The sequence below is a fragment of the Coptis chinensis genome, chromosome 8 (assembly GCF_015680905.1).
Source record: "Coptis chinensis isolate HL-2020 chromosome 8, ASM1568090v1, whole genome shotgun sequence".
Taxonomy (NCBI): domain Eukaryota; kingdom Viridiplantae; phylum Streptophyta; class Magnoliopsida; order Ranunculales; family Ranunculaceae; genus Coptis; species Coptis chinensis.
This window is the reverse complement of record NC_141463.1, coordinates 64702538-64774626: the sequence shown is the minus strand read 5'-3', so window position 1 is coordinate 64774626 and position 72089 is coordinate 64702538. Positions and strand designations below refer to the sequence as shown.

The 72089-nt window shown below is 38.1% G+C and overlaps 1 protein-coding gene and 1 pseudogene across 4 annotated transcripts; one reads left to right on the top strand and one right to left on the bottom strand.

Moving 5' to 3' along the window:
• Positions 1-12952: 12952 nt before the first annotated feature.
• Positions 12953-16108, bottom strand: LOC147482435 (UPSTREAM OF FLC protein (DUF966)). Of its 4 annotated transcripts, none has more exons than XM_086578181.1 (8): positions 15944-16108; positions 15697-15801; positions 15384-15603; positions 15247-15316; positions 15033-15148; positions 14034-14913; positions 13331-13632; positions 12953-13221 (listed from the first exon to the last, which is right to left on the bottom strand). In XM_086578181.1, the coding sequence occupies exons 3-8, from the start codon at positions 15568-15570 to the stop codon at positions 13196-13198; spliced, it is 1581 nt and encodes a 526-aa protein (XP_086434307.1). In that variant the 5' UTR covers positions 15571-15603; positions 15697-15801; positions 15944-16108; the 3' UTR covers positions 12953-13195. The 4 variants fall into 4 exon arrangements, with proteins under 4 accessions (XP_086434307.1, XP_086434308.1, XP_086434306.1 ...); XM_086578182.1 differs by having other exon boundaries at positions 15697-15784; positions 15944-16084; XM_086578180.1 differs by lacking the exon at positions 15944-16108 and having other exon boundaries at positions 12953-13223; positions 13332-13632; positions 15697-15839.
• An 11206-nt stretch (positions 16109-27314) lies between these two features.
• Positions 27315-69280, top strand: LOC147482434 (uncharacterized; annotated as a pseudogene).
• The last annotated feature ends 2809 nt before the right edge of the window (positions 69281-72089 follow it).

Here is a 72089-nt window from a genome sequence, read left to right as displayed (position 1 = left end):
ATATTCATTGGACTCTCACATTGCCGTTGGCGATAGAGGTATTGGAATTGGCATTGGAAGTAGTGTTGGGGCTGGGGCTGGTACTACTGTTGCTACCTGAAAATCTGCTTCCTCTTTGAAATGGATTTATAGAGTAATCTATACAGATACTGCTAGCACAATCTTAATAGTAAACCTGTGAGTTAGTGAGTGAGATCAAGTGTAATTTGTGCTCATCGCAATCTATAATTTGTGATTTTTTTTTTTTTTTTTTTTTTTTTGCTTCGGTGAGATTTGAATGTATCTGTAATGTGGAGATGTATGTATGTTAGTTGCACTGTATAAGTCGTGTATTAGGGTTTTTGGGATGTTTGTATATTTATAGTTTTCTTCTTATTCGAGGATTGGTTACTTGATTTAACTGGCATTGGTTGAGATGATTAAGTAGCTGGTTCTACGAATCAGTATATCTTTTAGTAGTTGAATTTACAATTGAGGTATGAGGTTTTATATTTGGTTTGGATGTATTCTTATTAAATTTTCAGGTTATGACAAATTTATATTTATGAAATGTCGAATATACAAAGGAGACTTTGTCGAAAATTTACTAGAAAAGTCATGTATCATAGGTATGTAATTGCATGAGATTTGGGGCGTTACAAAGTGCTATCATTATACTAATATTGCATATACATTCCTGTTGAATTGAAATATTCTCCAACTACCTATGTCGATCACTTTGTTCCCTTTTAGCTTTTGATACCTTCCCCTCCTAAAAAAGAAATTCATAAATCCATGTTGTTCCCTGGACTCTGTAATAAACTTAATTTCTTATTGCATAATCATGTGTGTTAAGATTTATACCAATTTGATTAATATTTTTGTTTGGCTTGCAGTTATGTTATTGAGGTAGACATTGATTACACTTGAGGTATTATACCTTTCTGTAATCCCTTTAAAATGTATACGCGCTTAACGGATTGTACCCTCATTTTAGGCCACTTAGGTGAATATGATTTCATTGCCAATTGCAGAACTTTGAAGTCACATCTCTTTCATTTGGGTCAACTGCGCCAATGTAATATCATTTTCACGCTATTAACGCTCCAATGCCTTTCTTTTAACTTTGCACTTTGTTTATCTTAACCTTGCACTTTGTTTCTTCATCTCTGTTTTTAGACTGTAATAGTTTTACATTGTAGGTTTATTATTTGTTTTTGTTTCTTTCATTTAGTTACATTCGATTGTGTAACTTCTTTAGTTATCATACATTGTACCAGGCATTTACTAAGAGGTTCAGTTTGACATAAACAAAACAAACATGTTTACAACATTCAGAGCTTTGCATTCAAAGGCTTTCGGAGGTAGGAGAGGGCACATTCAGATTTCAGCATTCAGAAGCTAAAAAAACCAAACTGGTCCCTAACTCTAAATTCCAGACACGCCCACAGATAAATGAGAAGCACATTGCATTTAGAGGCTAAAAAACCAAACGGCCTCTAACTCTAATTTTCTGACACGCCCACAGATAAATGAGACGGTATTCACAACAACATACCCTTCCAAGTGACTAGAGAATAATATCACAACTACAATTACATTCAGATGGCAAACATTTGTGTGGTGCAAATGTGACTTATCTTAGCCCAACCCGGTCTCGAAAATAACTGCCTCAAGGACATGCTCTTAAAGTTGCATCTACTTCGAAAGACTATAGAATTCAGCTGTCATGTATAACAGTTTCCTGAAGTAGTCCTAAGTACAAGGAATTGATGGAGCAAATGTCAATCTCCAAAGCAAGTAACCTGAATGATCAAATTGATTTGGGAATCTAAAGAAATTACATTTTTGTTGTGATAATTATTATTTGTCTCAATACTTCAATATTGCAAATGGTGCAATATGGTGTACAAACAAACATTCATTGTCACCTATATCATGATATTCATCTAGATTTGAAATTGACATCGATTTGTCTTTCGCTACTGCTGATGCATCAGCCAGAAAAAATGTACGCATTACACTTACTAGATCAAGGTTTGAGAGCTTGCAATCTCTTAAAAAAAATAGAAAAATATAAACCCTTCAAACAAAGTATGCAATGAATCATTAGCTATCAATATACATATATTATTTATTCAAGTGGACTTTAGGCTTTTGAGTCATTAGCTATCTATCTAGCAAGTCTGGCCATAGGCCGGGCCAAATGGCTAGTAAGGGTTAGTTAGACACATACCCTCCCTCCCCATTTTCACACCCCGTCCAAGTCAACACATCTTGACCATTATCTTCGTGGTCAACTGTAGTGAAAATACCCCAATACCCTCAACTGTAGTGAAAGTGTTGGATGAAATTGGAAATTGACTTGTACGGGTGCCCTAATATTAACTCCATGGTAAGCAGATAGCAACAACTGTCTTTGTGTTATTTTGTATGCCAAAACTGTTTAAAAAGTTGAAAATAAAGATATACAAAATTCAAAGTTGCATTGATTCAATCAGGCACTAATCAAATTGGATTGGGCAACCCCTCAAATTTTTTTTTACAAGTTTTCCATATTACAAGTTTGCCATCAAAGCCCAGGCCCAGCAACCAATTCAACCGGTTTCGCCAAAACGAACGCCTCGGGCCGTTTGGGTGTGCACTCAAACGATCCCACTATGTCGTTTGTGTATACACTCAAACGATATGGCCACGTCGTTTTCGCATACACTCAAATGATATGGCCAAATCGTTTGAGTATACACTCAAACGTGTACCGTTTGAGTGTACACTCAAACGGCTTGACCACACCATTTGTGTGTGCATTGAAATGGCTATGCCATGCCGTTTGGTATCACATGGAAGCGGTATGGCTAGGTCGTTTAGGGCTTCTATGGGGTGATATGGTGAAGTCATTTGAACTAAAATAATTGAGAAGTTCTCAACCAAGGAAATTCCTGATTAACCAATGATTAGCCTGATTAACCAATAAAAATTGATTACATAAACACCAATTACACTTTTCTTATACATAAACACCGAACACTTTTCTTATAATACAAATAATTAATCGATCATAAGTGTACAATAATTTATTTAAACAATTATCTGCAAAATTGAATTAGTAATGATGAATTATCAACACATCCCAATTGAATTAGAAAAATTGAAATCCGATTTAAAAAATTGGGTTAGGAACAACACAATTAGTTACACCAACACAATTACATGCACTCTACACTCTTTATCTGTTATAACATAGTATCTATATAACCAAGTTAAAATATGTAATCAAACATGCCAAAATCTAAAATAATAATTTGTTTTATATCTAAACTTGTTATTTATCTTTATTTTTTTTCAATTGTGGATCATAAACTAGTTTGGGGTTTGGGGGTTCAGGGTTCAGAAATTTCATACCAACATATTTCACTTAATTATTCGAAATAATAATTTGTTTTATATCTAAACTTTTTATTTATTTTATTTTATTTTTAAAATTGTGAATCATAAACTAGTTTGGGGGTTGGGGTTTAGGGTTTAGGGTTTAAGGTTTACAAATTTCGTACCAACATATTTCACTTAATTATTCAAAATAATAATTTGTTTTATATCTAAACTTGTTATTTTTTATTTTATTTTTCAAATTGTGAATCATAAACTAGTTTGGGGGTTTGGGGTTTATGATTTAGGGTTTAGGGTTTATAAATTTCGTACCAACATATTTCACTTAATTATTCGAAATAATAATTTGTTCTATATCTAAACTTGTTATTTTTTTATTTTCTTTTTCAAATTTTGAATCATAAACTAGTTTGGGGTTTGGGTTTAGGGTTCAGGATTTACAAATTTCGAACCGACATAAAAAAAATTTTAATTTCAAACATATTTCACTCAATTATCCAAATCTAAAATAATAATTTGTTTTATATCTAAACTTGTTATTTTCCATTTTTTTTTTCAATTATGAATAATAAACTAGTTTGGGGTTTAGGGTTTACAAACATATTTCACTTAATTATTCAAAATATATCAAAATTTCAAATATCTCTATATAAAATACTCAAGTTTCTCATTTACTCCTCCTTACTCCTTTTTTCATCAAAATCCTTACTCCTTACATAAAATACTCAAGTTTCTCTAAATGAAACATGAAGATGAAGAAGAAGCATTTGAGGTAATGTTTGAGGTGCAACAACAAATTAGAGAAGGAGAAAATAGAAGAAATGTTGAAAGTGAAGAAGTGGCACAAAATGTTGAAGGTGAAGGTGAAGAATTTGAAGAATTAGAAGATACGACTAGTCGAGCAAATGAGATGCCGAGAAATCGTTGACGACAAAGTGCAAACCTAAATAATGAAGTAACACTTGATTAGAATGAATACAAAACACTTGATTGATTGATTGAATGAATGAATGCAAAACACTTGAATGAATGCAAAACCCGAGCCCAAACGACATGGCTGGGTCGTTTGGGGACACTATGGAACGACATGGCTGGGTCGTTTGGGGACACTATGGAATGACATGGCTGGGTCGTTTGGTGACACTATGGAACTACATGGTTGGATCATTTGGACCCTCTATAGAACTACATGGCTGGGTCGTTTGGACTAAATTTAGTTAGAAGTTTAGTTTTTTTTGTGACTTTGAAATCCTTCATTACCTAAATACAAATTGTTTGAGACTCCTGTTTTATTCTTCTATTTGTAGGATTCTTTGCTGCTATCCGAGAACTGATCCTCTGCAAACTCGAATGACGTGGATTGTCAACCGATTTTAAGTGATGCAACAGAAATTTTTACTACGGAAGAGGTATGATGGAGTAGGCATTGATTTCATTTTTTTTTTTTAAATTTTCTAAATGTAATTTTATTAGTGTATTCGTAATAGTTGTTTTTTATGTGTTTAGGTCTTTCATACGCATAGCGAGGCAATCGGTTGGGCAACCGCTAGAGGAAAACAAGTTAATGTTGTTGTGGTCATTGAAAAGTCGGAGTGTGAAAAGGGAAACCAAGTAACAAGATTGAATTTGGCTTGGGAGTGCTCGGGTGTGTATCGGTCACACAAGAAGGAAGGCGAAGGGAGGGCTAATAAGAGAAGGTCGGGAACCAAGAAATCGGGATGTCCATTTAAGTTAAAAGGTGTTTTCCAATGCGGCACTGTCGATAGTTGGAAAATAGAAGTTAGAAATGGTATTCACAACCATGTATTGGCGAAGACCCTTGAAGGACATGCATTTGCTACTCGTTTGACCATCCCAGAGTTCGAGTACTTGTCAGAGATGAGTAAGTATGGAATAAAGCCTAAAAATATTTTGGATTCCATCAAGAATAGGTATCATAAAAACATATCTAGTATATCCCAAGTCTACACTACAAGGCAAAAGGTGAGGAAATTGGATATGAATTGTCTCATACAATTGCAGAGATTGCGTGAGTTGTTAGCAAAAGAACATTATTTTGAGGAGTTAAGACATGATGAGAATACCGAGGAGATAACGGGGTTGTTATGGGCCCATCCAGAAGATGTTAAGTTAGCTCAGACTTTTCCAACAATTTTCATGTTAGACGCTACCTACAAAACTAATAGGTATCGGTGGTCTTTCGTACAGTTTGTTAGGGTAAGTTCAACGTGGAAGTCTTTCACCGTGTGTCAGGTGCTGCTTCAGTCTGAAACAACAGTCAACTATGAGTGGGCCCTGCATCATTTTAGTGGCTTGCTTGGTGATATAAGCCCATTCATGATCATGTCTGACAGGGACTTGGCCCTGATAAGTGCCGTTGACAAAGTTTTCCCTAACGCACACAAGCATCTATGTAGATGGCATATCGCTATGTGTGTCCTTTCAAAATGTTACAATATTTTTCCAACTACAGAACTTGTAGAGAAGGCCCAGTTCTCGTGGAACATTGTAGTCAAATCGAAGACAGAGGTTATTTTCTAGTGTAGATGGGATGCTTTGGAAAAATATTACAGGGTTGAGTACTCCAATTTTGTTAGTTATTTGCAAGAGACTTGGTTTCCTTACAGGGATCGATTCGTATGTTGTTGGACTGACCAACACATTCATTTTAGGAGTACAACGACCAATAGAATTGAAGGGTCTCATGCTCAGGTGAAACGTGTACTAGGAAATGCAAATTGTCATGGTTTTTTTAGAATGTTTAGCATAATCCACCTGATTCTAGAGATCCAGATGTCCGAGATTAGAGCTACCTTCGAGAGGAGTATGATTGTAACTCAGCACCACCACCAGATTCCTTTGTTTCGTGAACTCAGAGGCCTTGTCTCACGTAAGTATTTGGACTTGCTATTTGAAGAAATAGATACCCGCGTAAAGCGTGTTAAAGATGGAGAGATCAGGTATTGGTATTATTTGCGCACGAGCTCATGAATTAATTGAGTTTGAAGAGCAAGAGCGGTCCATCCCTTTGACTGCTATCGACCGCTTTTGGAAAACAGTGTCTGTTTCTCCCAATGTGTCAGTGGGTGTTGGTCCCGATGTTACACCTTCGATGGACTTGTTCATGAAAAGGTTTGCAATGGTTTCTGAATAAGAGCAGAGGGTTATAATTAGGAAACTTATGGAGATTGTCGTACCATAAAGTACATGGCTAGTACCGCCTCGTGAGGAAGCAAAAACCAAAGGTCGGCCAAAAGGTAGCTGCAGCAGAAAGCTTCTAACTAGAGATGAGAACTTTTCAAAGCGAGATCCATCTCATTTTGAACATTCTCAATGTGACCATGAGGAGTGGGTCTGGTCACAACCAAACACTACGCCCACCTAAAACACCCACACCACACCAAGAAAGAAGTTTTCTCCAAAAATATCAACCCAAAACACCTACACCACACCAACAAATAAGGCTTCTCCAAAAATACCCAAAACAATCACACCAAGAAATAAGCCTTCTCCAAAAACACCAAAAACAGCCACACCACAAAATGTGAATAATGGGTTAGACTTTGGAAAGACGAGGGGTCCTAAGGATTACGGGTTAGATATTCTTGAAGAAATACATAAATACATTGTTAGATTCGATGACCCTGTTGGCGATGGCAACTACAGTTATAGAGCTTTCTGTATTGCATTAGGAAGAAGTCAAGAAGAATGGCCAAAGATGAGAAAGGACTTGTACCAAGAGCTTACTGACAACCTCCCCCTTTATTGTACTTTGTACAGTCAAAGTGAGGTTGTTTATGCAATGAAGGAAATCCTACATGAATAAGGTTACGCACCCTTAAATAAGTGGATGAGCATGCCCTTTGCTGGATACTTATTTGCTTCAAGATTTAATGTTGTCCTCCTGCATTTAGGAGCTTGTCAGTGCTTCCTTATCATGCTGCTGAGAACCCAAGCAAATCCTGAGAGAGTGAAAAAAGTATTGGGTAGCGCACATGGTAGTGGAAATCATTTTGTCAATATTAAACTTGTTGAAGATTGTCCGGTTTCTCCAGTAATGCGCCAATGGCTTAGAGCTCGATATGATATTGCTGAAAGTTGGAATTTGGCATTGACAGCAAGGCAATTGCAATTTATGGCATTGAACATTCCTAATCTAATACGGGAAAACGAGCCCGTTGAAGACCCAACAGTACATGTTATCGACTAAGTTGTTTGTATGTTGTCGATATGATATTTTGATGTAATTTGTAAATTCATTTTGACATGTTATTTTGGTGTAATTTGGAACAAGTGTAATTTGATTTGATTTTTATTTTATTTGGAAATAATGTTAAGGCTTTTATTTGATTTGATTTGGAAATCGAGTGATTGACTAAATTGATTCGGACGACAATCGAGTGATTTGTAAATAATGTTCGTATGTTATCAATATGATATTTTGATGTAATTTGGAATAAGTGTAATTTGATTTGATTTGATGTGATTTGATTTTACTTAATTTTATCACAAACGACATGGTGAAGTCGTTTGACCTTTATACCAAACGATGTGGCTGGGTCGTTTGAGCTTTAAGCCAAACAATCTGAAGCGGTCGTTTGGTATAAAGGCCAAATGATCTGAAGCGGTCATTTGGTCTTTATACCAAACGATGTGGTTAGATCGTTTTGACAATTTTTTTTTAAAAGTTCATTTCGTTTTTACAACACTTTCATATCCATACAACCACACAAACATCAAATTCCACTTAACAACAAACGCAAACATCCATCATTCATTCAAAATCAAATAACAACAAATTCCAAACATCCATCATTCATTCAAAATCAAATAACAACAAATTCCAAACGTCATTAATTCCAAAATCAAACATCATTCAAAATCAAACATCCATCCATTCCTTACAAGAAACAAATCATGAATTATAACGCCCACCACTGTACTTGCACCTAGTCAAGTTGTACGCCTGTTCGAAGGAGGACCTTGCTTCTTCTGGAATATTATTCCCAGCCAATTGCAAACCTCTCTCTAGCATGTGACTAGTTTCATCGATGACGTCGTTCTGTCGAAAAAAGGGAAATCAAGATAAGTTATCAATCGAATGCAAAAAATCACTATTAGATAAACTCAATTAAAAATCACAATATTCACAATCGGTGAACAGTTAGAAAGTGTCTCCAGGGAGGGATGAATAGGAAGACGCTCAATCGAATATGAGAATTCCTCGCATACCAAGTCATGTAGTTTAGATGACATTCCCATGGATAAGACGAGATAGGCCCTCTATGGCAGGGTTGGTCACGTGATTCTGCCATGACTCCCAGTAAAGTGGCCCAATATTGGTCCAGTTCACCTCATACCCGCGTCCTGCCACAGTTATTGTTCTCAAATTTAGTGTTGGAGGATCTACGGGTATAAGCTGCACATGACCCAACTGACGCACCACCGTTGCGACAGCGTAAAGCTCGACAATGTTGAAAAAACATAGCAATCCCTCAAAAAATGCAATGTCATCGATTGGGCTTCTATCTCTGACATTATTGTAGGGATGCCAATCAACCTGAAACAAAATCAAATGTGTCATTAACAACTCCAATGATCAATTACTAAAGAAAATATATATAAACAAACTTAAATACTTATATTGAAAAAATTCATATCATCAAGTATCGCTCGATAATATTGCAATGCATACATTGTATCGTAATAGTGTAAAGCGACTACTGTGTGTCTATTAACACACGGCTGAGACAAGCTATAGTCCATGTTTAGGACTGCTCTGAGTACCGGAAAATACTCATAGATCCACGCCTAGATATACACAAATAGTTAACATATTGATAGAGTAATAAAATTAATATTAAAAAAACTAATCTCTAAAATACTAAAGTTTTACCTGTAGAAGAGTCATATAGCCTGTAACCCCTTTCACCTTCACACATGTAGCAGCCCCAAGACCTCTATACAAAAACGCCAAAACTGCTGCACCCCATACATACTCTCCTATCTCACTGAATTTCAACAACGGCCTCAGATAATATATAAGCACTCCAATCCCAGACTTGTCAGTAAAATTGGCACATTCAAAGAAAAATAGGATAAAAGCTCTGACAGCCCGTTGGACTTCCTGGAAACTCGATGCCTTCTCCACCACCTTCCCAACAGCATCACATATGGGGCTATCATGAACCTTGTTAGCAAAATACTTTCGGAGGAATTCCAGCCTTACTTTTGAAGTGAACTTGCTAGTTTCCATCTCCGCCTTAATCAAATCAATAGGGAGACCCAGAGAACGATGTAAGAGATTTATCGATTCTTATAAGTTCAACTCACTGTCCCCTTGCACCGCTCTTCCTCTAACTGTGACTCCACAGATTTGCACAACATTGTCCAAAGTCACAGTCATCTCCCCAAATAGCATATGGAAAGTGTTGGTCTCCGGATGCCATCTCTCCACAAACGCAAAGACCAATGGAGGATCTATATGCTCGTGATAACTTACCACGAGATCAAACAACCCAGTCCTTCTCAACTGTTGGAAAAATCTCGGAGACCTTTCAAATTCATTCTTGAAATACCATTGGCAGAACTTCGCTAAGTATGAAACACACTTCAACGCTCCGCGATCCTCTTGAAACAACCAAGCACGCATTAGATATATATATGAGCAGAAACAAAAGATTTTGTAAAAGAAAATCAAAGTGCTACAGAAAAACAAAATATTATCCTTCTCTCCCAAACATCGCGAGCGACATGCACCGTATAGTCATAAAACAACTCTAACTCATACGGGCCAACCCCATACTCACCTCTTTTAAACTCCAAATCATCATTGGATTTTCTTAAAAAATCCAATACCAGAGGTGCTTCTTCCACTGGTGGTACGACTTCTACCACATATTCTTCCACATCATCATCCTGCTCATCCTCCTCATCCCCCTCCTCACCCTCCTCATCACCCTCCTCCTCACCTTCCTCACTCTCCTTACTCTCCTCTTCCACTATACTCTTTCCTTTGTCCATATTTATATCTAAACCTACATTGTGATCACTATCTACACTATCTTCACTCGATGAATCAACTTCAGGAACCTCTTTTTCTTTGTGGTCCCCTCTACGTGTTGATGCCGTTAAGCCCTCTGCCCTTTGTCTCTTTCTTCCAACTGCGTCACCACTAGAGGAACCGCCGCCAAACAATCTCTTCACACCCTTGAATGTAGTTTTCGCTACATTTTTCACATTCTTTGATCGAAGACCCATTGCTAAAAAGAAAAATAAAACAAGTATTGGTAACTATTACAGTTCCAAGACATCTAAACTTCCAAAACTTCAAAAAATTCCAACAAGGATTACTTCGCAACGAAACAAATGTCATAATTGGTACACTACTAAGATCATTAAAATAAAAATCAAACATCAGTAAATTCAAACAATTTCCAATAGATAATGGAATCGAACCAGATAAATTGCTATGTTTAATACAAATGAACCTAGTCTTAAAACAATGCACCGGGTATTAAAAAAAAATCAAAATAACTGAAGATTCTAAAACAAACCAACAAAATTACTACATTCTTGACATTCTAAAACTAAAATCAGATGAAACCTAAATGTTATTTAGTAAAAGCACATAAGTCAATAAACTGGTGTGTGAGGGACTTACCCAGGTACACACAAACATGTGCAATTTAATCACAGTGAAACTACATTGGCTAAACAAAATTTAAACTGTTTCCCTCTATATTTGCAACTTATATGCCACTGAACCAACCTTATCTAGGTGACCATGAATTGTTTTTCTTTTGTGGTGGGTCATTTGAAATGAAAGCAACCTTACGAAAGAATCATTCTACAGCCTTTGCACTCAGGGAAAATCCTAACTTTGCTGCCATTTGGAGTTAGAAAAAACACTCAACCATCCTAGTTTATGGCCTGTGCTTCATAAGTCATGACTACACGCTTTAAGGTTATGGTGTTACTTTCATTATAGGGTTGTTAATCATAAGTATGGACTGTACTTGGAAATGAGCTGTAAAAAAGGTCTCACCTATTTGTCATAGTAGGTGAGACCCTTTTTACAGCTCGTAGTAGGTGAGTTTTGATTCAGTTGTAAGTTTTCAGACAACAGCAGTTTAGGTGGTTATTTTTGTTATTTAACGTGGCAGGTATTGAGGCTGCCTCTTCCACCTAAGTACACTAAAGGTATTGGAACACCTTTAGTATACTTAGGATTGTTGACGATGAATATTGTTAAATTAGAGACCAGAGCACTATTGGACCAAACACCAAATGAACAAACATGTAAGGGCTAAACAATGATGAAATTCTAGGCTAATGCCATATGTGCGCTCTGTCAACTCCTGAATTTGAAGGTCTATTTATCATGTCTTCCATCATTCCCATTCCCAGAGGGTATAAGAAAACAATACGGAATAAGGAATGTGAAAACAACCTCTAGTAAGATCTTTTGTTCACAAAATCTACGCACCCAATCATCCCAAATTAAGAAATTAAGAAAATGATGGAAAAAAAGAAACAAAATTTGAGAACTTGAAGACTAAATGCATGACTAATTATGCGAATCACCAAAAAACCATAATTAATTATACAAACTCACAATGATCAAATACATAATTAACATAACACACTATAAATCAAGCTTGAAAATTAAGAAGAACCAACCTGAATTTTAGAACAATTGAAAAACTCGCAATGAGAATAGCTTAACAATGGCGTGTTGGTGAGAGATGAGATAATACTTCACTAAATTTTAGATAGATGAGAAAAAACTCAATTTTTTTTTTTGGGTTCAGACTCGCGATGACGATAGAGATGATACCGGTGGAAAAAGTTTTTCCGGTTTCATTATTAGGTGGGCGGTGTATTTGGGCTTTTTTTTTGGTTTTGCGTATTTGGGCTTGGGCTGGAGACTGCCCAATCCAATTTGTGTGGCGCCCAATACTGGACCCAATTTTAATACTCTTCCGGTTTCCCCTTACTTTATACTCTCTTTATCACTGTCCAAAACTTTTAGTGAGACTGTGAGAGAGCTATTTTCCTTCTAATATAGAGAAGAGAATCTTGGTAGTGTTGTTGACCAAGTCGTGGTGCATTAAAAATCAACCAACAAAAAGATACAAAAAAATAGGGAAGGGAATGTTACTATAGTCAACCAGCAAAAGTTCTGTTCCTACGGTCCTACCTTTACAACCATGCAGAGAAATCTAACCAATTAATATGTCTAAATTCTAGACTGTACATAGGAGGCAATGACCAAGTTGCCCTCTGTGGACACAGTTATCTTCTCTGCAAGTTGCAAATCTGAATCACTGTAGAATTCTGGAACATAGTACGAGAGTGGATGACAAGACAGAGGGACTGACAGTAGGATCAAGTAAGGGACGACAGTAAAATCTGAGCGAATCGAAGTACTAGGCCTACATGGATTATGGATCACATCTAGACATCTAGTAAATACAGAATATCCCAGCCTTCCAAAACCAAAGCATGGACATTTGATGTTTACAGAAGTAACATAACCGCAACTACCACTAAAGTAGTAAACTGTAAACCAGCACACCTCTTCTAAACTCACGGAAACAATAATGCTTCTAAATTCTATTACAATGAGATATCCAAACCTACCTTCTACATATTACCAGACAAAAATAAGTTCTTTGAGTACAACCAGAAGTGACTTGGCTCACATAAACTCAAAAATGTTGTACATATTCTCATTTAAGCATATAAATGAAACCCCACCCGCTCCTGCTACAGGTTTGTGATCAAAAATTTCATTCACTATCCTCCCATGGAGCCTTTGATTGGATTATAACCCGAGCTCCGGAGGCAAGCCTGCAGGGAGATAGCATTAAGAGGTTCAATCAAACATCGACTCCAATGCACTTAAGCACAAATAAATATGATCATGACGATGCATATATACAAAGACTTGAAACTCAACTTTCTTCAATTTTGACGGCTTTACTTTTATCTTCTCTAAACGAATCTAATCTTTTCGAAGATTTTTTGCTCGAAGATGATTCAGTGAACCTCTTACTGCTAGCATTTGACACGCTCAAGGATGCTGCATCTGACATATCAGCACCTGATGAAGAATTTCTTGGCCTCTCTGAAAGAGGGGATTTTGTTGCTTCATTCCTTGGGTGTTTACACAATGAAGCCTTGATTGACCGAGGGATGCACTTAGAACGTGCCGAGTCAACTGGTTCATTCTCCCCTGCTGAATCTGATGGTTTACATGTCCTGCATCAGAAGTATTTTCCAACTTCTTCTCAGAACAACTAGAAATATAATCCAAGCACATTTTAGTGCTTTCTTTCTTTCTCAGATCAAAAGTTCTTTCTTTAACTAATTTTTCAGACTGTGTCACGGATTGAAATAAAACACGTCATTAATGGAATAGACATAAGTGCGAAATACTGGTGACACATGTAAACCTGATAATTCTTGGTTTTACACATCAACAATTGAAGATAAAGATTCATAACTAGGTATCTAGATCTGGGGACCTGGAAGGCTGGAACATTTACATAAACATGGCATCTAATTAAGTTCAAGTTCACATTGTGGATAGTAAGCTTTTCAACACTTTTGAACTGTTAAACCTCAAGGAATTGTAACATGAAACTTAAACACATATTTACCTGTCGGCATTGTACGAGGAAGAGCGTTTCAGACCAGTAAATCCTTCCCCCTCTCCCTTGTTTGTCTTAGTCTCAATGAGACTTCCACTGAAATATTCCTTTTCTTCCAATCTCAAACCCATAATCCTGGGGTTATCTGAGAGACAATCAAGCTCTCCCATCATCATGGAAGAAGAATATAACGGTGAGGGGAATTTTGAGTGAGAAAACCTAGGCCTGTAGGTTGGTATGAGGCCAAAACTGTGATCCTTCACTGAAATTGAACCACAGGAAATCAGTTGCATAAGCACATTTGAAGGCTTCAATTTGGTATTAGGAGGCAGACGAATATCTTCCTCTTCCAGGATCCTGAAGCTATTCATCTTGTTTAAATCTGCTCTAATCAAAGATTCCAATGTCTCTGTCTTGCCACCTGAGGAAGTACTGGAGGAAGATGGAGGTGGTGAAACCTCATCTCTGGAAAGTTCAGAGTTCTCCTTTGCCGGCTGAACCTGGATTGGATGATGGCCACTGCACTCTAATTCTAGTGACCCATCATCAGTTGAAACACCTCGTATACATGTTTCTCGCGATTTGCTCGTTCCTACACATTCATCAGTCTGTGTTGAAGCATTAGCCGCACCATCCCCTTTGCAGACCTTGTAATTTGTCAAGCTCATAGAGCTCACACACGAGGTATCCTTTCCCACTCTAGACTCTGGAGACACACTACAAGATTCAGGGCGTTGCAGAGGAGGAGACACTTCATCTTCTTGACAAGGTCTTGTCTCTTTCTCCATGCTTGAAAATGAAGAAGAAGATTCCTGGCTTCTCGTAGAAGTAGGTTCTTCTAATTGCTTCGAGTTTTGCAGCTTCGCATTACTGTTGGGATGTAAATGATCTAAAGAGAAGACAATATCCGCAATTCATGGTTGTCAAAGCTCATTCAACACCTATGTAAATTTCAACTTAGCATTGTATGTATATTACAGGATTAAAGTTCTTTCAGATTCAAATTACCTGCATGAGATTCTTCAAGAATTTCTGAACCTTTTAGTACATATTCACTTCCATGAGCAGGATGTATAAGGTCATCTTCACAAAGATCATGCCAAACAAATCCATTCTTATAGCTTCTGAATCACCAAAAGCAACCAAAATAATTAGCACCCCCAAATCCAAAAAAAAAACAACAAAACAAAGCAAAAAAAAAAAAAAAATGTACGCCATTCACCTCTTACAAGACCAAGAATACATAGAAGGCATGCCCCTTCCTCGCAACGCATTGAGACGATTAATCACATCTACAAAAACAAAAAAAATTCAAAGTCCATCCCAAACAAGTAACAATATACTAAACCAGTTGTTTACCTCTCAAGTAAAGACCTTCAGCCGATGAAAGTGGAACTTCAATGAAATGGGGATGTTCCAAATGACGATTTCGACATAGATAGTAAACAACAGGAACTCTTCTAATATAATTTTTCGGTGACGGTTCTCTCCACACTTTTGCCCTATCTGGACTAGTTTCTCTATATTTCCTCATTCTCCCTTCCATAGTAGTAAAAAATCGCTTCAAATTTAGACAGATCTGTAACCAAACAATTCAAACAGTTTGATCTATGAAACAACAAGAATAGATCACATAATCCAGTAAAGAAATGCTGCGGAGAGGATTATTAACCTGGAAATGAAGGGGTCTTTGTTCATCATAAATTCAAAAGAAGTAGAAAGTGAAGTTGGATATATTGTGAGCACGTGAGTGAGAGTTGCTGATGTGAAGAAGGAGCTGTAAAGAGGGAAGTAGAAAGAGACGGAAGAGATTTTTGCACTTTTTAAGATTTTTGTAGTATTGCGTTTTATATCAACCAACAACACTGACAAGGAATTAATTAGTGGCAGAAATTAAAAAAAGTGTGATGTGAACTGACCTGAAGAGGGAAACACTCAGAGACTGTATAGAGCAACTGAGCAAGCATAGAGGCGGTATACGCACCTCATGTCCTGCCTGCTCTTTTAGTTCTCTCAACTTCTCAAGTCGTATTCAATGTGACCCTGTGTAAGTTTTTCTCCTGTTTTACCAATTTTGCACATACATGTTACTGCAATGCGGATAATGCATTCTTAAATGCCCGTACAGAATGACAGCAAGTACAGTTTACTTTTAACAACTGTTCAACTGACATTTCTTCATTTTTGGTTTGTTATGGTATTTTTTTTTTTGAAAAATGGGCGAAGTCCACAATATATTGTTGTGGATTGGATTTTACCCATGTCTCAGTTTTCCTAACGCGCAGGCAAACACCTAAATACCAGCTGTTGAGAAATCGAGAATTGAGTGTGGGGAGAACCGAGAAATCGAGAATTGAGTGTGGGGAGAACCAGTGTACTAAAGTCGTTAAAGCGCGTCTAAGGCGCAACACTCTCTTGTGCTTTAGACGCAATGCGCGAGGTGTGGTGCGCGTCTGATTGAAGTGAGGCGCGTAGTAATAGAAAAATAGATATATCAAATAAAAAATAAAATAAATATTAAATATGACATGAATTATTACTGATTTGCTTAGTCAAACTTTAAAATTAATTTTATGTGATTGTAAACATAAAACCATTGTAATCATTTAAAAGAAAAATATTAAGCAATAAGTAAAAAGCAAAATAAAATTCGTATCTCTCAATACAATCTAGCTCAACTTCAATAAACTAAAATAATGAACCGATCGAATTGAGCCAAATGAGTTCTTCATAAAATAGAACACGTGATTCAAATTTTAGAATCTCGTAAAACTTCATTTAAAATTTAATCTATCTTTGTGTCTTCTCTCAATCCATACAACTTAACAAAAACTAGTCAAAATTAAGTTTAAAATGTACTCCACAATGAAACTTACTAAATTTGTATAATTTCTTATATCATATAACATTGGATCGAGTGTAAATGTGTCACATATAGCAAAAATTGTAAAAAAAAAGAAAAAAATTGTAAAAGTTGATAAGTCGCGCGCCTCAACAAAAGGCACAAAAAACGCACGCCTTATGTTACCTCTCGCGCCTTGGTCAAGGCGAGGCACTAAAGTGCGTCTTGCGCCTTAGGCGCGCGCCTATTTGCGCCTTGACTACACTGGGGAGAACTGTGGTTTTGGTTCCGTTTGTTTCTATTATATTTTATTTTATTTTAAATGGAAATTTTATTGATAATGATAACGAGTTTTACAAATGATTAGGACAAGCATGTAACAAAATGCGCTACCCCAGTATTTTCTGAATGACAAATCATATATTCCTAAATACAAACTCGTTAGAACCAGCTATCATTACGTTACCGTCCATAACTTTCTGCAACCTCTTAAGGAGCTCAACAAACTGTTATGCCAAGAAACCAAAATTGTCTTAACTAAACGGAATGAAACAATACTGATTAGCCTTACAAGCATCCTCATGTTTCTCAATCTTTCCTACCACTGCTCTATTAGCTGTTTCTCCTACCTCATAGAATTGAATGGAAATAATTTAAAAATGGTGTGTGTTTAGTAAACTGTGGAAAATAAAGTGAAAACTGGAAAAAATAATAATCAAGTTTGTTTGCAAAAACTATGGAAATGAATAATTATACTGTTGGATGTGCTAGTAGGAGCCCCTAGCTATCCATTTCCTTTCTTTACTCAAAATTTTCAAGAGTTAACTAAAGACATAAAGCCTTTTCCATTTTCATGATTTTGTTTTCCTATGAAAAAACTCATTTTTTTTCCTATGGATAAACAAACACTTTAAAAATTATAGAAAAATAGGCCACTCTTATTTTACTTTTCTTTCTATAGTGTTTCCATCAGATAATTTTTGAAAGAATTTTGGTGGAATTATTTTTAAACCTTTCCAAAGAAGAAAATTCACTCAGTTGTATAGGTGCTTTGTTGATGAAGATTCTTCAACATGTAAATACAGGTCGAATTCATTTGCATTAATACAACATTGTCTCCATAAGTGCAACCTCCTAAACTACAAACCCCAACAATAAAAAATCCCGTCTAAGGTGAAAGATAATTCGCTAAAATTACGTTCTACTGGCAATTCAAGAATTTATTGAATTTAACTCGAGACTGTTTTATGATTATAAGCAGCTGACGTGGGACACAATTTATGAGGACTGCAATGCAAGGCCCAAAATATCGCCGATATATCCGATATATATCGTTTTTTTGGTACACCGACATGGATATATTCAATATATCTCAACCGAATATTGAATTTTTTTTTCCGATATATATCGTAATTTATAATATAACGATATATATCGATCGATATATACGATATATCCGATATAAATTATTGACTTTGATCGATATTGTTGATTTTGACCAAATATTATTGATTTTGATCGATATATTGACGATATTTTCGATATAATCAACGATATTTCCAATATCTCGATATACAAAACAAAATTTTGACTGATCAACAAAAAAAAATATATTTATGATATTTTCGATATATTTGATATATATCGGTTTTTTAGTACATCGAAATATTCACTTAATTCGATATGTTGGCCTTGCTGCAATGTACCATAAGCTTGTGTCATGTTCTATGATCCGAATATATGTAATTTTGTCGTTGGGAACTTGGGATAGACATGAATGCGCTTTCCCTCTTTAATTTCGTCTCACACCATGGTCAATAGTCCATCGTTACATGATGCGTTTGCGGGGAGGAAATTTTGTTAATCAAATCTAGGTCCCGCCCTGAGCTGTTGGTGGCCCAAAACCAACCAACAAAAAGTTTCATTGCTCATAAGCCGTAGTTAAGCCCACAAGTTTTTTTTTTTATTATTATTTTTTTATCAGAACCCATAAGTTTTCTTCATGTTGGTGACTTGGTGAATATAGGAGTTATATGTTTCTTGTTCTCTGGTTTACAATTGGCTAGGCAAATTTGAAATGATGGTCTGACATGTTTTTAATGTTCCGCTCGTTATATAGGGGTGTGACATTAATATGTGAAAATTAACATTTTTCTTGTGATCTATTATTACCAAAGTGATCTTAATAAAATACGTCTACCACCAGGAAGCACCATGTTGCACCGACCACCGAGTGTGTTAGTATTGTTCTTTAAAGCGAAGATTAAAACTAACAAGGGTCATGTAGGCTGTAGCAAGGCCCAAAATTTCGATATCGGTTAATATATCGGTGTATCCAAAAACCGAGATATATCGAATATCTCGGTTTTTTTGGTGACCAGTCCAAAGTTTCTAAAATATCGGATATCTCGTCGATATATTTCGGATATCTTACCGATATATCTCAGATATATTGGATATTTCGGAAATTTCAATATTAAGTTATTAACAATTGGTCAAAAAGTCAACTGATATATATCGATTATCTCGGAAACATCGATTATATCGGCGATATAAACTTTCATATCGGAAATTCTGATATATATCGGAAAAAAAGGGGTTCAATATTCGGTGGATATATGTCGGAAATATCGATATCGGTGTACCAATTTACCGAGATATATCGGCAAGATATCAGATATCTCGGCGATATTTTGGGCCATGGGCTGTAGCCATGTAGGGAATAAGATGGGCCTTGTTTAAAGTTTAAATTGACCAAAAACTTGTTACTCCCATTTTTCTACCAAGAGTCTACACTCTACACTCTATAACCATATTGGCTTACGTGGAGCTTATAAATAGTCTCAATTTTCCGGCCACAGTTATAGACATTCTTAATGTAACAAAAGATTTTTACACAAACCATTAAAACCCTCACCCTAACATGTTAATATTCAAATTTATGTGACGAATACTTTTTAGTTTCTTCAAAGCCCACGTCAAAAGGCAATAGCTCAAAAGTCAAAACCGAAGGTATTCTTTCTTTCTTATATCCATTCATTCATTGCTTATTATTGCAGCACATTGAATTGTTTGATCAAACTTTAAACCAATTCTTAAACTTAAGCTAATGATCATGAATCGCATGAACTCACCGACATCATAATAATTATTGTAGATGTTAGTGTTTACTGGACAATGACTTGATGATTTGGATGATAGGGAATGACTGCACTCTTCTCGGAATAAGAGTTGCCTATGTATTAAGTTTCTTGTGGTAAACTTGAATAAATCCTTATATAGTTCATCTCTCTCTATTTATAGATGTTCAAGCTGACTTTTCATATTTGCTTTGGATTGTTATGAAGTGTAGATCCACCTTGTGTGCTATTTTGATGATTCGCTATTATTCTGCTGTCACAAAATTAATGTCTCTTTGATTGTGGCGTTGATTGAGCTCCAAGATTGCGCTAGTTGATTTGCTTTCATAAATGGCTGTAACTGATGTTATGGACGACCTGGGTGTTGGGTCGTGGGTATGATCTGATGGTGTGGGACGAGTTGAAAGATGACGATCTGGTATGTGGATATGTGTACTGTAGTGTGGAACAGGGGTACTTTTTTGGCCCACTTTTATCCGTTCTTTGGACAACTGTTGGGTGGAAAAAGGACGGTTTAAAAAATAAAGTCTGAAAACACGTGTCTAACAGCTATTTGTTTTGAATTTAGGTTTCGAAAAATGTGTGGGAACAGTTGGGTTTTGAAACATGGGCCCAAATCACGGCGATTTTGTGGGCTAGTCATGATTATGCTTGTGTGGGAAACTGAAACGATTTGTATTTTCTCGAGGTTTTGGGCAGGTAAGGGTTTTGGTTTTGTGAAAGGTTTTCATCTGTTCATTCTTCAAGCAAAGGAAATAAAACAAAGTGAAAGAAAGAAAGAAAAAAAAAATTGCTCTTCCTTTGCTATCAGGTGCGGGCTTTTCAACTTAAAAATTTGATCTTTTCTTCTTTCTTTGATTTTGCAATGTCTATAACTAGTGATAGTTTGAGTGGTGAAGTTGAAATTGATGAATGGAGAGAGAGGACAATAAGTGATGAAGAGGAAGATATTGAAGTTAAGTCTTGTAGTGGTGATGAGGCTTCCTCGTCTCCATTGTTGGAGACGAGGGCTGAGGATGCGAGGAGGCCTAGGTTGGAAGATTGTTATGCTTCTCTGAGGGAGGAGTTTGGTTGGGTGAAGGCCGACCTGGCCATGTACGACCTGAGGGGGGAGAAGAATTTTTTTAATAGTAACTACGTTCTGATAAGAGCCCAAAACTGTAGTTTTAACCCCTTAATAATACTACTTTTAGACCAATTATGCGAGTAATAAATAAGAGTTAATGCTAATTACATGCTTTTATGTATTTCAGGCATGGAACTCAATTATGTGCAGAAATGTGCCACTTTGGCGATATAAAGGAGCAAAGGGTTGGTTGCTAAGAAGTTTTGTGATAAAGGCTAAGATTCAAGGAGACAAAGCCTTTATGAAGCCCTGGCCAAAAAGTGAAAAGTCAACAGGCGGCTAAAAACAAGACAAGACAAGTGAGAACTTCCAAAGACTATATCTTTGGACTCAGGCCTTGGATTTGGGCCTACCTTACGTCAAAACGACCGGCTCGGAAAGAGCTTTCCAATGGTCTAAGCCTTAACCCAATCAGAGAAGCAGAAGTGGATGAAAAGTCTACTAAAGTCAAAACCAGCTGAAACGGGCTTTGTAGACTGAAGAAATTGGGCTTTGGGCTCGATTTTCCGGCCCAAAATATGGCTCCTCAGCCCATGCACGAAATTATGGATCTGGTCTCCTCTTTTACATAAAAGAAGACTTAGCTCTTAAGAAAGGGATAGTTAGAGAATATAGGATAAAAAGTAGCCATTAAAATAACCTGTAGATCTAGTTTTTGAATTCAATTAGTTAAATTAATTAGTTTCATACATTGTTTTAGATTAATTCTTGGAATTATAGTTTTTCATTGATTAGATAAATAAAATAGTTATTTCTTGTTCATTTCGATTTTGTCATTTAAAATTGTTAGATCTAATTTCAGTTGTTGTTATTCAATTCTTAGTTATTAATTTAGAATTCAATTATTGTTTAGTTACATTTAATAAAGTTATAATCTTTATATTACGTCTAGTTTTAATTCACATCGTAATATAATTCTCACCATTGCTCTCATTAGACTTTGAATAGATTAGTCAATCTAGGAAACTTGAATGCTAAGGAACTAAGAGTGGAACGAACTTTTTACTCTACTCTATTTCGATAGAATTGAGAGTATAGAAATCTTTGATAGCAACGCAAAATTAAGTTTAGTTTCACTTGTGTTTTGAGTTTCATCGTTCATTTCGTAGGTAAATTATTCAATTTTATGTTTATCAAATGGCGCCGCTGCCATCTTAGTACTCTTTATTATTGTTTTCTTTAGAATTGATAGTTTTTCAAAGTCTCATAACCCACCCACCCTTGTTTGGATTCTCACTGTGGTTGTCAGTTTCAGCTTTGCAAGTTTCCACAAAAAATTACTCGGGCTCACATGGGCAAGCCAAAGTGGAGCACGCACCGCCCCACACGCCTAGAATCCCACCCTTTGGTCGAAGCCACTGCGCCTACCAAGGCCAACTTGGGCGCCACCTGTATTTCCACGCTGGGAATTCCAACTTTTGGCTAAGCCACCTACCACCACGCCCTACCAAGGCCAACTTGGAGCGCCACTTGCGCCCACACGCCTGGAATCCTAACTTTTGCTCGAAAGCGACTGCGCCCTGCCTAGATATATTCTCGAGCGCCTCCGCCTGAAATCAAACCGCCCGATTTCCACAGGTTTGTTTTGAACTTCCATTTCTTCAAAGTTTTCAGTGTTCTAACTTGTTATATACACTGAGCACGCGTAAACAAGACGCTATTCATAAGCGAAGCAAAAAGGCTTTCAGGTACTCTTTTCTTCCACATCTCGTATCTTCTGTTAGAGGTTCATACTAGCATATCAGGATTGTTTGGAGTGTTGTTGTGTTTCATTAATATTGGTCTTAGCCTTGCATGAGATTAAGGTTGGGCCGAAGAAAAACACCTAACATAATTAACCGACAACGGCAACAAACAAATCTTTCTAGTATACCACTCACTACACCTCTAGCTAGCATATCACACACACCACCTGAAGTAATGGCTGAAGAAAGAGAGTCTCCTCTCTTTGACTTTTACAAAGCATTGAACGATAGCCCTAAATATTGCATCGTTCTATCAGACCCAATGGGGGATTTCCGAATCCCCCCAAATATATTTAATTTGTTACCCGTTTTTCATGGGTTAGACCATGAAAAACCTTATCAGCACATGCGTAGGATTGACCATGTCCTTACTACATTCCACCATCCTACGGTAGGTGCTGAACAAATTAAACTAAGGGTATTTCCCTTCACCTTAGCCGATAAGGAGGCGTCTTGGTTAACCGCCCTTGGCGCTCTTAATTCGTGGACTCATGGGCTAAACTTGTTCAACTATTCATGGAACATTTTTATCCACCACTGAAGACCGATGAAATGCTTTCCAAGATTCATTTCTTTCGACAGAATCCTCATGAATCATTTTCAGAGGCTTGGAATTGTTTCACCGATCTACTTATAGAGTGTCCACACCATAACCTCGCGAAAGACATATTAGTTCGTGCCTTTTTCAAAGGACTTCTACACCACGATAAAGAAGTCCTTGACATAATGAATGGGGGTAGTTTCTTAAGTAAAGGAGCCTCGGAGGCTTATAAATTTTTAGAAGATCAGACTAAGTGATAAGTGCAGAATTATTACATATTCACGCCCAATTTTATATGAGTTAGTCCAGTTATTTTATATAATTTCGTATTGATTATCGTGTTTCCTTGGTTTTTGCAGAAATGGTATGAATCGTGAACAAGGTTGAAAAGTCTTTGGAAGTTGACTGATTGTGCTATAGAGAGGCCTCTATTTCCTAGCTTGACTAAGCCCAAGTGACCAAAGCCCAATTATAGAGAGTTAAAAGGTTGGACCGAACCGGTTAACAACTAATGGCCATACCGGTTCATGTCCACATGAGAGCACCGAATCAGACCTTATGTTTCTCCACCCTTCGCTCACGAACAGAAACTTTGGTTTCATTCTCCAAACTGAATTCGCACAACAGAGAAACCGATCCCTCAAATTTCGGCCGACCAAATTGAACACGCTTCCACTCACCAAATCACTTTACGGACCACCCCGATCAAAGCTCTAGTTTCCTTCTCGAACTCTGATTCTCACGAACAGAAAATGGGATTTCCAATTTGAACCAAAGACATCATCTCTTAATCGAATACGACCTTCCAAAATCAGCCCATAACCAATCATTAAATCCCACATTAGTACCTAGCTGCCACGGGATCACTACCATCTATCTTTCTCACAAAACAAAGACCGACTTCGACTAAAACTGATCCAAACCCGAACCTCTCACACCGACTTGAATCCCATTCAAGTCAAACACCATCATAACCAATCCATTATATAAACAAGAGAGAAACAGAGAGAGGGGGACAACACGTAAATACGTGTCGAGAGCTTTGGAAAACAAAGAACAGTGGCGGCTGATTGAAGGCAGAGGCCGAGACTTTTGAAATTTGGAACGAAGGAGCGTAAGAAGATAAACCACCCGCCAGACTCTATTGGATTTATCAATGGGTTTATTCTTTTCTGTTTTTATGTTCTACTTATCATGTCTAGCTAAATTCAAAGCTAGGGCTTAGATGAAGCCCTAGATTTTATGAGGTTTTCTAAGTTTAATTGGGTTATTGTTCTCGACTTAAGTTTACTGATAAATAATTAATTGAATTATCCGATTTATTAGTAGAAATTCTATCATTGATTATATCCTGCATGTTTAATCCATGTCTAGACTAGTCAATTGTTGGATTAAGTTTCGTTGATATCGAAGCTTCGGTTCTAAAGTTTATTTTAAACCCGTGGAGAAGTCAGATCTTGTAAAAAGACAATTTTGCTAGGGGTTTATATCGTTCTTTGAAATTCAATTAATAATGATTTGTTAGAATTGTTTAAGAATTACACGTTCACATCTTCGAAAGCAAGCAAGGGTTACCTTTCCCTCATGCTACTCGTATTAAAAGAGAACTTTAAAATTAATTAAACTAGGATAATCTACAACGGTCTAGGGTGGATTCGAATGCCTTAGTGTTTTCTTCGTTAATAGTTAATCCATTTAATTTATTGCTTTCGTAGTAATTAGTTAATTTTAGTTAATAGTAACTCAAACTTCCATAAAACAAATATTGTTCGAATTAGGTTAGGTAATATTTTAGTATTCAATTGTCCTGAGTAGCAATCCCTGTGGGATCGACCCGTTCGCCGCAACTATATTCAACGATAGCTGTGCGCTTGCGGTATAACTAGGGTTAGATTAGTCTATTAATTTAGACTGACTAATTTTCTATCAAGTTTTTGGCGCCGCTGCCGGGGATTGTAGTGGCACAATTGAGTTTTAAAGTCTTATTTATCGTGATTCGTAGTTTAAGTTTAGTCGTAGTTATATTAATTCGTAGTTTACGTGTTTAATTTTAGTTATTTTTGCAGATAGTTAAGCAAAGATTTCTTCTTACAAGGTTGATAGTCGTGATTTTGTTGTGGACTTTGTGAAGTTTCTTGCTTGTCGTCACCCGGCGTCGCAAGTAGCCCTCGAAGGCTCACGCCGGAGGTACGTCTCTTTCCTTTGTGGGTTGAATTTTGTTTGTTTCGTGTGTTTTGCTTGTTTTCATTGTTTCTTGCATCTAGGAAGGTTAAATCACCTTGACCAGCCTTAGGCATATTGCATTAGGACAGGTTTTAGCCCGCTCATTAGGAAAGCTCTTTTGACACGTGGATCGAGTGACGGTGCTTTTGCACAAGAACTGGGAATCGTGTTATTTGGGTTTAGGAGCAAATATATTAAACAATATTTAAAATTCAATCTGGGTTGAAATATTTGTTTGGTATTGTTTGTGTGAGCATCGTTTGCATCATTTATTAGAGTCTTAGGTTTTAGAAGTGGTTTATGATTGAGACTCGATCCAATAATCGAGTTAGCTTTCATTTGATTCAGAAATTGAACGGACACTTCATAAAAGGATTAGAAATCTCGCCGAGTTAGAGATACCTATAACCTTTGTCGGTAATACACCAATTTTTGCTGACATGACTGACAATAATAATGACATTGTTGTCCAAGTACCTAGGTCCATTAAGGAATTCATATATCCTACTAGGACAACTCGACCGTCTTGCATCGTTCCTCCACCGACCAATGCTAATAATTTCGAGTTAAAGCCCAATCTACTTGGGCTACTTCCTAAGTTTAGGGGTACAGACGAGGAAGATCCATATCTTCATGTAAGGGAGTTTGAAGATATTTGTGGGACTGTGAAACTTCAACAGTTTAGCGATGAGGCTATAAAGCTGAAGTTATTCCCTTTTTCCCTTAAGGAGAAAGCGAAAAGTTGGTTTCACACCCTTCCATCTAATTCCATAACTACATGGGAAAGATTATGCATTGTGTTCTTAAAGAATTTTTTCCCTAATCATAAGGCAACTGCTTTTAGAAAAAATTTATCATCTTTTTGCCAAGCTGATGGAGAGTCATTATGGAAGTGTATGGAGAGGTTCAAGGACCTGCTCTTGCAGTGTCCTAACCATGGCCTAGAGAAGGGTAGACTTATACAGATTCTCTATGAGGGTCTTGATTTTAGCTCTAAGGCTATGATTGAGACCATGAGTACTGGAGATTTCTGTGATAAGACTGTGGATGATGCATGGTCGTTTTTAGAAGACGTTCTTTGAAAAGGTCCAACAATGGGAAACTAGTCGTGAGCCTAAGAAGGTGGCTAGTAGTACTACAAAGAATGTTATGTTTCACGTTGATAAAGATTTTGACTCGAATGCCAAAATAGTCTGCCTTAGTTAGAAGAGTTGAGGCTCTTGAGGTAGAAAAGGAGACAAAATCTCCAGCTCAAGTTAATAATGTTGAGACCCCCCTGTTTGTTTGTCAGGCGATAGTCTTGATCACGTGATTGATAATTGCCTCAAGGCCAATCGCCAAGTTAATGCTTTTAATTCACACCAAAAGCCGGGCAATAATCCGTTTTTCTAATACGTGATAACCACGGGTGGGCGAACCACCCCAACCTATCTTGGTCCAAGGGTATACATCGGGTGGTCCAGTTAGTAATACAAACCCGGTGCAACAATATACACCCCAACCACCTAAGCTGTCACCTTTAGAAGAAACTATGGCTCAATTAGCAATGGACCACCATGAAATTCCGTGAAACAACCCAACCGGTTTATGCAAGCCACCAAACGGCTACTCAGAGAATGCTCAAGCCCTTAGGAAGTTGGAAGTTCAAATTGGTCAAATTGCTAATACTTTGAATGAGAGGGACAAGGGGTAAGTTTCCTAGTCAACCAAGAGCTAATCCTAGGGGACAATTTGAAATAAGTTCTAACTTGAACCAAGGGAACCACCAGGAGCAAGCCAAGTCTATTACTATTCTTAGGAGTGGTAAACAGGTTGATAATAGGGTTGAGGTACCTAAGGATGGTGAGGTTGGACCTGATCCTATAGAGATTGTAAGGGAGGAGAATGACGTAAGTGGGACTACTAGTCGTAATACTTCCAAGGGGAGCTTAGAACCTCCTACTCCTGTGCAGACTAGTCCTATACCTTCTTATATACCAAAAGCTCCTTTTCCCCAACGGTTAGATCAGGCTAAGAAAGTATCTAATTTGAGTGAGATGATGGAGCTGTTTAAACAAGTTCAAATCAACATTCCATTACTTGATGCCATAAAACAAGTTCCTTCTTATGCCAAGTTTCTTAAGGATTTGTGCACACAGAAACGTAAGTTGAATGTGCACAAGAAAGCCTTCCTTACCGAGCAAGTGAGCTCCATTATCCAAAACCAAACCCCGCCTAAGTTTAGAGATCCTGGATGCCCTACTATTTCTTGCGTAATTGGTGATCATATGATTGAGAAGGCATTGCTAGATTTAGGGGCTAGTGTTAATTTGTTACCCTATTCGGTTTATTTACAGCTTGGTCTTGGTAAGTTAAAACCCACCACCATTACTCTTCAATTAGCGGATAGGTGCGCGGGAGAGTTCCACGGGGTATTATTGAGGATGTTTTGATTCAGGTTGACAAGTTTTATTTCCCTGTTGATTTTATTGTTCTAGATACTGTTGGGACCCTAAGCACCACATTCTGTTATCTTAGGTCGCCCATTCTTGGCCACATCTAATGCTATCATTAACTGCGTAATGGAGTGTTGAAACTTTCTTTTGGTAATATGACTACCGAGCTTAACGTGTTTAATGTGGGTCAACAACTCCCCGAGCGATGATTTTTGGGAAGTTAATCTTATTGAGTCCGTGGTCCATAAGACTTTCTTAGAGAGTTATTCCGATGACCCTCTTGAGTCTTGTTTAGCTCATTTTGGTGGTAATTTTGATGTGGATAGTTCTATTTGTGAAGTTAATGCTTTGCTTGATGCTACCCCGATCTTAGATACTAATAAGTGGAAAACCAAGGTAGAACCTCTTTCTCCTTCCGAAGTCTAAACCGGTTTCTTCCATAGATAGTCCTCCTAAGCTTGAGTTGAAACCATTACCAGATACTCTTAAATATGTCTTTTTGGGGCCTGTTGAGACCTTGCCTGTTATTATTGCGTCTAATCTCGATAGTGAACAAGAGGGTAAGTTGATTAGGGTTCTTAGAGACCATAAAACAGCTCTAGGGTGGACTATTGCTGATATTAACGGGATCAGCCCCACTGATTGTATGCATCATATTCATCTAGAGGATAATGCTAAACCAACCCGTGAGTTCCAGAGACGGCTTAATCCTAACATGAGAGAGGTAGTGAGAGCCGAGGTTCTTAAGTTGTTAGATGCGGGTATCATTTATCCCATCTCCGATAGTCAATGGGTGAGTCCGGTTCAGGTTGTACCTAAGAAGTCTGGTATTACGGTAGTTAAGAATGTGAATGGCGAGTTAGTTCCTACCCGTATGACTACTGGGTGGCGTTTTTGTATTGACTATCGTAAGTTGAATCTAGCCACTAGGAAAGATCACTTTCCTCTTCCTTTTATTGACCAGATGCTCGAACGGTTAGCCGGTCATCAGTATTATTGTTTTCTCGATGGTTATTCCGGTTATTACCAAATATGTATTACACCTGAGGATCAAGAAAAGACTACTTTTACTTGTCCTTTTGGAACTTTTGCCTACCGTCGTATGCCATTTGGGTTATGTAATGCACCTGGTACCTTCCAGAGATGCATGCTTAGCATTTTTTCTGACATGGTAGAGAGGTTTCTTGAGGTGTTTATGGATGACTTCTCTGTATTTGGTGATTCTTTTGATGAGGGTTTGCACCATTTGGAATTAGTATTAATTAGGTGCAAGGAGAAGAATCTGGTGTTGAATTGGGAGAAATGTCATTTTATGGTTCAACAGGGTATTGTTCTTGGTCATATCGTTTCTAGTAAAGGCATTGAGGTTGATAAGGCAAAAATTGATGTCATTTCTAGTCTTCCACCACCTAAGACTGTGAAAGATATTAGGTCTTTTTAGGTCATCTTTGGATTTTATAGGCGATTCATTAAGGACTTTAGCAAGATTTCTCGTCCCCTTATGCAATTTACTTGGTAAGGGCGTCGATTTTTGTCTTTGATGACGATTGTTTGAAAGCTTTTGAGAAGCTTAAGCATTTATTGACTACCGCTCCTATCATACAACCACCGATTGGAGTGTGCCTTTTGAGTTAATGTGTGATCGTCGGATTATGCTATTGGGGCTGTTTTTAGGTCAACGGTTTGATAAATTGCCCCATGTAATTTATTATCGAAGTCGAACTCTTAATGATGCCCAAATGAATTACACTACAACCGAAAAGGAGTTGTTAGCTGTTGTGTTTGCTTTAGACAAGTTTAGGTCTTATCTCATAGGGTCTAAGGTTGTCGTGTTTTTCTTGATCATTCGGCTTTGAAGTATCTTCTTTCTAAAAAGGATGCTAAAGCGTCTTATTCGTTGGGTCCTCTTATTACAAGAGTTTGACATTGAGATTAGGGATAAAAGTGGTGAGAGAAGCGGTGGTCGAATTGACCACTTGTCTAGGCTTATAGTAGAGTCTTCTACTAGTCTTTTGCCTTTGAATGAGTCCTTCCCTGATGAGCAACTTTTTGATGTCTCCCAGTTGCCTTGGTATGCAGATATTGTTAATTATCTTGTTATAGGTCAGTTTCCTTCTCATTGGAGAAAACAAGATAAATCTAAGTTTCTTGCTGAGGTTAAGTATTTTTCCTGGGATGACCCATACTTGTTTAAATCATGCCCTGATAATATTATTAGGAGATGTGTTCCGGAGAGTGAGTTTCGTAGTATTCTCTCCTTTTGCCATGACCATGCATGTGGTGGTCACTTTGGTCCTAAGAAGACGGCTGCTAAGGTTTTGCAGTGTGGTTTTTATTGGCCTACTCTCTTTAGAGATGCACATGAGTTTTGTTTAGGATGTGATCGATGTCAGCGTACGGGTAATATTTCCCATAGGAACATGATGCCTCTTTCCCCTATTTTGGTTGTTGAACTTTTTGATGTGTGGGGTATAGACTTCATGGGTCCTTTTCCACCTTCCTTTGGTTATCTTTATATCCTCGTCGCGGTAGATTATGTTTCTAAGTGGGTTGAGGCAGTGCCATGTAAAACGAATGATCACAAGGTTGTAGTTAACTTTTTGAAATATAATATATTTTCTCGTTTTGGTACTCCTCGTGCAATTATAAGTGATAATGGTACTCATTTTACAAATCGTGCGTTTGAATCTTTAATGAAAAAGTACTCTATTACTCATAAACTTGCTACCCCTTACCATCCCCAAACTAGTGGCCAAGTTGAAGTATCTAATAGGGAAATTAAACGGATTTTAGAAAAGACGGTACGACCTGACCGTAAGGATTGGTCTCAACGTCTTAATGATTCCCTTTGGGCTTATAGGACTGCTTATAAGACTCCCATTGGTATGTCTCCTTATAGGCTTGTGTTTGGGAAGGCATGTCATTTGCCTGTGGAATTAGAACATCGTGCTTTCGGGCCATTAAAACTTTTAACTTTGACATGCGTAGAAGCGAGGTTCACAACGTAAGCTTCAATTAAATGAGTTAGCTGAGTTAAGGAATGAGGCATATGAGAATGCCAAGATTTACAAGGAGCGGACTAAGATTTTTCATGATAAATCTATTCTTCGCAAGTCCTTTGAACCTAATCAAAAAGTTTTGCTATATAATTCTCGTTTGCGTCTTTTTCCTGGTAAGTTACGTTCTAGGTGGACTGGTCCTTTCATTGTTAAAACTGTTTTTCCTTATGGAGCTGTTGAGATAGAGGATCCTACGGATGGTCGTATGTTTAAGGTTAATGGTGAACGCTTGAAACCATATCTTGATGGTTTTGCTAATAAGGATGTGGAAGAAGTGGATCTTATTGATCCTGTTTATCATGACTAAAGGAGTATGCTTGTTGTATTTTAGTAGTTTAGGTTTTGTTTTTCGTTGTTTTTAGGTTTTACTTTTCTTTTGTAAGAGTCACTTCGTATTGCTCCCAAATATTTCATTCCAGCCCCTAGTCTCCATTTGGGTTAACCAATGAGAAACATATTATTGTGATTTTCAGGTTATGACAGGTTTTGTATTTATGAAATGTCGAAAATACAAAGGAGACTCTGTCGAAATTTTTTCAATTTTGGGGAGTTCATTTTGTGTTTAGTTGGTAGACAAAATGCTAATCTAAGAATTGGGTGTGCGAAGCATTTCGCCCCGCTAGAGGCGTTAATCAGAAGCTTATGGGAGGCAACCCATGTTTTTATTTTTGTTGAGTCTTTTGTGCACGTGTATCATGCATTCCACTCTAGCACCTTTTCTCTGCCTTTTTAGAGACGTGTAACTCTATGGGATGAGACACGTGACACATTTTAGTCATTGTAGTAACTGGGTCCTCTTTTATATTATCATTGTGATATCTTTTGTGAGGTACTAATTTCTACAGGTGTATTTTTCGTCTTTGGAAGCTCTTGGTAACCTCTTTCCTTATATACTTTTACTTGTCTATGTTGTTATCTTTTAAATTCCGTATCTATGTTAACATTGAGGACAATGTCTATAAGAAGTTTGGGGGTGGGAACAAAATGTTTGTTTAGCGAAAAATAAATGTCCAACATGGTATGATTAATGGTGATTTTCTATGATGAGAAATTTAAAAAAAAAAAAAAAAAAAAAAAAAAAAAAAAAAAAAAAAAAAAAAAAAAATTTGATTTCTAAAGCCACTAATTTTCAAGGAATCTATGAAGTTAAGAATCACTTTTGAAGTTATTGTTGCTTTTAGACTATTTTCTACCTCTAGAAATAGATTTTGTTGATGAAGTCTAAGCCCAAGTGAAATTTGCACTATTAGCCACCTGATACATGTCAAATTGAAGAGTAATTTAATCTCCTAGTGAACTAGAAGAGGAATATAGAGACTTAACCAATGAGACTTGAGCCTTTGAATTTCTTGGAGAGTTTTTACGTAAATTCTGAGTCCAAGTTGACTCAATCATTCTTCTGTGCTTAAATTCGTTGTATGGTCTCATTTTCTTAATTTGGTCGATCACGAAGTGACATCAACTGGGGAGATAGCCATTAGGTCTTGTAGTCTATTCGAAGCGGAATATCATATTGATAAGTCAAGTAGTGAACCAATTAGCCTTTACTTATCCCACCTAGTAGGATCATCATGTTAACCCCTTTTGAGCCTTATATATTAATTAAGCCTTTTCTTCTCAAACCAACTATACTTAACCCAACTCCAGATATGGAGTGTAAACCCATATTATTGGCCTTACCCATATTTCTGAGAATTTCTAAAAGACTAAGGAGAAAGCTAGAAGAAAGAAGATTCGGAAGGAAAATTTACCAAAATCAAATGAAGAAAATCATTCCTTTTTTGCTCAAAAAAAAAAAAAAAAAAAAAAAAAAAAAAAAAATCATTGAGAAAAAGTGAGCAAAAGTAGTGAGAAAGTCAAGTAATGTGATCTACAAAGTGAAGAAATTTTCCATGAAGGTCAAGTACAAGATGGTCTTTAGTTTATTCTCAGAAATTTTTGATTCCTTTTTACCCTTTTCTTGTCAACCAATCCTAAGCCCCGCCTTAATACCCGGACTTATCACAAAAGTATGATATGAAGTGTAGAATAGGTGAGAGGATGCTAAAGTGAAGGACCCGACACTTCACATGTGATTGATGTTCTTTCTATGAGACTAATTTGTTTTTGAAATTTTATAAGTCCGTCTTTCTAGCTAAGTATGTGGGATGTTCTATTATTTTACTCATTTCCCGCGCATCTGAGGAGGTAAAATTGAAAACTTATCTAAAGAGAGACTTTCTTGTGAGTGTATGAATGGTGAGGATTGAGGTTGATATATTCTTTGGATAGTAAGTTAGGAATGCCGTTACTTGGATATGAGCTTGTATTAGTTTGGCTAAACACACACACACGCTTTGGTTTGGAGTAGTAATCAATGATTTCTATCTTTGGAAGTAGTGATGAGTCTTGGTAATGATGATGTAAACTGTGACAATTGCTGATTTTTGAACTTGTTTAGTAGTGGGCGAAAAAGATTTTATCTCTGAGAAAATTATTTCACCATTGGTTATGCTATGTTAATGTTTGTGGGTACCGTTTCTGAAAACCCTCACGAGACTAAACTCGTCCACTAGGGGTAACCTAGGGGTTTAAAAGGCTTGTTACACATGCAAAGTGTAATCGTGATTCCTACGAAAGTGAGTTAGAATTTTTGTTTTTGTCATTAGTTTAGTTTTAGTTTTGCTCGAGGACTAGCAAAATGTAAGTTTGGGGGTATTTGATAAGTGCAGAATTATTACATATTCCTTCAATTTTATATGAGTTAGTCCGGTTATTTTATATAATTTAAATTATTGATTATCGTGTTTCCTTGGTTTTTGCAGAAATGGTATGAATGCGTGAACAGGTTGAAAAGTGCTGGAAGTTGACTGATTGTGCTATAGAGAGGGCCTCTATTTCCTAGCGCTTGACTAAGCCCAAGTGACCAAAGCCCAGTATAGAGAGTTAAAAGGTTGGACCGAACCAGTTAACAACTAATGGCCATACCGGTTCATGTCCACATGAGAGCACCGAATCAGACCTTATGTTTCTCCACCCTTCGCTCACGAACAGAAACTTTGGTTTCATTCTCCAAACTGAATTCGCACAACAGAGAAACCGATCCCTCAAATTTCGGCCGACCAAATTGAACACGCGCCTGCACTCACCAAATCAGCTTACCGGACCACCCGATCAAAGCTCTAGTTTCCTTCTCGAACTCTGATTCTCACGAACAGAAAATGGGATTTCCAATTTGAACCAAAGACATCATCTCTTAATCGAATACGACCTTCCAAAATCAGCCCATAACCAATCATTAAATCCCACATTAGTACCTAGCTGCCACGGGATCACTACCATCTATCTTTCTCACAAAACAAAGACCGACTTGACTAAAACTGATCCAAACCCGAACTCTTCGCCACCGACTTGAATCCCATTCAAGTCAAACACCGGTCATAACCAATCCATTATATAAACAAGAGAGAAAAGAGAGAGGGGGGGACAACACAGAAATACAGGTCGAGAAATTTGGAAAAAAAAGCGCCAGTGGCGCCGCATTGAAGGCGGGCAGAGGCCGAGACTTTGAGTGGAACGAAGGAGCGTAAGAAGATAAACCAACCCAATGAGACTCTATTGGATTTATCAATGGGTTTATTCTTTTCTGTTTTTACTGTTCTACTTATCATGTCTAGCTAAATTCAAAGCTAGGGCTTAGATGAAGCCCTAGATTTGCGTAGGTTTTCTAAGTTTAATTGGGTTATTGTTCTCTGACTTAAGTTTACAGTAAATAATTAATTGAATTATCTGATTTCTGTAGAAATTCTATCATTGATTATATCCTGCATGTTTAATCCATGTCTAGACTAGTCAATTGTTGGATTAAGTTTCTGTTGATATCGAAGCTTCGGTTCTAAAGTTTATTTAAACCTGTGAGAAGTTGTACTGTAAAAAGACAATTTTTGCTAGGGGTTTATATCGTTGTTTGAAATTCAATTAATACGATTTGTTAGAATTGTTTAAGAATTACACGCTCACATCTTCGAGCAAGCAAGGGTTACCTTTCCCTCATGCTACTCGTATTAAAAAGAGAACTTTAAAATTAATTAAACTAGGATAATCTACAACGGTCTAGGGTGGATTCGAATGCCTTAGTGTTTTCTTCGTTAATAGTTAATCCATTTAATTTATTGCTTTCGTAGTAATTAGTTAATTTTAGTTAATAGTAACTCAAACTTCCATAAAACAAATATTGTTCGAATTAGGTTAGGTAATATTTTAGTATTCAATTGTCTCCGAGTAGCAATCCCTCGTGGGATCGAATTCGCTCAAGCCGCAACTATATTCAACGATAGCTGTGCGCTTGCGGTATAACTAGGGTTAGATTAGTCTATTAATTTAGACTGACTAATTTTCTATCACTAAGCAAAATAATAATTGGGGTAGTGATGATATATCCCGTTCCGCTAGTTCTTCTACAACAGCTAAAGCCACCGGTATGTTTGAGATGAAACCCGATCCAGAACTTAAAAATTTAATCGAATCTCTAACTAAAAAGGTAGAGATTATTTTTGTCCAACAAAAACCTATCCCCATCATGAATGTCAACTCCAACCCATGTAATTTCTATTTGAGTCCATAGCACCCCGACTCCTATTGTCCTTTCGTTTAGGAACAACAAACATTACAACAAGATAACGTTTGCTCAATTAATAGTTATCTTATTCCTAACGCCCCTTGGAGACAACACCCCAACTTCAGTTGGAGAAATAATCAACAAGTAACAACTCCAGGATTTAATAATCAAAATGTTAGGCAAGCAAACAATTATAACCAACCTCCACCACGACAAGGACAAGGTCAGGGTAATTATAATAATTATAACAACCAAGCGTAACCACGATAAGGTCAAGCACAAGGTCAGGGTAATTATAATAATTATAACAATAATAATTATAATACAAATCGAGGTATTGTTCCAGTTAATAATAATAACTATCATAACCCACCCATAAATAATCAACGTGACATAGTTCCTGTCACACAACCTATAGCTAACACTCTTCCACAACCGGATCGTTTCGATACCTTTATGCAATCTTAACAACAGATTTTGCAAGCCATCCAACTTTCCTTACAGCAGCTAGCTCAAGAGAAAGTACAACCCAAAGGTGTGTTTCGGGACAAGTTTATACCTAATCCTAAAACACCAAACACAGCCTTTGAGGTGAACGGTAATACTAGTACGAAAAATGTAAACGTAGGTGAGCAAAATGCCATCACCACTCTCCGTTCTGGTAGAGTGGTTGACAACAATGTAACTATGCTTATAGTTACCCCACAAGTAGTCCCTACACAGGAGATTGAACTAAATACCGAAATGGAAACTGAAGAGCCTACCCCTGTAGAGGTACCAGTTAAAACACAACCTAAGAAACAAAAAGCAAAGGTTAGACATCCAGTTGAATCATACACTAAGCATAGAGAGATACCACCGTTTCCCCATAAATTAGCTATGTTAAACAGAGATACAAACTTTGACGAGATTAGGGAAGTATTCAAGAATCTAACGATTAACCTACGCTTTCTCGAAGCAATTAAAAAATTACCTCACCACGCTAAGTTTCTTAAGGAGTTGTGCACTAGTAGGCGTAGGACAAATATTCCTAAAGACGCCTTTCTAACTGAACAATTTCCAACTTTAACAGAACATAATAGAATTGTGAAGTACAAGGACCCTGGTCGTCCTATTGTACAATGCACCTTAGGAGATTCTCATACGACCACCACTTTATTAGATCTGGGGCCAAGTGTCAACTTACTCCCGTATTATTTATACAAACAAATAGGTCTACAGGAGATGCAACCTACTCAAATGACATTGCAATTAGCGGATAGGTCTATTAAGTATCCTAAGGGTGTGGTTGAAAACGTGCTAGTTAAGGTCCAGGATTTCTACTATCCTACTGATTTTGTTAACTTCGATATAGAAGTTGTTAATGACTCTGTTCCGATCATCTTAGGGCGTCCATTTTTGGCAACTGCCAACGCGCTTATAAACTGCCGAAATGGTTCGATGTCCTTGTCTTTTGGCCATTGATAAGCACCCAAAAGTGTATTATGAAAACCGATTGAGACATATAAATTTGGTTCATTATGTGTTTAATAATCATGAAATAAATATGTTTTCATACTTTTGCAGGTATTTGCAGTAAACATGGAAATATTGGTTAAACCTGCAATAAAGCACGAGGAACGGCGTATATATGAATTCTTCCAAATCCACGTAGAAGCATCAAACTTCCAAAGCTCCTACCTCTCGAACTAGGACTCCGAATGTGACAAGAGAGCTGCTCGCATAATCGTAGGCGATGAACTCTACGCATAGGTGGGAAGTTGTAAAACTGCCCAAAATACCGGACTGCCACTGGACTGCACATGGACCCACTATGCGGGGCCACAAGATTGGATGAGTCATCAATCATGGAGCATATCAAGACAAAGATAACAAATTATTGGTGCAAAGTTGATACCTTGCATGTAATAAATTAGATTAGGTGTTAATAGTGAGAAAAAGGCAAGGTGTCACTTTGTTTTAATGTGGTAGATAAAAATGAATCAATGTGGTTTGATAATTCACGTGGGAGGAAATGAGATTTCTCTAAAATGGAGAAGAAATTAGACAAGGGTGGGGGACACTCCATTTACTCCCTTGACTTATTTTCCTCACATGGTATTATTTTAGTTCCTTAGTGAAAATGAGAAGTTAGTTTTGGTTTTTATTAAAAAGCTTGTAATAGTTTTAATGGAGGAACACTTGTTCTTCTAGAAAATATAGAAGTGAGTTTGGTTGTGGATATTTCTTCTCTCTCTCTCTCTCTCTCTCTCTCTCTCTTTGGTGTTTTTATTAGTTCATAAGTCTTTGTCACAAGGATCATGATCTAACTTCCCTTTTGGGGAGTTAGTCTAACTCATGTGAGGGTAAACCAATTGTTGGTTTGTTAGGTTTAGGAAGAACAACTAACTCTACATCCTACCCCAAAATGGTAGTTGGTGTAGAGTTTAGTTAGAAATCAAGCAATGAGCTTAGAGATAAGTCATTGTTTGGTTTCACTTGCTAGCATGTATGAGCTATTTAGTGAGCCATGCATGCTAGGGATCAAATCTATTTTTCCATTAGGGACTTGTCTATGAGTCTAGGAAGAATTAAAACCTATTTCAAATCAACACTAATGATAGTTTCACATGAAGAGGATTAACTCTCCAATTTCTCTTTAAAATTTCCATTTCGGTATTAAGTGCATGTTTTCATTGTTAATGTTTTTATTAATGTTTGTATAGGAAGGAAAAATCTAACATTTATATTATATCCTTACTCCTTAATTTCCCTTTATTGTAACATCTAATTTTTAGTTGTTCTAAGCTTTAGGTTAGTTCGAATCCTTATTCAAACTCTACGAAACGAAGATCGTGAGTAAGGAATCTTGATTGCTTTTACATTAATTTAGAGAGTTCAAAACTCTAAGTAGTGTTCTCCAAGCTTATATCAAATGGCACCGCTGCTGTTCTAAAGCCATAGAACTCATGCTAAAGATCGGAAGTTGCATCAAGGGGGAACCCCCATTCTCTTCATTCCTTTCCTTGTCGTTCGTTTGCATTTTTTAGTTCAAATTCGTATTTTTTTCACTTACAATAGACCTGTTCGATTTAAATTTTTTCGTTCCACTTGCAGGTACACAAAGTTAGGACTGGGAAACAAAACTACAGGAGATTATAAGACTTCCATAAAAAATTGAACTTACTGTGGATTACTTGATACGCGTGCGCGGGTGTGTAGTCGTACAAGTAGTGTAACTCAGCCCATGAAAGTGATTTTTCTTTTTTGCTGCTCCTGTTCAACCACCAGCATCTACAGATCTATCTTGCTACATTTCCAGGCCTAAATATCTGATCCTGTACATGAAAAATTCGATAATCCTTTGGGATTAATCGCATCGACGAATTGAAACGTTTGTTTCAGTTCAAGGGCGAAAACGCGGGAAGCTACAGGTTCCAATTTTCAGTATTAGTGTAATTTTTTTTTTTTATGTTTTTCTGCATGTATGCCATGTATATAGTATTAGGAAATATTTATGGATTATTATTTAAGTTTTAGCCTAGAATTATGCATGAATCAAGTTCGTATACCGGTAAATATTTATATACGATTACACGGACATGAATTGCATATGAATGTATATTTACATATTAATGGTACTGTATTGCATGGGTATATGTCTTTCTAACGATAAATGTTTCTTGTTACATGTTTGATATTTTCTACGATAACGCATTAACGGTCTTGTCTAATAAGTCGATTTTGTCAAGAAAGAGGAGAACATTCCAACGAGGGTTAAAATCTGAGTTGGGTAAGTTGTTTCTAAACCTACGGGTAAAGTCGCTCTCTATAGGACATTCGCAATCTCAATGAGTATTGTCGAAATCGATTTATTATGCAATACAAGAGTCGATTTTAGTTTAGGTATAATACTTTGCATGTTTAGTTTTGTCATCTATTCTCAAGGTGATGTATATCAGATTCGTGATGCTAAGGTATTTAGATAATGCATGAGTGATTCAAATTCCCCTATCTTGTTGATATACGTTTACGTAATATCGATTTACAAATTAGCGTACATATACGTATTACTGATGTTTATTTGCCTGTACGTATGGAAATAATTATCGATGACACAAGCTTGCCTATTCGTATAGCTATATGTATGAGTAGAGTACCTTCACATGCTACTGTACATAGTATTGTCTGAGTAGATCGTATTTGCATGTTTGTATTTTAACCGTTGCATAAATCTTTAAAAAAAAAATAAAATAAAATAATAATAATAATAATTAAAAAAAAATTAAATTAAAATTAAATTAAAATTAATTTACTACCACCTTTGCATAAATTTTAATTCCATAAATCTTAAATCATATTCCAATGGTGTCTAGGAAACTTGAAAGATTGATGTTACTTAATTAGAACCGTGCTTGCACGGAAATCCTCCCTCATATCTATCTTGTGACCTGGCTGTTGGTTTATGCACACGTATTCCTAGCTTCACTGCTACGTTAGCGGCAGCTTAGGCATATGTTGTTCAATCCTAATGCTTAAGATAATAATAAAATTCGAGTCCTTATAATTCCTTCTGTAAGTTAGATCTAATTTTATGCTTGCATGAGATTAAGGTCCGGTTCCACTAAAGAAATTGAACATACCTATCGTCGAAAAAAATACGATAAGCAATTGCGTAAGTTCTCACCTAAAAATTGTTCTTCTTCTGCTAATTACCTTCATCACAATCCTTCGTCGCCATCAACTTTGTCATTATGGCCGACGATCCTCCACTTCAGCCAGAGAAGCCCCTCCTCGACTTCTATACTGCATTACAGGAAGGACCTTCTTCCTGCATCAAACTTGAGGACATTGTCGGTGATTTTCGTATCCCACCAAACATTTTCAGTTTGTTACCAATATATCATGGTTTGGAGCATGAAAAACTGTACAATCATCTTCGTAGACTTCAACAAGTGGCAACAATATTTCATCATCCAGCAGTCTCTAAGGAACAACTCTTGCTTCGACTGTTTCCATTCACTTTAGCGGAAAAAGCATCAATCTGGCTAGCAGGACAACAATCACAATCCATAGACACATGGAATAAACTAGTTCAAGCTTTCATGCTTCAGTTTTACACTCGAAGAAAACAACTAAAATGCTTCGAAAATTCAATTCTTCCGTCAAAAATCCTCATGAATCCTTTACGGAAGCATGGAGTCGCTTTTTATCGATCTTTCCGTTAGAATGTCCTCACCACCAACTAGAAAAAGCTGTCCTTGTTCATTCATTCTTTAGTGGTCCATTCGATCATCAAAAAGAAACTCTTGATATAATGAACGGAGGTTGCTTCATGGACAAAGGAGCTACCTGAAGCTTATACTTTTCTTGAAAAACAAGCGCTTAAAAAAGGTACACATCGGGTAACACCGAGCCGCCTAGATCATCAAAGGATACCGTTACAAAAGCCACATCTATTTTGAGGTAAAACCCGATCCCGAAATAAAAATTTGATAGAATCCCTAACTAAAAAGTAGATGCCCTTGCAGTTCAAGTAAACGATCAACTACCAAAACCGGTCATGAACGCTGACACCGCCTCCTTGTGTCCTTTGTCTTAGTCCCGATCATCCCGATGCATATTGTCCCTTTGTTATATGCTTCCCTACTCAACAAGCGGAGGAGGCATGTGCATTCAACATTCCTAATGCACCGTGGAGATAACATCCGAATTTCTTGGCGCCAAAATAACCAACAAATGGGGCTCATCCCGGTTTCGCTTAATCAACCCGCTCGACCTACCAATAATTTTATTCCATACCGCCAAGGAAATAATCAACAATACCAACAAGGTCAATTTCAAAATAATTTAATGCTAATTATCGACCAACCGCAAACCTTGTTCCAAATTTTAATCCAAATCCCAACTATAATCAACAACTTCAAGCAATAATCGAGAACTACTACCGTTGTAACAACCTCGCGCCAACCATTATGGATAGGACAAATGAGACTTTCCCGGCTTACATGAACCAACAGGTCTCAAATTTTAACGTCTATCCAACAATCACTTCAAAGAATTGGCGCAAGAAAAGAGTCGAAAGGCGTGTTTCCTGCGACAAGCAGTTCCAAACCCTAAACCAAAAACACGGCCTTTGAATCGATTAATGCCCCTCGGTACAAGCACCCCACCCAAGGTGAGGTCCATGCAATCACGACTCTACGATCCGGAAAAACTGCCGACAATCGATACGTGATGCGGATGATCAACCAAAAGAATAGGAGGGTTCCAAGGAATCTATTTCTAAGAATGAACCTACGGAAGATTCCCCAGATTCAACAGAGTCAACACCTCCGAATGTAGGAAACAAGCAAGTAGACCCTTTTGCCAAATTCCGCCCTAAGGCACCGTTTCCTAGCACGCTTGGCAAAGAATAAACCTGATGACAATTTTGCTGAAATTCGAGAGACTTTTCAAAATTTAACAATAAACTTACCTTTTCTCGATGCCTTAAAATTATTACCAAAACATGCAAAATTTCTGAAAGATATGTGCACCACAAAAAGAAGAACTAACGTTCCTCAACAAGCGTTCCTCACTGAACAGTTTCCCTCCATTACCGAACACAATGGTATAGTAAAATACAAGGACCCCCGGTAGACCAACGGTTCCATGCACCTTAGGTGACAAATACACGGCTACACGCTCTACTAGACCTAGGAGCTAGTGTGAACTTACTTCCATATTATTTATTTAAACAACTAGGTCTTCATGAACTTAAACCTACCACCATGACTCTACGGTTAGCGATCGTTCCATAAAGTATCCAAAAGGAATTGTGGAAAACGCCCTTGTAAAAGTCCAAGATTTCTTCTATCCCGTAGACTTTGTTATTTTGGATACGAAGTTGCATGTGATTCCATTCCAATCATCTTAGGACGCCCCGTTCCTCGCCATCGCTAATGCTCTTATTAACTCTGTCGAGATGGTTCCATGACCATGTCCTTCGGAAATCTTTCGGTCGAGGTGAATGTGTTCAAGTTGATGAAACAACTTTCTAGAGCCCGACATTGATGGTGAGGTCAACAGTGGTTGTTAAAGATTCCGCAAGAGTATTGCATAAACTCTTTTCCCCGAAGATGAAGTGTACCAATTTCTTTCCTTTAGCTTAATTCGAAGTTTGAGGGCGATGATTATACACAAGAAGTAAATGAGTTATTAGAGTCGTAAGCCATTATTTGACCCTACAACAGTTGATGTCTAGTAACTTGGATGATCATCAACTGTTTACTACATGGATGATGACCTTCCTCAAGAATCTTTAATACCCACTCCACCACCCCTGAATTAAAACCTCTTCCTTCGAATTAAAATACGCATAACTTGATGCCGATGGTCGCCACCCGCTTATTATTTCTTCACAATTGATCGACGATCGTGAAGCTCGTTTAATTAATGTCATTCAACAACATCGCTCGCTATTGGATGGTCCCTCGATGACATTAAAGGCATTGAACCTAATGTGTGCACCCATCGTGATACACCGGAAGAAAATGCTAGGACGCCGCGTGAACCACAAATACGCTTTTAAACCCTACCATGAAAGATGTGGTCCGAAAGGAGGTGTTAAAATTACTAGATGCGGTATTATTTACCCTATCTCGATAGTGTTTGGGTGAGTCCCGTATACACGTAGTTCCAAAGAAATCTGGCATTACGGTTATGCGCTAAATGATAAAGATGAATGCATTTCCGCCAGATCCCAAAGAAATGGCTTAATATGCATTGACTATCGCGAAACTTAATGCCGCCACCGTAAGGATCACTTTCCACTTCCATTCATCGATCGATGCTTTCGAACGTTTAGCGGTCATGCCTATTACTACTTTCTTGATGGTTATTCCGGTTATTTTCAGATAGTCATAGACCGCCGATCAAGAAAAGACAACGCTCAACCGTCCATTTGGTACATTTGCATATAGACGAATGCCTTTTGGCTTTTGCAATGCACCGGTACTTTTCAACGCCGCATGCTTCATATTTTCAGTGATATGGTTGAACGGTTTATGGAAGTATTCATGGACGACTTCTCAATTTATGGAGATTTTTCGATAGTCGCCTATCAAATCTTGAAAAGGTCTTTACACGTTGTGAAGAGAAAACCTTGTTCTTAATTGGGAAAAATGCCATTTCATGATTACTAAAGGAATAGTTTTAGGACATATCGCTTCAAAGGACGGAATCAAGTCGACAAAGCTAAGATAGAAAAAAATTGCTTCACTTCCTATACCAAAAATAGTTCGAGACATTCGCAAGATTCTTAGGACACGCAGGTTTCTATAGGAGATTTATTCAAGATTTCTCAAAGGTTGCTAGACCTTTAACCCAATCTCCCGCTTAAAGATGCCGCTTTTTGATTTCAGTTTCAGGTTGCAAACAAGCCTTTGAGGTATTAAAACCGCGATTAACTATCGCCCCATAATTCAACCACCGATTGGTCTAAACCTTTTGAATTAATGTGTGACGAGTTTTAACTATGCTATAGGAGCTGTACTAGGCAACGCCGAGAAGATAAGCCGGTTGTCATTTACTATGCGAGTAAAACCCCTTAATGAAGCTCAACGTAACTATACCACCACCGAGAAAGAGTTTTCGCCATTGTATACGCGTAGATAAGTTTCTTCCTTACCTAGTGGGTTCTCCAACTATTGTCTACATCGACCATGCGACACTTTGTTATCTATTAGCGAAAAAAGATGCAAAACAAAGGTTGATCCGATGGATTCTCCTTTTAAAAGAGTTTACTCTCGAAATTAGAGATAAAAAGGTAGCTTAAAATGTGGTTGCAGCACCATTTATCAAGACTTGTCGATGATGTTGATATCGACATCGAACCTATCGTGATTCCTTTCCGGATGAACACTTGTACTCTATTTTTCGCCCCTTGGTACCGCTGACATAGTAAATTACTTAGTTACCGAGGAAGTTCCTTTATCTTGGTCTCAGAATGACCGGAAAAAGTTTTATCCATCTGTGAAATTCTATTTCGGGATGATCCCTACCTCTTTCAAGTATTGTTCGGACTAACTAATCCATCCCGTTGCATTCTCGACGGGAACACAACGATGTGTTATCCTTCCGCCATGAACAATCTTGTGGTGGTCATTTTAGTGGTAAGAAAACTGCGCCAAGGTTCTACAATGTGGTTTTTATTGGCCAACACTGTTTAGAGATGCACATGAGCATTGCAAAGCATGCAATCGCCGCCAGTTAGGTCGATTACTCAACGTAATATGATGCCCTTAAATCCCATTCTAATTGTGGAAATCTTTGATGTATGGGGCATCGACTTCATGGGTCCATTTCCAAATTCTCATGGCTTCCTATACATACTTGTAGCAGTTGACTATGTGTCAAAATGGATTGAGGCATTGGCATGTCGAGCTAACGATCATAAACGGTCGCTTTTGTTTATAAAAGAAAATATTTTCTCGATTTGGTGTTCCAAAAGCTATAATTAGTGACGGGGAAAACATTTCTGCAATAAAATTTTGAATCATTAGTAAAGAAATATGGAGTCACGCGACAAAGTGGCAACTCCAGATCATCCTCAAACCAAGTTGGTCAAGTAGAAGTCTCTAATCGAGAAATAAAATCCATTTTGGAAAAAACCGCCAATCCATCTAGAAAAGATCGGTCTCTACGATTATTTGATGCCTTGTGGGTATACGTAACAGCCTTTTAAGACACCTATAGGGATGTCTCCCAGATCGCCTCGTTTTTTGAAAACCTTGTCATCCGCCGGTTGAACTTGAGCACCGCGGCTCTATGGGCCATCAAAAGCCTCAATTATAACACTAACATGGCAGCGAAAAAAAGAAAATTGCGCTTAAATGAGCTTGAGGAAATTCGAGTGATGCCTATGATCTCTAAATCCTATAAAGCCAACATGAAAAGAGTGCATGACAAGCACATATTGCGAAAAGAGTTCAAAGTCGGTCAAAAAGTTTTGATGTACAACTCAAGATTACACATTTTTCCAGAAAATTAAAAACTCGATGGTCCGGTCCTTTCATCGCTTCTCGCTGGCCACCCCTTATGGGGCTATCTCTCGTGGAAAAAACTAAAATGATGGTAGCTTAATTCCAAGTAAATGGCCACTTTAAACATTATCATGAGTTGCGCCTCCGTGATGTCGAAGAGACTCTTCTCAATGATCCAAATTTACACGCATTGCACTAATAGAGATTCGGCCGGTGTACTTCTTTCCATATATTTAAACAGAAAAGTATGCCATTAGGGTAGCCGGCCCCTCTTCTATTTTCTTTTCTAAAATTCCCTAGAGTGTGTGGTTGCAAGCCGGAACCTTAGTCCATTTAAAAACTCTACTTTAACCGAGTATAAATGTCTTCTCGATAATCGAGCAAACGCGGCCTCCGTGAAAACAATGGGTACCAAAAATTTCAACTCCTTCTTTCTCCTCCCTTTTCTATTCTCTTCCTCGCTTTAACTCCAACTCATCATTTGGTCCAAATCTCACCCATCTCGAATTGGTAATGGTCGTAGTACTTTTGCTCGAAAAGTTTAATTTGTTTAAAAGGATGGGGTGGTGTATGAACCGCCAAACTCCTTTATGTCCGTGTCTTGATCTTTTATCCGAGATGAGCCGGTATAAGGTATATTATTGTCGACACACCAGCTCAACAGATAAACTTCGCCGCCGTCCCGTTTTTCCATTGTGGTTGGGATTCGCCTTGAGGATCCGACGTTAAAAGACTCACATTCGCCTTGAGGATCCGACGTTAAAAGACTCACATTCGCCTTGAGGATCCGACGTTAAAAGACTCACTTTCGCCTTGAGGATCCGACGTTAAAAGACTCAACATGTATATACTCGCTTTTGTTTTATTAGCACCCAAAGATGGTGCCCAAAGAGAGTCGCGGATATGCACCATCGGATATTTCCTAGTTCAGACGGGCAATGGATTCCACCAGGCCAACCCCCGCTCAGTTTTCTATGTGGATCGCTTTCGGGCGGTTTGAGGCTATACCATATGTACTAAGGGTAATATTATTATTAGACCATTGCACATTGGTCAAAGGATGGTACCGGCCCTAAACCCTAGGCCCCCAAAACATAAAGGGTAAGCCACCGGTCCGGCTGGATTGGGTTCGCCCAGAGCCCATATGAAAGTTGCCCGAAAGTTAAGCTGTTTGTGATGTGTTGTTTTATTTGATTTCGTGTTGTTGACACGTTCTTCTCGACTTGTACATTTTTATATAAAAGATAAATAAATAAAAACCAAAGATTGTTAAAAATAATAATAATAATAATAATAATAAAAAAAAATGATGTTTGAATGTGATTTTTCATATTCTAGTGGATGGCATTTTTAATACTGATCGTTTCGATATCTCATCCATTAAATTCGGAGTTGAAACGAATCAATTTCCACGCTTTGAAATTTCGAACTTTTCGACATAAGAGGAATTTCTGTAATTCATTTGTACTTGGGCCAAAATTTTGACTCGACCCAAAAACCCAAGATCCGGGTACAAAGCCCACGCGCGGGGCACCCACGCGTCCACCCCCCACTTCTTCTTCTTCCAAAAAAAACGGATCTTGGTCCCCCTCACCATCCACTCGGGCGCTGCATATACCAAAGAATGAATTCGACCAATACAAGACGCTGGCCAAACTCCACCAACCTCAACCCTTCCTCCAAAGACCACCTCCTCCACCTCCTCTTGCTATTTGCACCATCAAAATTTAAATTATACCGCGCTATGGCAGCACGAAGACGAATTACAGTCGAGAGAAATTTCACAAATCTCTATAATTCCGGGATGTTTCACCCATTTTTTGATGAGGAAATTGAAAGTAGAGAGTGGGAATATCTATTGCATCGAATCCCAGCTCAATATTCCGAAGAATTGGTGTTGAAATTTTATAATAATGGAGGTTTCCGGGGTGACGAATTTTGGATTACGGCGGATGGGATGGAACGTGAACTCACGCTGGAGTTGATTTCGAATACCGCGCAGATTCCGATTAACTCTGATAGCCCGACCCTGTTATTGTCAGAGTATCCGACCACGAGGGATTTGATGTTTGACACGCTTTCGAGGGGAGTATAACACCGCTCGAACTGCGGTACCAAAGAATCGCCAGACGAACCAATTAGCCGTCACTCAATGGTTGGCGCACAACGTCATTGGAACTTCAAAGACGTCTGACGTGAACAAGACTTTCTTGCACCTGCTGTGGATCCTACAGGAGAGGAAGCACACTTTCTGTATGGTCCATTTCCTGGGCCATATTCTTACGACCGCGTCAAACAGGTCAGCTCCTCTTGTCGCGGCTTGTTACTCACCTTTTATGCTTAACTTAGGGTTCCGATCACGCTACTCCATTCATTGAAACAAGGTCTTTCGAGAATTTTAGAATTTTTGAGACTTGTGGTTTTTAGACCATTGGGACCCAGTAGCTAGAGATGACATTGAGCATGATAACGCATCTCCTCCTCCTCCGCCTTCACCACCGATCGTTTTTAATGAAGATACCATGCGCCGAATCAATACTCCTATGGATGCCTTGAGGAACATGAATTCTAGTATGCGCAGGATGTTTCTTCGCCAGGAAGAGATGATTACTTCCCAGAATGAATTCCAGCAAGAAATGAGAAATCGCCAAGGCCAATTCCAGAGAATGATGATGGCTAATCAGCAGCAATTCCAAGATCAGTTGCTACAGTCTATAGGCCACATTCACCCCAAATCATTTCGGCTGAAGTTCGTCGTGGCCGAAGACGTAGAAACCCGGGTTCATCTTCTGCTAACCCGGAGGATTCCCAGTAGCTGTTTATTTTCTTTGGTTTAGAAATGACTATGTCATTTATTTCCCTAATGCATTGCATTTTTATTTTTTAGTGCTAAATTATTATATATCGGTTGATTTCTCATAATTTTGTATCTCCAGACGGTTTAAATGAGAAATTATTTATGTTATGCGAATATAGTACTTTCAAAAATATGAGTTTGCTCCTTGATTCATTGGGCCTACTCTCAAAGCCCAACGGTCGAACCCAACGGACCGATCCAAACGGTCACATGCCCAACGGTCAGAAACCAAGTTATAAATACAACTCTCCTTTCCTCTTTCACTCATTCCCTTCTCTCAATCTTCACAAATTCTTCTTCACAAATTTTCAATTTCTTGCCAATAATGAATAAACTAGAGCGATGGGAAAAGGAGCAACGCGAATGGGCTATCACATTAGTCGTGATAACAGTGTTTATCCAGAACATCTAGATCTATGTAACCGTCTCTTTTTCTGATTTTCATTTTGTATATTAGTATGGTGTGTTAAATAATTCTCACACATTTGTACGGGTTACGTATTAAATGGAGAAGTTCCGTATTAATTAGTTGTGTATATTAGTCGTCTTTTCCTCTCTAATAAAAAAAAAAAAAAAAAAAATAAAAAAAAAATAATAATAATAATAATAAGTAACAAAGAAAGGCCATCCAAAACTCACCGAAATAATTAATGGATACACATCGTGTTCAGAGAAAATCGCGCACGCTGCAAGGTACACATAACACTTGTCACACATGCAGCTCGATTATTCTATCCATATTCTATTACTGAGTTATGATCATCATTTCTGAAATTACGTGTAAGTTTAACTACCCTGTGAAACTTTCCTCCGTATTTTCTAAACATTAAACCATCTCATTAATTGTATTTGGATATCTGACATGACAAAGACTTACTGTGGATCCCCTATGATGCTGTTCATAATCACATGGGTCATTAAATACACTTGGACTCCATATTGGTATAGCCTCATAGATTGCCTATAAATATCTTTTTTTTTAAGCCATTCTTATTCATACAATTTTCACTATCCTTCCCTCAGCAATGGCTCAACCAAGAAAAATAACGGCAGAGAAAGACTACCTAAAAACTTTCAAAGAAGGCCGGTTTTCCCCTTATTTTGACACTGAAATCATACGTCGAGGATGGACGTCTCTTCTATATCATTCAACAGCTAGTTATTCCCGAGAATTGGTTTTGATGTTCTACCAATTTAGCGGTTATGAAGATGGAAAATTCTACTTCAATGCCTATGGACAACGATTGAATTGAATAAGGAAATGATCTCCGACATACTTCAAATCCCACTAAAACCCAGGGGAGTCCCTTTGTTCAAGAGTCATCATTCGATTCCGAAAAACTTTTTATCATGAAGCTACCAGATCTCATGGCGACGTCGAACATACACATCACATGGTTCTTCAACGCTCTTTGAAACAGAATCAACGTGTTGTGCTCCACTGGTTGGGACATAATGTGGTAGGTACATCACACCAATCTGAAGTCACAAAGCCTCAACTTCACCTACTTTCGATTTTGCAAACTCAAAGAGATGACTTTTGTCTGATCCAACACCTCTGGAACGTAATCACCAAGAAAACAAGACGGTCAGCAGTTCTACCCACTTTGGTTACGCAGATTATGATGTTTTGGGGTTATACAATAATATCTCCAGAGACACCCCTTCAAAGAGCATATATAAAGGTACTTCAAACAGACTACTCCGTTGGTTTTTGGACCCCTGATGCTCTGATAGATGAGCAGAACACCTCAAGCTCCAATTCTGACCATTTATTTGACGAAAATGCCATGCTGAATATTATTAATCCCATGGAAGGCATTAAACTTCTTCATCAGGGTTTGAGGGAACTACACGCTCGTCAGAATATCATCATCACAACCCTTCAGGATTTCCAAGATCGTCAAGCAACGCATGATGTTGAACAAGAAGAGATCTTGGAAAATCATTCTCAATTCTTGAAAAATCATGCTCTCCTAATGGAAAATCAAACTGTACTCTCTGCCCGCCAGCTAAAGGGGACATTCAGATGCAGCTTCGGCCAACAAATAGATGACCTAAAATCACCGGTGCAAAATATGCATCTCCTAGATCAATATCGAGAATCCATGATATTACTAAGTCAATAAGTATATAATCATATATGTTATTACGTTTTTCCGTCGTACTATGTATTTTATCTTATCCTTTTGTTTTATTTTGTATGAAATGCTTAGTAGAATTGTCATCATTTCCATTGTGACTAATATAATTTTAACATGTGCTACAGGAGGGTCTATTTTCTTACATACTCATTTTTCCATCCGGTTGCCGTTATCTAGTTCATTACTTCATCCATCATGGCATCTTCATCAAACACAGCATCTTCATCATCCATGGTCCCTCCCAAACTCATTCCTGAGCAATCCTTTCAGTCTATGATGGATTCCAATGCCTATGACCACCTCTTCCATGATTACATCACAAACATTGGGTGGTCTTCCCTAATTCTTCAACCTGACCAAACGTATTCTCCAAGTTTGGCTGCATACTTTTATGCTAATATGGAAGACACACCAGCATTCAACCATGCACATGGTTTCTACTTAGAAGGGTTCACAATCCGAGTTGGTGACACACCCCATATCTTTTCTGAACAACAACTTGCCCTAACTTTGGACCTTCCATATCACTTAACCCGCTTTGATCTTGGCATTACATCTATCATAATTCTTACCGTTCTTTTTCGGTGGCAAGCATTTCGCGACTCTTATGGTGATGGTCTTGAGATCAAACGAGAAGGAGATGGCCATGTACCATGGGCAACATCACCATTCCATTAGCAAGCATGACCATGAACATGGGGACTGCAATGTTATTTGTACTCTCGAACATTATGGGAGATTGGCATTTCTATCGCCAATGAGGTCGCTTGCGTATTGATTCAGTGCACTAGCTTTCGTGGTCATGCTTTATTTAACATTTTAGGTTGTGTTGTCTCTAGCACGAAACGAGCTCGCGACTTTTCAGGATAAGTATATACTTTTACCGGTCACCACTTGCCGAATCATGAAGACACATTTCCCCACGTTTTGCGGCTACTTTTCATGATAGGTCAAGGTGGATTCCATGTGCCCAAAGAAACGTAATCATTCGCTCATTAAGGTTTTCATCAATGGAAGCGCCCCGCCGATACCGAGGCATGTTCGATGTTACCCAAAGGACTAAAAAGATGAAGACCAATTTGAGGGAATCCGGAGACAAAGAATGGGCGAAATCGGCGGACTATTATCTATTGGCGTGATGCTAAGGAAATGCATTTCCTTAAAGAGGACGCCAGACCTTCACGTCCTGCTGGATGGTAAACTTAAGTTTGCCATTGTACATATATCTAGCTAAACCTTCTATTTGGTGTGCTATTGTTTTTCATGTTTCGTACGCTATGGTTCATTATATCGTGTGCTATGTTTAGTGTGCTATTGAACATTTTCTTGTTCTTCGAAGATAATAATATATTATGATCTCCAACCTCTGTTCAAAGAATCTAGCCTTAATTTTGCTTACGGTTCTCAGGTACTTTCTCTCTTTAATTATTGATCCTTCGAGGACTAAGCATCATTCTGTTTGGGGGTGCTTTAAACCTGTCACGCCCCGAATTTCGACAGAATTCGGAAAAACATTATTTGTCCCCGACTCTTCGATTTCCGAGGTGTGACGACTCTCCTCCCAAAACCCATAAACAGGTTTTAAAATATGCGGATAATTAAAACCAATAAAAATTTTAACTTAAACAACATTCATCTTCATTACCAAAAACAATTTACAAATGAAAATGCAAATAACCTTATCTCAACTGAAAATCTATATCACCTCCAGGGAAAACAAAACTTATCCCGAGATGCAATGCTAACATAAACCACAAGCAAAGAACCAATCTTCTTCATCACTAAACTGTCAAGACTTATCAACTATGTTCATTTAATGAACACACCCGATAAGCAAACATGCAAATCGGTCAACATTATAAACAATCTGGTGTGAGTAGCCCTAAAATACAAATATATATATATATATATATATATATATATATATATATATATATATATACACAAACCATACGGCAGTTAGTTCCTCCACCGAAGCTTTTAACTTTCAACGACAAATACAACATCCTTAAGAATAATAATTAAGGCGGTAGTTCCTCCACCGAGGCTTTTAACTTCCCACTAACCACACAACAAACTATACACATAATAAATAAGGCATGTAGTTCCTCCATCGAGGTTTTAGGTTCAACTAAACAAATAACCAAACAAGCATATTATATAATGCACCTCATTTCATGCTCAATCACAGAGTGGGTCGTCTCGCCCAAGTAATTAGTTTGACCCACCCTTCGCAAAACCATATATAATCATCTCTACATATACATCATTAACAAACATATTACCATAATTATATTAATTAAGTTTTTTTTTGTGTCCCTAAAATCCGTCGTATCTATGTCTTACCTAGTTTCCCGGCTACCACAATCGCTACCCAACGCCCGAACATGTACATCCACATGCCTCCCTTACATAATGAGCCACTCCGATGCGTAACCACCCCGGCGGGATGCCGCGACACCGGTAAATCCTCACACGCGGGCCAAATCTATGTAAGACCGCCACTATTCGGCATATAAAAATATTATGCGATCATCGTTCTATTTTGCGAATAGAATAATCAAGCCCACTATTCGGTTACGCCCGGGGGGCAGCCGAAGGCCATTCAGATTAATCGAAACGCCCGGAAGGGGCCGCCGAAAACCGCCATTAAGATTAAGCAAACGCGGAAGAGGGCCAATCACATGAGTTGTGGTAGTCGGGGTTCTAGGATTTTCGTTATGTAATTTATTCGGTGTCATACATTAATGACTCATAATCATGTTCCACTATATCACGTCGGGTCAATTACCTTATTGCACTAAGCCACTATATATAGAAACATCTCAATATATCTCATAACCATATTTCATTCTTTCACGTGCCAATATATTATTGCTACTACACCACAGGTGGGCAAATATTCACCAATACTATATTAGCATCTCACATATAAAATAATGGAGTGTATATACATTTCTCCAAGATATTGCATTAATACAACTATCCCAAAGATATTATATCATGTCACAATGCTTCAACGTATCGCATACATCTTTATTATAGCGTTATTAGGAATATAATGTCTCCTAACATCTCAATATCGTCCGTGTCCAAAAATACACAACATCAAGGTCAAATCTTTCTTAGATAATGACCACCAAATTATACCAGCTTCCACAACATTTTATTACTATATGTGTCCATATAATATACACATAAAACGTAGCACAAATAAACAGTCCACAGTCCACAATCAAAGCCCAATATATATATGCTTTACCCACTACTCACGTCAAATCTTAATTAGATAATGACCATCCAAGTTATACAATATCGACCATATTTTATTACTATATATATCCATATAAACAAACATATGAAAAACTGGAAAAGTCAACATTCACAGTCAACGGTCAACAGTCAAAGTCAACGGTCAAAGGTCAACACCTCATGGTCAAGGTCAAACTCAACATGTCATGGTCAAAGTCAAACTGTCATCGTCAAAGTCAAAGGTGAAAGTCAACCGTCCATGGTCAAAGGTCAAAGTCAAACGGTCAAAGTCAAACTTTCCAAGTCAAAGTCAAACTATCAAAGTCAAACTGTCCAAGTCAAAGTCAAACTGTCGTTTTCGTGTTCGACAGGTTCATGGTCATAGCCATAGTTCATGGCTAAGGTCAAAGGTGCATGGCTCGTGGGCATTTAATGACCCGGCCCCGTTCGGACCTAACCAGCAAGCCCAAACCTTAGAACCCGAAAGTCTAAAAGTCCACTTATTTATTCTACGACCCGACCTAATGGATCTATTTTAAGTCCTATGGGTGGCCTCGAACAATATTAGAAACGGGCCCAAAAACTTATCTCGAATCGCCCAAACGGTTAAGTGGTTCGGTCCAAAATAATTGGATTTGGCCCAAAAATAAAAAAAAAGAGAATCGCCCAACATAACTAATGTGGTCCGAAAATTAAACTGAAATTTCGCCCAACTACCCACTGAATTTCGGCCAAGCCACTAATAGAATTTGGGCCCCAAACCAAAACTAAACCGCCCAAAACAAAACTTACGGTTTTGGCCCAAAGCCCAAACCGAAATTGAAATTATCGCGTTTCATCATCCCTCCACCAACAAAAACCCAAATCCGGCCCACCACCACCACCTCCACACCACCACCATCTTGACCCCGCGGTTTTACTCCTTGCAAAAACCCTACCTCTTTAACAAACACACATTCCTCCAATCTTTAAATCCGACATCACCAAACTAGATGCGGATAAAATTCGCCACCATTAAAGCTTGGTTCAAGCTTAAATAAATCAGCCCTAACCATCCCCACTACTACCAAACATCATCCTATCAACCCACAATACCACAAGCACCGTTCAAACACGAAAAATCACAATCAAAACCAAATTCTCAAGATCCCGGTAATGGCGATGCGCCCATTGGCCTCCTCGACGCTCCCTCCTGGCGTCCATAGCCCCTCCAAACCAACAATAAATCCCCAACAACAAGTTCCAACCAAAACCAAACACCAAGTTTAATTTAAAGTGGCGATTTCTTTGGCTGCCATTAACGGTTCTTCAAGCTCCACTCGCCCTCACTCGACATCCCCACACACACCCAAACAAACCATTCAAGCCGACCAAATCTATAAACAAACAAAAGCGACCGTCGACGCCATTAAGCGTCAGCCGGAGTTTCAAACTTCCGGAGAAGCTTTAGCAGTTCAAAACCCAAGTTTTCCAAAGTTTCGACGGTTTAAACTCTTAATGCAAATCGAAATTTTATAAAATTTAATAACCACAAATAGCACGAATTCAATACAACGGGATAATGAACAATATAAAACTAAAACAAGATTATCGCCGATGTATGTAAACTACGAATCCGGTGAAATAGCAAAATAGCTACTCACCTGTATGAACAGCTCGACGAATCCTCCTAGCCCGATTCGTCGGCGCCAAGCTCCAAACAAACCCGGCTTCTCTCGCCTCCATTTTCATTATTTTATTATTTCTCTGAACCCTATTTTCCAGAACAATGTGTTTATATACTTGGGTCCGAAATCCAAGCCCAACACCGACTCGGGCCCAAAAACCAGGCCCACGTATCCCGAGTCCAATCCGACGAATTTTGAAAATAAATAATTTAATTAATTAATAAAATAGAAAAATACGTATTTAAAAATACGGCCGTTACAAAACCTGTAGCAAAAATTAGGCATCTTGTAGCCTATATATAGTTTTTATTTTCATATTAATAATTGTACTTAGTGACAAAGTCTTGTTTCCTTTTCAATGATGAAAATTGTCTAGAAATCTCACATTAGTATCCGAATTAGGATTTGTTTTTAAGAAACTTTAGATAATACGTATGCAATAGTTTATACATCTTTTCATGAATATTCATGTATCGAAAGTATCATTGATTGTACATAGCAGTAAGTTTCTGGAACCAACGGTTAGTTACTTAAACTATAAATCCTATGAGAATCTAACCAAAAGCCTTGATATGAGTGATTTGTGTGTGATGACACAGAGTAGTTTTTTCGATTAGAGGAAATTACGATCTACTTACTTGATCACCACGAACCCTAAAGAGAATTTAGGCCTTCTTTGGATCGACATAGCTAAAAATTCTTACTGTTACAAATTTTACCGCTAGTCACTCCATCTGAACCGTTCATCAAACCTTTCACTTTCACCAAAAATTCCTTACCCATTTATTAAACCAAATAAAAGAACCTACCCTAAGTGATGAGTATGAGAAATAGGATGAAATGTGGAAAGAATAAAGAGAAAGACTTGTCCCAAATATAAGTCAGTTACTTGCTTCAGAAAAGGAAAATAGAATCATGTTCTTAAGCCTTATATATATATATATATATAAAATCCTTAGTATCCAGAGGCTTAAGAACAAGGTTGGAAAAACTCAGTTAGAAGAAGGAAAGGAAATAAGGATTTCTCTAGTGTAAATATATGAAGACCCTATTCTCTCATACTCGTAAATTTTGATTATCCATTTCCATTTTCTTGTACACTATCACCTAAGCCCTACAATACCTAATAAAGACCTCTAGCTCAATTAGGAGTAGGGTGGTGTGATAATAAGTAGTAGACGTGATTGATCGACATCGGCTCCTCGATTTGTCATTGAGATGTAAGGAAACGTGTGCCCACCTTGTCTTAATGGAGTTAACAAAACCTGAGTGGAAATTTTTTGAGTGCATATGTGTTTCAACACATACCTGTGAGAACCCATTTAGGTATGCTCTCCAAGGATCCAGAAACAACCCTGCTAGTATATTTCAATGAAAAGTTCTTTGCATGAATAATCATATGTAGATGTTTTAATTATTGAATACATATTAACTTGAGTTTCAAAGAAATAAATCCTCGTTCCCTGCTAAGGAGATGTATGGATATCGAGATTAATTTAGGAAACAAGTTTAAATCCGAAGTCGTTGTAGTATAAATGAAGTTTGTGAGTATCTTTTCTGGAAAACTCTCACGAGGCTATAGCTCGTCCAATAGGAATTCTAGTGGTTTAAGGCCTTGTTGCATATGGTCAATGCAATCGCACTGCTAAACGAGAATTAGTTTAGGACTACACATTTTTGGCCACTTATCTATTTTAGTGTCTCTTCTTTGCTTGAGGACAAGCAAAAAGTGTTGTTGGGGGGTAGTGTGATAAGCACCCAAAAGTGTATTATGAAAACCCATTGAGACATATAAATTTGGTTCATTATGTGTTTAATAATCATGAAATAAATATGTTTTCACTTTTTTGGGTATTTGCGCGGTAAACATGGAAATATTGGTTAAACTGCAATAAAGCCACGAGAACGGCAGTATATATGAATTCTTCCAAATCCACGTAGAAGCATCAAACTTCCAAAGCTCCTACCTCTCGAACCAGGACTCGAATGTGACAAGAGAGCTGCTCCGACAATCAGGGGGATGAACTCTACGCCATAGGCGGGAAGTTGTAAAACTGCCCAAAATACCGGATCGCCCATCGGATCTGCACATGGACCCACTATGGGGCCACAAGATTGGATGAGTCATCATCAATCATGGAGCATATCAAGACAAAGATAACAAATTATTGGTGCAAAGTTGACACCTTGCATGTAATAAATTAGATTAGGTGTTAATAGTGAGAAAAAGGCAAGGTGTCACTTTGTTTTAATGTGGTAGATAAAAATGAATCAATGTGGTTTGATAATTCACGTGGGAGGAAATGAGATTTCTCTAAAATGGAGAAGAAATTAGACAAGGGTGGGGGACACTCCATTTACTCCCTTGACTTATTTTCCTCACATGGCATTATTTTAGTTCCTTAGTGAAAATGAGAAGTTAGTTTTGGTTTTTATTAAAAAGCTTGTAATAGTTTTAATGGAGGAACACTTGTTCTTCTAGAAAATATAGAAGTGAGTTTGGTTGTGGATATTTCTTCTCTCTCTCTCTCTCTCTTTCTCTTTGGTGTTTTTATTAGTTCATAAGTCTTTGTCCCAAGGATCATGAGCTAACTTCCCTTTTGGGGAGTTAGTCTAACTCATGTGAGGGTAAACCAATTGTTGGTTTGGTAGGTTTAGGAAGAACAACTAACTCTACATCCTACCCCAAAATGGTAGTTGGTGTAGAGTTTAGTTAGAAATCAAGCAATGAGCTTAGAGATAAGTCATTGTTTGGTTTCACTTGCTAGCATGTATGAGCTCTTTAGTGAGCCATGCATGCTAGGGATCAAATCTATTTTTCCGTTAGGGACTTATCTATGAGTCTAGGAAGAATCAAAACCTATTTCAAATCAACACTAATGATAGTTTCACATGAAGAGGATTAACTCTCCAATTTCTCTTTAAAATTTCCATTTCGGTATTAAGTGCATGTTTTCATTGTTAATGTTTTTATTAATGTTTGTATAGGAAGGAAAAATCTAACATTTATATTATATCCTTACTCCTTAATTTCCCTTTATTGTAACATCTAATTTTTAGTTGTTCTAAGCTTTAGGTTAGTTCGAATCCTTATTCAAACTCTACGAAACGAAGATCGTGAGTAAGGAATCTTGATTGCTTTTACATTAATTTAGAGAGTTCAAAACTCTAAGTAGTGTTCTCCAAGCTTATATCAGCCATCTTTCGGTTTAGGTAAATGTTTTTAAAATGATGAAACAGTTACCAGATTCGTCTACAGATGGAGATATTAGCATGATCGAGAGCTTAGCGCAAGATTACTTTAATAATACGTTTTCAGAAAACCATATGCATAAATTCCTTTCTTTTGGAAGTTCAGATTTTGTCGATGACTCCTACGTACAAGAAGTCAACACCATCTTCGAGTCTACACAAATCGTAGAACCTTCGATTGCTCCATATACATAGTTCGAAGACCTGTTGCCTAAGCAAGTATTCATTACTTAAAATGAGGACACCCCAGAAGCTTTTATCGACATACCAACCACCCCGGTACTTAAACCTCTTCCTCCTGAGTTAAAATATATTCAACTTGATCCAGATGGTAGCTATCCGGTAATTATATCTTCTCTGTTATCTAAGGAGGAAGAGACACGTTTAATCAGGGTGATTAAGGAACATCGTTCTGCGATTGGTTGGTCCCTAGCCGATATTAAGGGAATTGACCCTAATGTGTGCACTCACCGTATCCATTTAGAGGATAACGCAAAGACTTCTCGCGAACCTCGGTCGTTTGAACCGGCCATGGTCGGGGGAAGAAGTCTTACGGTTACTTGATGCGGGTATCATATACCTAATCTCTGATAGCGAATGGGTCAGTCCCATTCATGTAGTTCCAAAAAAATCAGAGATTACAATGGTACGTAATGCCAAGAGTGAATATGTTGCCACACATGGTCCTATGAAATAGAGGATCTATATTGATTACATACGTTTAAATGCCATGACACGAATGGATCATTTTCCATTACCCTTTATAGATCAAATGCTAGAACGTCTAGCTGGTCATACTTTTTACTGTTTTTTGGATGGGTACTCTGGCTATTTCCAAATTATTATTGATATTGATGACCAAGAAAAGACTACCTTTACATGTCCTTTTGGAACATACGCCTATAAAGGAATGCCTTTTGGCCTTTGTAATGCTCCTGGTACCTTCGAGCGGTGTATGCTTCATATATTTAGTGACATGGTAGAGCATTTCATGGAAGTATTCATGGATGATTTTTCTATCTATAGAGACTCTTTCACTGATTGCCTGTCTAATATATCTAAGGTTTTGACACGGTGTGAAGAGAAGAGTCTAGTTTTAAATTGGGAAAAATGTCATTTCATGGTAAAAAAGGGCATAGTACTAGGTCACATTGTATCTAGTGATGGCATAGAAGTTGATAAGGCCAAACTAGATAAGATAGCGACTCTACCTATACCACAGACTATCCATGATATTAGAGCCTTTCTAGGCCATGCAGGTTTTTATAGGTGCTTTATCAAAGATTTTTCGAAAATAGCTAGGCCGCTAACTAATCTGCTTTTAAAGGATGCCATCTTTGATTTTAATTTTAACTTTAAACAGGCTTTTGAAACTTTAAAAGCCGCCTTAACTTCTGCACCCATTATACAGCCTCCCGATTGGTCTAAACCTTTCGAACTCATGTGTGATGCTAGTGATTATGCAGTTGGTGCTGTCTTGGGACAGAAACTAGATAATAAATCTACTGTTATTTATTATGCTAGTAAAACTCTAAACGATGCTCAAAGGAATTATATAACTACTGAAAAAGAATTCTTAGCTATCGTTTATGCTTTAGATAAGTTTCATCCTTATTTGGTTGGTTCTAAGACCCTAGTTTATACCGACCATGCAGCCTTTAGGTACCTTCTCGCAAAGAAGGATGCTAAGCAGAGATTGATCCGATGGATTCTCCTCCTGCAAGAGTTCACATTAGAAATAAAGGACAAAAGAGGGGTCGAAAACGTAGTTGCCGACCACTTATCTAGACTGACAAACGACGATGATAGTGATTCGGAGTCCATACCCGACTCTTTTCCTGATGAGTATTTGTATGCTATTTTTTCTACACCATGGTATGCTGAGATCGTGAATTATTTAGCTGCTGATGCTATTCCTTATGATTGGTCAAGAAATGAACGTAAGAAGTTCTTGGCCAGAGTTAAGCTATACTACTGGGATGAGCCCTACCTTTTTAAGTATTGTACGGATCAGATTATTTATCGTTGTATTCCCCAGTGGGAATATAATGAGGTTCTCTCATTTTGCCATGAAAAAGAGTGTGGTGGCCATTTCAGTGGTATGAAAATAGCTGCTAAAATTTTACAATGTGGGTTTTATTGGCCTACTCTCTTTAAAGATGCCCAAGTGCATTGCAAGGCGGACATTCGTTGCCAACAACCTGGGCGAATCATGAAGCGTAATATGATGCCATTGAATCCAATCATGGTGGTAGAAATTTTTGACGTATGGGGCATTGATTTCATGGGTCCCTTTCCAGTTTCCCACGGCTTCATCTATATTCTAGTTGTCGTGGACTACGTGTCTAAATGGATAGAGGCCATGGCTTGCCTTAGTAATGACCATAAGACAGTTGTGTTTTTTTGTTAAAGAGTATATTTTTTGTTGATTTGGCATTCCCAAGGCCATCATTAGTGATGGTGGAACACATTTTTGAAACAGAGTTGTTGCATCTCTTGTGAAGAAATATGGAGTTACACATAAGGTAGCAACTCCGTATCATCCACAAACTAGCGGATAAGTAGAAGTTTCTAATAGGGAAATCAAAAAAATCTTAGAAACAACTGTAAATCCTGATAGGAAAGACTGGTCAAAGCGTCTATCTGATGCCTTATGGGCATATAGGACTGCTTTCAAAACTCCTATAGGTATGTCTCCCTTTAGACTTGTATTTGGGAAACCTTGTCATTTGCGATTGAATTGGAGCACCGCGCTATGTGGGCTATAAAAAGCCTTAACTTCAATTTTGATGAGGCGGGTGTCAAGTGTAAGTTGCAATTGAATGAGCTTGAAGAAATCCGTAGCGATTCTTATGACCTCATAAAGGATTATAAAGCTACCATGAAACGTGTTCATGATAAGCAAATTTTGCGCAAAGAGTTTGTGGTAGGTCAAAAGGTCTTACTTTACAATTCCCATCTACATATTTTTCCAGGGAAATTAAAAACCCATTGGACTGGTCCTTTTCTGGTTACTGAAGTCACCCCTTATGGGGCAATCACCTTGGTAAATCCCAAGGACAACATTACCTTTCAAGTAAATAGCCAACGGTTGAAACATTTTCACGAGCTATTGTCCCTTGATGTAGAGGAAGTCCTTTTACAGGATCCTATCTATGAGGACTGACATTTTTCATTGGTGTACTTCCTTTCATTTCCATATATTGGTAAGTGCACTATTAAGGTAACCGGGCCCTCCCTATGGAGTGTGTGGCTGTAAGTACCGGATCTTAAGTCCACGTTTAACATAATTCACGCGTTTTCCATCATTTGCATGTTTTCGATTTTTTGAGTCATGTCCCTCTATGGTGTGAATTATGCATTTAATGCTTTCTTCTTTTCTTATATTAAATTTTATTCATAAAAAATAAAAAAAAATTTGTTAAAATCACAAACATAGTAAGTTAAGAAGTCTCGGGACCCACTTTTTAAAACAAATTTTCTCAACTCTGTGTCTAAAATTTGTTTGGGGGTGGGGTGTTCATTCCATCCTGGATTATTCAACTCTCCAGTTGTGTTGGTTAGACCGTTTAATTGTATTACGATTCGGGTTGACATTATCTATGAAATTAGATTTCATTCGTTCGCATAACTTACGTTATGCACGTACTTCGAGGTGTTTTCCATCTTCTTATATGTTACCAATGGTCGGATTAGAGCGTTTTATGGATCATTGGATTGGAAATTCTCTCCTGATCATTTCCATACGTCATTCGCAAAAATCGGCCTGGTAACGAAGCGGCAATTTAAGTTTGAAGTTGCGCGAAATATCAAAAAATCAAAATCTGAAAATCAAGTGGGCTTGGCCCAACTTCGAGCGCACTTGCTCTTTCTTTCACACCAACTGTCGCGATTCCATTCTCCAAACCGCCATTACCAAACATCAAAGCTTTAAAAACCTAACCTAAAAAAAAAAACCTAAATACACCCACGCCCAAAGTTGAAACCCACCCCAAATCTCCTCCTAACTACAACAACCACCACCTCCACCAACTTAAACAACCAAACATCACCCAAAATTCAAAAATTTTGACTGCCACCACCACCACCGCGCCTCCTGCCATTATTTTTAGTTAGGGTGTTTTCAAAACAAGTCCCCTACCTTATTCAAACCCACACATCTTATAAAAACTCCAATGGCTCAAAGACGTCGGATATTGCCGGAGCACGCTTTTACTGCCGACCACTTCACACCGTTTTACGGTGACGAGATGGTTAGGAGAGACTGGAGTGGTTTGTGGTACTCGACAGACGATTTTAACCACAAAGATTTGGTCCGAGAGTTTTATAAGACGAGGGAGTTGAATAGGGATCGAATTTTTGTTAAGGTGGCTGGGAGGAGGAGAGAGGTTACTACTGGGTTGTTGGCTGAGATTTTAGGCATTCCACCTAGACACCATCTCGATGCCACATTACAGATTTCGGTTTTACTGCTGTAGAACCTTTGATGAACGCGACTGTTGCGGAAGGGAACTACAATGCGAGCTCGCATTGTGTTCGCCACTCGTCTCTCCGAACCAACCAGCTGGCTGTAGCTCAGTGGATTGGTAGGAATGTCATAGGGAAGGAGAAAGTCAGTGATATCGGTTTGAACTGCCTTCACGTTCTATGGATACTCCAGGAGCAAAAGTATGAGTTCTGTATTTTGGAGTTTTTACGTAACATGATTATGGGAGTTGGAAAGATTATTGCACCTCTCCCTATTTTGATAACGAAGATCATGATAACCTTGAGAGCGACTCCGAGGTCTGATAGGATTTGCCTGAAGGAGCACCGAAATCATCATATTTATATGGAGTGTATCCAAAGAGTTTGGAGGTTGCCTGAAGAGAGGGTAGTCGAGGAGAGTGACTCGGAGAATGAGGATGACACGACTTGTTTTGATGTCGATGCCTTGACGAGGTGTAGGTCGGATGCAGAACGCATGGCTGTGATTCACCATGGCATGCGTTCTCTCAATACTATTTGTGAAGACCTCCAAACTCGGCAAGCTACCATGCATCATAACTTCGAGACTCGTGCCCGGTGCGAGGATGAGTAGTGGGAACAGACGAGGGCCGAGATGGACGCCAGCCAGCCCGGTTCGAGCGCGACATGCTTGTGACGCTTCCCACCCTGGGGGTTCTTTTCGAGGAGGAAGCGATGAGGAGGCACGGCGTCGTCGCCCGAAGACGGATGGCTCGGCCCATCGAAGTCCAAGGGCCATCTGCTTCTCGGCGCATTCCACTACTAGCGGCGAAAGTGGTTTAGGGATCTAATGAGTTGATTTGTTTTATTGTATTTGTTTTATTTAAATACGGATGTAAAAGATTAGTTCGAGAATTAAATTTGAATTTGGTTGTCATATGTTATTTGGAATTCAATTTTAATATAAGTTGGTTAATTTTGAATTATGCGTTGTTCTTATCATTAATCCCACCTTCCCGAATTGTTTGGGGGTGGTATTATTTAGCCTAACATAATTCGTTATATGATCATCTATTTTCAGAAGTTGTTTTGGAGTGAGGGTTGAGAATATTGCTGATATGGGCATCACTATAAATAGATATTGTGTTAGGATGAAATCTCGATAAATTAGGCAGTATCTAACCTAAATTCAACCTAAAAGATATTAGGTTTGTTTTGGAATAGAGAATATGGGTTGTTTCCGTTTTCGGTTTTGGAAATTTTATTATTTATGGCAATTGCCTTACAACTTTTTGGTAACTTTCCGATTCGTTTTAGCAACTTAAATCCTATAAAAACTATATTCATTCTACACTCACAACCCCAACTAAATCTCACATTCATCTCTCACGTTTCATTCCCATTTTACCATATTTTTCCTTCGCACTTCGGCCTCACAGCTCCCAGAGCGCACCTGCGCCCCAGTGGAGCGCCACCTGCGCCTTCAGCACTGTTAGAGGAATTCTACCCTGAGCGCAACCTGCGCCCTCTCCATCACAAACCTGAGCGCCACCTGCGCCCAAAACACTGGAATTCCAATTTTCATCCTGAGCGCACCCTGCGCCCATCCCAGGCTAAAGGTGAGCGCACCTTGTTCCCAAGTGCCTGGTTATCGAAACTCAACAAAGCGCACCCGCGCCCATCCCAGGCATACCTTGAGCGCACCTGCGCCTTGACCCCTGTGGGCACCAAAAATTTCAAGTTTTTCAAGGGTTGTTTCGGGATAGTCGCAGCTGTTCTAGAGAGTAGTTTTGTGATGACTTCTCCTATAGTAATACTGGAGCAGTCTTTCGAACACTTGTTGGAGAGCGAGTCTTATGGACATTGGTTCTGCGAGAGGATCATGCAGTTCGGATGGAGGCATCTTCTGGTAAGTGAAGACGACTCTTATTCACCTAAGCTTACTGAATTTTTCTACAATAATGTTAAGTTCTATTGTAACCAGGATGGAGAACAAGAATTCTCCGTCACGGTTGATGACACACCCCTAGAATTCAATAAGTATGTGGTAGCATTAGTTTTGGGAATACCAATACCTGATCCTATTCACACGTGGGGATATATGATCGATAATTCATACCTCTATGACTATACATATTTCCATGAGTATTATGGGGGAGGGGTATTTCGTATAATGGACCAAGGGCATTACAACATAGCCCTTGGTAGCTTGTCCCTAAATGTAGGCACCACCATGTTATTCATCCTCATGAATATTCTAGGGGGGAGTGACAGCGTTTACTACGCAAATAGTAATCTTTGGTGACGCGTTTTCCTTGCTTTTAGGCGAGGGGCGTCACCGATATGACATTTCGAAAGTATTAGTGGCTAGTCTTAAGAGAGCCTAAAGCATGCGACATAAGTATCTTCTTATGCCCGTTTTGGTTTGCCGCATCATGCTCAGTTGTCTACCTGAATTATGTACCCAGTTCACAGATTGGAAAAGGGTTGAAGTCATGAGACCCACCAATTGGGTGGTTCGCTCATTTCGAGTAATGACTTGGCCAGGATGGCAGGTGCAACCTCATTTGGTTGCTCCTTATACCCCATCAGACATAGTAACACTAGACAGGTTAGCACAAGTTGACGACACACGGCGGCAGACTTGACAAGTTATCATGGCATGGCAGGATGTGAAGGAACCTCATCTCTTTGAAGAGAGAAATAAGGAGGAAAAGGTTTAAACGGGAGTGCAGGTAAGTTTTTATTTCAGTTAGTGTCTGCTTATGTCCTAAACAAATTTGTTTCTCATTAACACCATTACGGGTGGAACTCTTATAGAGTTGCGTTAGTTTTCTTTTCTATATTAGTATGTTATAGCCTTGTTTTGCAGATGTTCCGAAATTTCACGTGTTTCAATGGTATTTTCCTACCCTCTTTATTTAAAATACTTTGAGGACAAAACATGCTTCTTGTTTGGGGGCATAAAACACGTGTAATTAAGGCATCTGTTAGGATATAGATATGTATAATATGTACTTGTTTTCTAGCTAAAAAATTCAAAAATTTTAAAAATATAAATAAAAAGTATGCTATGCACTTAGGAATATTGGTATTGTTTTCTTTCTCTATGCTCTCAATAATCTAGAAGTCTCACGTAGCTTTTGCATTAGAATAGTTTTTAGAAACTTAGGCTAATATGTAGGTAATAATCTTTGCATTTATCTATAAATATGTTACATGAGTATCTATGATTGTTGGCAGTAGTTTCTGAAATCTAGGCTAGAGTACTTATTCTACAAATCCTATGAGAATATAGCTTAAAGGTTTATATGAGTGAACATTTGAGAAATGACACAAGGGAGAAGTAAAATCCGGATAGAGAAATCACACGTCCACTTGCTTGATCACTATACCATATCCTAAGCGAGAATATAGGCCTTCTTTGGATCGATATAGCCAGAAATTCAAATCTATAAATTATTTTCCGCTAGTCGCCCCCTCTAAGCCTTTCTTTAGCCTTTCATAAACCACAAATCCTTTACCCTGTTACAAAACAAAAAAAAAAAAAAAAAAAAAAAAAAATCAACCTACCCAATTCTTTGAATAAGTTTGAGAATAGAGATGAAGAATAGGGAAGAGAAGAACCTTTGAAATCAATAATTCGTTAGTCGCTTCAGAAGAGAAAAGTAAGTTTCCATCCAAATAAAAATAAATAAATAAAAATATATAAAAGGAAATAAAAAGTTAGAACTTGAAAAATAGAATCAAGGAGTCAAAAGCCAAAGAAAAAAAAAAAAAAAAAATATGGCTAAGGATGGAAACAAAGTGTAGAAGCAAAAGTAAAGAAAGGTTTTCTCTAGTTAAATAATATGAAGACTCTATTATCTCAGACTTGTTATCTTTGAATATCCATTTCCTTCCGTTTTAAACCATCTCCTAATCCCCGCAACACCTAATAAAGACCTCTAGCTCAATTAGGAATATATTAGTGTGATAGTAAGTGGCAGATGTGGTTGATCGACTCTGGCTTCCTTGTGTGTCATTGAGTTTGTAAGGTAAAGTGTGCCCACTGCACACTGGAGTAGTGAAACTTGAGCGGAAAAATCAGAATGGTTTTTGTCTTGACATTTATGTGAGGACCTACTTAAGGACGCTATTCCGAGTTTTCATAAACGGACCTGCTAGTTCATCTCATAGTATTACTCATTGTAAATATGTTTATTTGTTGATGATAGATTATTATGCATATATTAACTTAGGTTTCGACTTGATTATTCTGTGTTCATTGCTAGTGAGATGTAAAGATAATTGAGACATAGATAAGGAAACAATAGTTTTATTTCTGAGTCGTTGTAGTATAGATGAAGTTTGTGAGTATCTTCACTGGAAAACTCTCACGAGGCTATAACTCGTCCACTAGGGAATTCCTAGTGGTTTAAGGTTTTGTTGCATATGGTCAATACAATCGCACTCGGCGAAACGAGATTAGTTAGAACTCCATTTTTGGTCACTTATGCTAATTTCTCATATTTGCTTGAGGACAAGCAAAATGATGTTTGGGGGTGGTTTGATAAGAGCCCAAAATTGTAGTTTTAACCCTGTAACAGTCATACTTTTAGACCAATTATGTGAGTAATAATTAAGAGTTAATACTGATTACTTGTTTTTATGCGTTTCAGGCTTCAAAGTCAATTATGTGCAGAAATGTGCCACTTTGGCGATATAAAGGAGCAAAGGGTTGGTTGCTAAGAAGTTCTATGATAAAGGCCAAGATTCAAGGAGACAAGGCCTTTATGAAGCCCGGTCAAAAGTCAAAGACCACGCGGGCAGAAACAGTGCACAAGTCAGCAGAACTTCCAAAGACCATATCTTTGGACTCAGGCCTCAGATTTGGCCTTATCTTATGTCAAAACGACCGGCTCGGAAAGAGCTTTCCAATGGTCTAAGCCTTGACCCAATCAGAGGAGCAGAAGTGGACGAAAGGTCTACTAAAGTCAAAGACAGCTGAAACGGGCTTTGTGGACTGAAGAAATTGGGCTTTGGGCTCGATTTTCCAGCCCAAAATATGGCTCCTCAGCCCATGCACAAAATTGTAGATCTGGTCTCCTCCTTACATAAAAGAAGACTTAGCTCTTAAGAAAATGATAGTTAGAGAATATAGGATAAAAAGTAGCCACTAAAATAGCTTGTAGATCTAGTTTTTGAATTCAATTAGTTAAATTAATTAGTTTCATACATTGTTTTAGATTAATTCTTGGAATCATAGTTTTTCATTGATTAGATAAATAAAATAATTATTTCTTATTCATTTCGATTTTGTCATTTAAAATTGTTAGATCTAATTTCAGTTGTTGTTATTCAATTCTTAGTTATTAATTTAGAATTCAATTATTGTTTAGTTGCATTTAATAAAGTTATAATCTTTATATTACGTCTAGTTTTAATTAACATCGTAGTATAATTCCCACCATTGCTCTTATTAGACTTTGAATAGATTAGTCAATCTAGAAAACTTGAATGCTAAGGAACTAAGAGCTAGTGGAACAAACTTTTTACTCCACTCTATTTTGATAGAATTGAGAGTATAAAAATCTTTGATAGCAACGCGTAATTAAGTTTAGTTTCACTTGCGTTTTGAGTTTCATCATTCATTTCATAGGTAAATTATTCAATTTTACATTTATCACGTTCCTTGGGGTGGAGGAGTAGTTGTTTGTTATGGACAGTTGAAGGCTGGGATGAGGTTGCCTCTATCCCGTCTTACTGTGGAGGTGCTGAATTATTTGGGAAAAGCCCTTTGTCAGTTCGTAGGGAATAGTTGGAGGATTTTCCATGTATTGGATCTGTTGAATGATAGGGGTTATAACATCTGTTTAACAGATGTGTTGGAGCACTTTGTTGTGAGGAGGTCGGGTGCTCTGAATTTCAGTTTTCAGGTCGGTAAGGGGAAATCTCCTGTTATCGTGGGGATGAGTAAGGATGAATGGAATCGTAGGCCGTTGTTGGTTGTGGGTAGATATTGTCCTCCTTGTTTGGAGTTAGCCAATCTTTTTGTACAGTTTGCTAGGAGGTCGGTTGTTTTAGATCGTAATATGTGTATGGCATATTATGATTTGGACGTTCTAACTTATTTGTTTTGTTTTTGCAGAGGTTTCCATTCGTGGTCGTACCAAGACCGGTGTTATAGAAAGGTTTGCTTGTTTGAGTTGGGAGGAGAAGCAAGCTTTGTTGGGGGAGGTTGCTCATTATTTTAGGAGGCGTGGAAGAGAAAAGATTAACCATAAGAAGTTGGAGCAAAAGAAAAGGGCTCCCAATGCTGTTGTTGTTCTCTCTGATTCTAGCTCGGAGTCTTCCATGGAGAGAGAGAGCCAAAAGAAAGCACCTGTGTCTGGAATGAGAAAGGCTGGAGGGGCTGGTGATAGCCGCTCTGGGCAACTAGGATGGGTGGCGTGGATGCTGATAGCCGTTCTGCATTCAGCCACTCTAAGGTGGGTGATGTGGATCGTTTGGCATCCCAATGTTCTGAGCTGGGGGATGGAGGATGCTCTGCATCCAACCGCTTTTCTGCTGGCGATGCAGATCGTTCTACATCCAACCACTTCTCCTCTGGTGATGCAGATCGTTCTGCATCCACCCGTTCTGAATTGGGTGCTGGAAGTGCTAGTGGTCTTGCTGTTGATAATGCTGGTGGAAGTGCTGGTGATGCTCCCACTTCATTTCGGAAGCCTAATCTGAAGAGGCACTCCGAAGTGGTTGAGACAGAGGGGGCTAAGAGGTCCCGAACTGAATCTGAGGAATGACCTAATACTGTGGAAGGTCGTACTTCTTCAGGTTGGGTACCTTTGAAGAAGATGAACCTGAGTGAGTTGGTCGTTGATGCTGGGGTAGCTAAGGCCCGTGGTAAGAAGAATGTTGTTGATGGTGAGCCTGCTGCTCAGCAATACAAAGGGTCAGGGGGTGCGACCCAAAGTGAAAAGAGTGGAGATGACGTTTTGAGCAGGCTTGTCATGTATGAGGACCCTGCTAGTGGACTGAGAAAGTTTGTGAAGAATGGGGACTGCAGTTTCAAGTCCACATTGGTTACTGGAGGGTTGCTGGAGAGCATTATTCTTGATGGAGATAGGCGTAAGCTGGATGATAAGAGTCTGGAGGTGAACTTGAAGGAGATGGATCGGTCGCTGTGCTTTGTGAGTGTTCTTCTGTTCTGAGTTTGTTCTCTTTGGGCTTTGTCAATATTCATCCAATCTAATCTTAATTTGTTATTTGTCAGGTTCTGGCCATGTACAGGAAGTTGAGAGAGATGGCATCTATCTCCGATCTGTACAAGAAGGAGTTGGATGCCACCAAGGAAGCCTATGACAAGTTGGTGGCCGAGCAGCAGGTGGAGAGGGCTGAGATCGTAGGGTTGAGGACTCAGGTGCAAGAGCTTGGTGGGAAAGTGGCTATGTTGCAACCCTCTCTTGACTCTTCGAGGCTGGATGTTCAGCAGTGGGTTGCTGAGTGGAAGAAGGCGCGGGCCATTGCTGAACAAGCTTAGTCTGAATATAACAACTTAGTGGATTTGGTGGAGGGTGGTGATACTTACGTTCTGGTGGATGATTTTTTGGAGCTAGATCGTAAGTATCAGCTCCTCAAGATGTCAGTTGAACGTGTGGCTGTAACAATATCTGCTGAAGATACTGGTGTAGATGCTAGTAGACGATCTGACCCTCCATCCGATCTAGGTGCTGCTCCAGCTACCTCTCCTGATGATGTTGTCAAAGATGTGTCGAATGTTGGTGATGATCCAGCTAGCAGTTCTGGTGTTGTATAGGGCAGCAAGCTGGATCCCTTGAATGTTGATCAAGTTTCTCCTGCTATTTTGTCTTGAGCTTCTTCTGGTTTGATTTTTGGTTGGTTGTTTCTTTGAACAATCTTGAAACACTTGTGCTCTTGCTACTGACAAACAATATTTTTGATGATGGGGATACTGGGGTTGTTTTCCTGGGATGACCTAGGGGCTTCCAGTATCTAACCGAATTTGTTATTTAAGTAGAAATATTTAAATTACTTACTTGTTGAGATTGTGCTTGAGGTTTGCATGCATGTGATTGCTTTTGTTGTCGTTGCTTGTTGTTTGATGACCTGTGTTGTATTGCGGTAGCATTAATGAATTGTTGAACTTTAGTAGGTCGTCTGATTGTAACAGGTCGTAGGGCTTTTGTGTACGACCTGAGAGATTTGCGTAGTTGACACCTAGGCTTTGCCATGTTTAGGTGTGTGTGAGTCGTTCCTTTTGGGGGAACCTGCTATAATTAGCCTTTGAATGGCCATTATAGTTGAGTCTAACTTAAACCATTTCGAGGTCACAAGCTGACTTGGGGCTTTTGGGGGTCCCTTGGATTGTATTTGTCTGATAATTGGCCTTTAAATGGCAATTATAGTTGAATCATACTTAACTCTGGCGTTGGCGTTAAGTTGATTTTGGGTCCTTTTGGGGGACCTTAGTTTGAATTGATTGATAATTGACCACTGAGTGGTTGTTGTATTTGAGTCGTTCTTCGCTTCTTCTTTGATGTACGACCTGACATTGTGATGTCCTAGGTCGGGTTACGTAGTGCAAGATGCATGATACTCATGTAATGCAAAAAATGACATCTGTACTCGAAATGTTGATGAAATCTTATTTATATCGACCTACATATCTGGAGAAAAAATTATTGATAAAATCGCTTTAGGAGAGCTGTATTATATTCCAAGGTCGGGGAAGTATG

Bases quoted from the DNA above. Each gene is read 5' to 3' on its own strand.
- LOC147482435 (XM_086578180.1), bottom strand. From the start codon at position 15,570: ATGGAAGGGAGAATGAGGAAATATAGAGAAACTAGTCCAGATAGGGCA. The intron at 13,633-14,033 runs GTAAATATGTGT...CTTCTGATGCAG, and splicing joins TCCTCGTACAATGCCGACAG to GACATGTAAACCATCAGATT. The intron at 13,224-13,331 runs AGTTGAGTTTCA...CTATCTCCCTGC, and splicing joins AAGCCGTCAAAATTGAAGAA to AGGCTTGCCTCCGGAGCTCG.